Here is a 72089-nt window from a genome sequence, read left to right on the forward strand (position 1 = left end):
TGAGGAGCTGAGGGGTCCCCCTCCTTTGGTGGTGATGTATTGGGGTGTACCCCGGTATGAGGAGCTGAGGGGTCCCCCCTCCCTTGGTGGTGAAGTATTGGGGTGTACCCCGGTATGAGGAGCTGAGGGGTCCCCCCTCCCCCGGTGGTGATGTATTGGGGTGTACCCCAGTATGAGGAGCTGAGCGGTCCCCCCTCCCCCGGTGGTGATGTATTGGGGTGTACCCCGGTATGAGGAGCTGAGGGGCCCCCCTCCCCCGGTGGGAATGTATTGGGGTGTACCCCAGTATGAGGAGCTGAGCGGTCCCCCTCCCCCGGTGGTGATGTATTGGGGTGTACCCCGGTATGAGGAGCTGAGCGGTCCCCCCTCCCCCGGTGGTGAAGTATTGGGGTGTACCCCAGTATGAGGAGCTGAGCGGCCCCCCCTTCCCCGGTGGTGAAGTATTGGGGTGTACCCCGGTATGAGGAGCTGAGGGGTCCCCCCCTCCCCCGGTGGTGATGTATTGGGGTGTACCCCGGTATGAGGAGCTGAGCGGTCCCCCCTCCCCGTTGGTGAAGTATTGGGGTGTACTCCGGTATGAGAAGCTGAGGGGTCCCCTCCCCCGGTGGTGAAGTATTGGGGTGTACCCCGGTATGAGGAGCTGAGGGGTCCCCCTCCCCGGTGGTGAAGTATTGGGGTGTACCCCGGTATGAGGAGCTGAGCTGTCCCCTCCCCCGGTGGTGATATATTGGGGTGTACCCCGATATGAGGGGTTGAGCGGTCCCCCCTCCCCCGGTGGTGAAGTATTGGGGTGTACCCCGGTATGAGGAGCTGAGCGGTCCCCCCTCCCCCGGTGGTGATGTATTGGGGTGTACCCCGGTATGAGGAGCTGAGCGGTCCCCCCTCCCCCGGTGGTGATGTATTGGGGTATACCCCGGTATGAGGATCTGAGCGGTCCCCCCTCCCCCGGTGGTGAAGTATTGGGGTGTACCCCTTTATGAGGAGCTTAGGGGTCCCCCTCCCCCAGTGGTGATGTATTGGGGTGTACCCCGGTATGAGGAGCTGAGCGGTCCCCCTCCCCCGGTGGTGATGTATTGGGGTGTACCCCGGTATGAGGAGCTGAGGGGTCCCCCTCCCCTGGTGGGGATGTATTGGGGTGTACCCCAGTATGAGGAGCTGAGCGGTCCCCCCTCCCCCGGTGGTGATATATTGGGGTGTACCCCGGTATGAGGAGCTGAGCGGTCCCCCTCCCCTGGTGGGGATGTATTGGGGTGTACCCCAGTATGAGGAGCTGAGCGGTCCCCCTCCCCCGGTGGTGATGTATTGGGGTGTACCCCAGTATGAGGAGCTGAGGGGTCCCCCTCCCCTGGTGGGGATGTATTGGGGTGTACCCCAGTATGAGGAGCTGAGCGGTCCCCCTCCCCCGGTGGTGATGTATTGGGGTGTACCCCGGTATGAGGAGCTGAGCGGTCCCCCTCCCCCGGTGGTGATGTATTGGGGTGTACCCCGGTATGAGGAGCTGAGCAGTCCCCCTCCCCCGGTGGTGATGTATTGGGGTGTACCCCGGTATGAGGAGCTGAGGGGTCCCCCTCCCCCGGTGGTGATGTATTGGGGTGTACCCCGGTATGAGGGGCTGAGCGGTCCCCCCTCCCACGGTGGTGATGTATTGGGGTGTACCCCGGTATGAGGAGCTGAGCGGTCCCCCTCCCCGGTGGTGATGTATTGGGGTGTACCCCGGTATGAGGAGCTGAGGGGTCCCCCTCCCCCGTGGTGATGTATTGGGGTGTACCCCGGTATGAGGGGCTGAGCGGTCCCCCCTCCCCCGGTGGTGAAGTATTGGGGTGTACCCCGGTATGAGGAGCTGAGCGGTCCCCCTCCCCCGGTGGTGATGTATTGGGGTGTACCCCGGTATGAGGAGCTGAGCGGTCCCCCTCCCCCGGTGGTGATGTATTGGGGTGTACCCCGGTATGAGGAGCTGAGCGGTCCCCCTCCCCGGTGGTGAAGTATTGGGGTGTACTCCGGTATGAGAAGCTGAGGGGTCCCCTCCCCCGGTGGTGAAGTATTGGGGTGTACCCCGGTATGAGGAGCAGAGGGGTCCCCCTCCCCGGTGGTGAAGTATTGGGGTGTACCCCGGTATGAGGAGCTGAGCTGTCCCCTCCCCCGGTGGTGATATATTGGGGTGTACCCCGATATGAGGGGTTGAGCGGTCCCCCCTCCCCCGGTGGTGAAGTATTGGGGTGTACCCCGGTATGAGGAGCTGAGCGGTCCCCCCTCCCCCGGTGGTGATGTATTGGGGTGTACCCCGGTATGAGGAGCTGAGCGGTCCCCCCTCCCCCGGTGGTGATGTATTGGGGTGTACCCCGGTATGAGGAGCTGAGCGGTCCCCCCTCCCCCGGTGGTGAAGTATTGGGGTGTACCCCTGTATGAGGAGCTGAGGGGTCCCCCTCCCCCAGTGGTGATGTATTGGGGTGTACCCCGGTATGAAGGGAGCGAGGGTTGAGCGGTCCCCCCTCCCCCGGTGGTGATGTATTGGGGTGTACCCCAGTATGAGGAGCTGAGCGGTCCCCCCTCCCCCGGTGGTGAAGTATTGGGGTGTACCCCGGTATGAGGAGCTGAGCGGTCCCCCTCCCCCGGTGGTGATGTATTGGGGTGTACCCCAGTATGAGGAGCTAAGGGGTCCCCCTCCCCCGGTGGTGATGTATTGGGGTGTACCCCGGTATGAGGAGCTGAGCGGTCCCCCCTCCCCCGGTGGTGATGTATTGGGGTGTACCCCGGTATGAGGAGCTGAGCGGTCCCCCTCCCCGGTGGTGATGTATTGGGGTGTACCCCGGTATGAGGAGCTGAGCGGTCCCCCTCCCCCGGTGGTGATGTATTGGGGTGTACCCCGGTATGAGGAGCTAAGGGGTCCCCCTCCCCCGGTGGTGATGTATTGGGGTGTACCCCGGTATGAGGAGCTGAGCGGTCCCCCCTCCCCCGGTGGTGATGTATTGGGGTGTACCCCGGTATGAGGAGCTGAGCGGTCCCCCTCCCCGGTGGTGATGTATTGGGGTGTACCCCGGTATGAGGAGCTGAGCGGTCCCCCTCCCCCGGTGGTGATGTATTGGGGTGTACCCCGGTATGAGGAGCTGAGGGGTCCCCCTCCCCTGGTGGGGATGTATTGTGGTGTACCCCAGTATGAGGAGCTGAGCGGTCCCCCTCCCCTGGTGGTGATGTATTGGGGTGTACCCCGGTATGAGGAGCTGAGCGGTCCCCCCTCCCCCGGTGGTGATATATTGGGGTGTACCCCGGTATGAGGAGCTGAGCGGTCCCCCTCCCCCGGTGGTGATGTATTGGGGTGTACCCCGGTATGAGGAGCTGAGCGGTCCCCCTCCCCCGGTGGTGATGTATTGGGGTGTACCCCAGTATGAGGAGCTGAGGGGTCCCCCTCCCCCGGTGGTGATGTATTGGGGTGTACCCCGGTATGAGGGGCTGAGCGGTCCCCCCTCCCACGGTGGTGATGTATTGGGGTGTACCCCGGTATGAGGAGCTGAGCGGTCCCCCTCCCCGGTGGTGATGTATTGGGGTGTACCCCGGTATGAGGAGCTGAGGGGTCCCCCTCCCCCGTGGTGATGTATTGGGGTGTACCCCGGTATGAGGGGCTGAGCGGTCCCCCCTCCCCCGGTGGTGAAGTATTGGGGTGTACCCCGGTATGAGGAGCTGAGGGGTCCCCCTCCCCCGTGGTGATATATTGGAGTGTACCCCGGTATGAGGAGCTGAGCGGTCCCCCTCCCCGGTGGTGAAGTATTGGGGTGTACTCCGGTATGAGAAGCTGAGGGGTCCCCTCCCCCGGTGGTGAAGTATTGGGGTGTACCCCGGTATGAGGAGCTGAGGGGTCCCCCTCCCCGGTGGTGAAGTATTGGGGTGTACCCCGGTATGAGGAGCTGAGCTGTCCCCTCCCCCGGTGGTGATATATTGCGGTGTACCCCGATATGAGGGGTTGAGCGGTCCCCGCTCCCCCGGTGGTGAAGTATTGGGGTGTACCCCGGTATGAGGAGCTGAGCGGTTCCCCCTCCCCCGGTGGTGATGTATTGGGGTGTACCCCGGTATGAGGAGCTGAGGGGTCCCCTCCCCTGGTGGTGATGTATTGGGGTGTACCCCGGTATGAGGAGCTGAGGGGTCCCCTCCTCTGGTGGTGAAATATTGGAGTGTACCCCGGTATGAGGAGCTGAGCGGTCCCCCTCCCCCGGTGGTGATGTATTGGGGTGTACCTCGGTATGAGGGGCCGAGCGGTCCCCCCTCCCCCGGTGGTGATGTATTGGGGTGTACCCCGGTATGAGGAGCTGAGCGGTCCCACTCCCCGGTGGTGATGTATTGGGGTGTACCCCGGTATGAGGAGCTGAGCGGTCCCCCTCCCCCGGTGGTGATGTATTGGGGTGTACCCCGGTATGAGGAGCTGAGGGGTCCCCCTCCCCCGGTGGTGATGCATTGGGGTGTACCCCGGTATGAGGAGCTGAGCGGTCCCCCTCCCCGGTGGTGAAGTATTGGGGTGTACTCCGGTATGAGGAGCTGAGGGGTCCCCTCCCCCGGTGGTGATGTATTGGGGTGTACCCCGGTATGAGGAGCTGAGCGGTCCCCCTCCCCTGGTGGTGATGTATTGGGGTGTACCCCGGTATGAGGAGCTGAGCGGTCCCCCTCCCTCGGTGGTGATGTATTGGGGTGTACCCCGGTATGAGGAGCTGAGCGGTCCCCCTCCCCGGTGGTGAAGTATAGGGGTGTACTCCGGTATGAGGAGCTGAGGGGTCCCCTCCCCCGGTGGTGAAGTATTGGGGTGTACCCCGGTATGAGGAGCTGAGGGGTCCCCCTCCCCGGTGGTGATGTATTGGGGTGTACCCCGGTATGAGGAGCTGAGCGGTCCCCCTCCCCGGTGGTGAAGTATTGAGGTGTACCCCGGTATGAGGAGCTGAGCTGTCCCCTCCCCCGGTGGTGATATATTGGGGTGTACCCCGGTATGAGGGGTTGAGCGGTCCCCCCTCCCCCGGTGGTGATGTATTGGGGTGTACCCCGGTATGAGGAGCTGAGCGGTCCCCCCTCCCCCGGTGGTGATGTATTGGGGTGTACCCCGGTATGAGGAGCTGAGGGGTCCCCTCCCCTGGTGGTGATGTATTGGGGTGTACCCCGGTATGAGGAGCTGAGCGGTCCCCCTCCCCCGGTGGTGATGTATTGGGGTGTACCCCGGTATGAGGAGCTGAGCGGTCCCCCTCCCCGGTGGTGAAGTATTGGGGTGTACCCCGGTATGAGGAGCTGAGCGGTCCCCCTCCCCGGTGGTGATGTATTGGGGTGTACCCCGGTATGAGGAGCTGAGGGGTCCCCCTCCCAGGTGGTGAAGTATTGGGGTGTACCCCGGTATGAGGAGCTGAGCGGTCCCCCTCCCCGGTGGTGATGTATTGGGGTGTACCCCGGTATGAGGAGCTGAGGGGTCCCCCTCCCAGGTGGTGAAGTATTGGGGTGTACCCCGGTATGAGGAGCTGAGCGGTCCCCCCTCCCCCGGTGGTGATGTATTGGGGTGTACCCCGGTATGAGGAGCTGAGCGGTCCCCCCTCCCCCGGTGGTGAAGTATTGGGGTGTACCCCGGTATGAGGAGCTGAGGGGTCCCCCTCCCCCGGTGGTGAAGTATTGGGGTGTACCCCGGTATGAGGAGCTGAGCTGTCCCCTCCCCCGGTGGTGATATATTGGGGTGTACCCCGGTATGAGGGGTTGAGCGGTCCCCCCTCCCCCGGTGGTGATGTATTGGGGTGTACCCCGGTATGAGGAGCTGAGGGGTCCCCCCTCCCCCGGTGGTGAAGTATTGGGGTGTACCCCAGTATGAGGAGCTGAGCGGTCCCCCCTCCCCCGGTGGTTAAGTACTGGGGTGTACCCCGGTATGAGGGGAGTGAGGGGTCCCCTCCCCGGTGGTGAAGTATTGGGGTGTACCCCAGTATGAGGAGCTGAGGGGTCCCCTCCCCGGTGGTGAAGTATTGGGGTGTACCCCAGTATGAGGAGCTGAGGGGTCCCCTCCCCCGGTGGTGAAGTATTGGGGTGTACCCCGGTATGAGGAGCTGAGGGGTCCCCCCTCCCCCGGTGGTGATGTATTGGGGTGTACCCCGGTATGAGGAGCTGAGCGGTCCCCTTCCCCGGTGGTGAAGTATTGGGGTGTACCCCGGTATGAGGAGCTGAGGGGTCCCCCCTCCCTTGGTGGTGAAGTATTGGGGTGTACCCCGGTATGAGGAGCTGAGGGGTCCCCCCTCCCCCGGTGGTGATGTATTGGGGTGTACCCCGGTATGAGGAGCTGAGCGGTCCCCCCTCCCCCGGTGGTTAAGTATTGGGGTGTACCCCGGTATGAGGGGAGTGAGGGGTCCCCTCCCCGGTGGTGAAGTATTGGGGTGTACCCCGGTATGAGGAGCTGAGCGGTCCCCCTCCCCGGTGGTGATGTATTGGGGTGTACCCCGGTATGAGGAGCTGAGCGGTCCCCCTCCCCGGTGGTGATGTATTGGGGTGTACCCCGGTATGAGGAGCTGAGCGGTCCCCCTCCCCGGTGGTGATGTATTGGGGTGTACCCCGGTATGAGGAGCTGAGCGGTCCCCCTCCCCCGGTGGTGAAGTATTGGGGTGTACCCCGGTATGAGGAGCTGAGCGGTCCCCCTCCCCGGTGGTGATGTATTGGGGTGTACCCCGGTATGAGGAGCTGAGCGGTCCCCCTCCCCGGTGGTGATGTATTGGGGTGTACCCCGGTATGAGGAGCTGAGCGGTCCCCCTCCCCCGGTGGTGAAGTATTGGGGTGTACCCCGGTATGAGGAGCTGAGCGGTCCCCCTCCCCCGGTGGTGAAGTATTGGGGTGTACCCCGGTATGAGGAGCTGAGCGGTCCCCCTCCCCGGTGGTGATGTATTGGGGTGTACCCCGGTATGAGGAGCTGAGCGGTCCCCCTCCCCGGTGGTGATGTATTGGGGTGTACCCCGGTATGAGGAGCTGAGGGGTCCCCCCTCCCCCGGTGGTGATATATTGGGGTGTACCCCGGTATGAGGAGCTGAGCGGTTCCCCCTCCCCCGGTGGTGATGTATTGGGGTGTACCCCGGTATGAGGAGCTGAGCGGTCCCCCCTCCCCCGGTGGTGAAGTATTGGGGTGTACCCCGGTATGAGGAGCTGAGGGGTCCCCCTCCCCCGGTGGTGAAGTATTGGGGTGTACCCCGGTATGAGGAGCTGAGCTGTCCCCTCCCCCGGTGGTGATATATTGGGGTGTACCCCGGTATGAGGGGTTGAGCGGTCCCCCCTCCCCCGGTGGTGATGTATTGGGGTGTACCCCAGTATGAGGAGCTGAGCGGTCCCCCCTCCCCCGGTGGTTAAGTATTGGGGTGTACCCCGGTATGAGGGGAGTGAGGGGTCCCCTCCCCGGTGGTGAAGTATTGGGGTGTACCCCAGTATGAGGAGCTGAGGGGTCCCCTCCCCCGGTGGTGAAGTATTGGGGTGTACCCCGGTATGAGGAGCTGAGGGGTCCCCTCCCCCGGTGGTGAAGTATTGGGGTGTACCCCGGTATGAGGAGCTGAGCGGTCCCCTCTCCCGGTGGTGAAGTATTGGGGTGTACCCCAGTATGAGGAGCTGAGGGGTCCCCTCCCCGGTGGTGAAGTATTGGGGTGTACCCCAGTATGAGGAGCTGAGGGGTCCCCTCCCCCGGTGGTGAAGTATTGGGGTGTACCCCGGTATGAGGAGCTGAGCGGTCCCCTCCCCCGGTGGTGAAGTATTGGGGTGTACCCCGGTATGAGGAGCTGAGGGGTCCCCCCTCCCTTGGTGGTGAAGTATTGGGGTGTACCCCGGTATGAGGAGCTGAGGGGTCCCCCCTCCCCCGGTGGTGATGTATTGGGGTGTACCCCAGTATGAGGAGCTGAGCGGTCCCCCCTCCCCCGGTGGTGATGTATTGGGGTGTACCCCGGTATGAGGAGCTGAGGGGTCCCCCTCCTTTGGTGGTGATGTATTGGGGTGTACCCCGGTATGAGGAGCTGAGGGGTCCCCCCTCCCTTGGTGGTGAAGTATTGGGGTGTACCCCGGTATGAGGAGCTGAGGGGTCCCCCCTCCCCCGGTGGTGATGTATTGGGGTGTACCCCAGTATGAGGAGCTGAGCGGTCCCCCCTCCCCCGGTGGTGATGTATTGGGGTGTACCCCGGTATGGGGAGCTGAGCGGTCCCCCCTCCCCCGGTGGTGATGTATTGGGGTGTACCCCGGTATGGGGAGCTGAGCGGTCCCCCCTCCCCCGGTGGTGATGTATTGGGGTGTACCCCAGTATGAGGGGAGTGAGGGTTGAGTGGTCCCCCCTCCCCCGGTGTCCTCCCCCTCCAGCAGGGATTGGGTTAAGTGAAGAATGTTGGCGGAGGGCGGAGGAGGGGAAGACTCTTCACTCCCTCCCAGAACTCCACCATGAAGGTCCCCATCGTCCTGCTGCTCCTCTACCTCACCTCCGTCACCCCCGCCAGGCAAGAGCTTCAAGGTAAGTGCCCCGGGGGGGGGGGGGAGGGGTCCTTGTGGGAGGGAGAGGGGTCCGGGGTCCTGGGGTGTAGGGGGGTACAGGGTCTTGGGGTGGAAAGGGGTCTGAGGTCCAGGGACTCAGAGGATGAGGGGTTTGGGGTCCTGGGAGGGACAGGTATCCAGGGTCCTGGAGAGGGGTCCAGGGCGGGGGGGGGGGGGCTGAGGGGTCCAGGGCAGTGAGGGGAGAGGGGACCGGGGTCCTGGAGGGGAGGAGAGGAGTCCAGGGATCTTGGGGGGGAAAGAGGGCCAGGGTCCTGGAGGTGTTGAGAGCAGTACTGGAAGAGGGGAGAGGGGTCTGAGGCAGTGGGGGGAGAGGGGATGGGGTCCTGGAGGGGGGATAGGGGTTCAGGGCAGAGGGGGGAAGAGGAGTTCAGGGAAAAGGGGTCTAGGGTGGTGGGGGTGGGGGGTCCTGGAGGGGGGGGGGTGGTCCTTAAGAGGGAAGAGGGGTCCGGGGCAATGGGGGGGGAGAGGGGTCTTGGAGGAAGGTGAGAGGGGTCCAGAGCAGTGGGGGGAGAGGGATCCAGGGCGGTTGGGGGGGAGAGGGGTCCTGTAGGAGGAGGAGAGGGGTCCAGGCAGTGGGGGGGGGGGGGGGAGAGGGGTCCAGGGCAGTGGGGGGGGGGGTCCAGGAGGGGGGTAGAGGGTTCCTGGAGTAGGGGGAGAGGGGTCCAGGCAGTGGGGGGGGGGGCAGAGGGGTCCAGGGCAGTGGGAGGGGAAGAAGGGTCCAGAGCGGTTGGGGGGAGAGGGGTCCAGGCCAGTGGGGGGGGGGGAGAGGGGTCCAGGAGGGGGGTAGAGGGTTCCTGGAGTAGGGGAGAGGGGTCCAGGCAGTGGGAGGGGAAGAAGGGTCCAGAGCGGTTGGGGGGAGAGGGGTCCAGGGCATAGGGGGGTCCTGGAGAGGGGTCCGGGGTCCTTTGGGAGAGGGGTCCGGGGTCCTGGAGAGGGGTCCGTGTGGAGAGAAGTTCCTGCAGACCAGTGAGGGGCTGTAGACATTGGGGACCCTTCTTGGGGGGTTATCTTAGCGGGAAGCCAATAGGGGGACAGCCAGGCAGTGAGTATCTTCAGGAGGAGGGGTGAGACTTCCTCCTGTATGATGGAAGTGGGCGGTGCGCAGGGAAATGCGGTCCCCTCATTATCTGATAATAGATTACCATAGAGGGGTATATAGATAGGTGATTGCCCCCTCTACTGCCCCGGTGACATCAGAGGGGACCCCTAGTAAAGCCCCCACTCTCCCATTGTAACATGATTGTTTCCATACACAGCAGGTGGAAGGAGTTGCTGGGACTTGTAGTGCTCCCCCTGTATAGATTATGGGGCTCAGGGCTCCCTCTGCTGGAGGACCCGGCACACAGCACTCTGTAGAAGAACCTCCGACCCCCAATTACCCCGAATCCCTAAACTCCTACATATAAATATTTATATCTGTGCCGACCAATCAGGAAGCTGTGCACACCCCTGAAATAATTCCCCATATAAACGAAGCCACGTGTGATCATTTCCCCATATAAACAAAGCCATGTGTGACCATTTCCCCATATAAACGAAGCCATGTGTGACCATTTCCCATATAAACGAAGCCATGTGTGACCATTTCCCATATAAACGAAGCCATGTGTGACCATTTCCCCATATAAACGAAGCCATGTGTGACCATTTCCCCATATAAACGAAGCCACGTGTGACCATTTCCCCTATAAACGAAGCCATGTGTGACCATTTCCCATATAAACGAAGCCATGCGTGACCATTTCCCATATAAACGAAGCCACGTGTGACCATTTCCCATATAAACGAAGCCACGTGTGACCATTTCCTATATAAACGAAGCCATGTGTGACCATTTCCCATATAAACGAAGCCATGTGTGACCATTTCCCATATAAACGAAGCCACGTGTGACCATTTCCCATATAAACGAAGCCACGTGTGACCATTTCCTATATAAACGAAGCCATGTGTGACCATTTCCCATATAAACGAAGCCACGTGTGACCATTTCCCATATAAACGAAGCCACGTGTGACCATTTCCTATATAAACGAAGCCACGTGTGACCATTTCCTATATAAACGAAGCCACGTGTGACCATTTCCCATATAAACGAAGCCACGTGTGACCATTTCCCATATAAACGAAGCCACGTGTGACCATTTCCCATATAAACGAAGCCACGTGTGACCATTTCCTATATAAACGAAGCCATGTGTGACCATTTCCCATATAAATGAAGCCACGTGTGACCATTTCCCATATAAACGAAGCCACGTGTGACCATTTCCTATATAAACGAAGCCATGTGTGACCATTTCCCATATAAACGAAGCCATGTGTGACCATTTCCTATATAAACGAAGCCATGTGTGACCATTTCCCATATAAACGAAGCCATGTGTGACCATTTCCCATATAAACGAAGCCACGTGTGACCATTTCCCATATAAACGAAGCCACGTGTGACCATTTCCTATATAAACGAAGCCATGTGTGACCATTTCCCATATAAACGAAGCCATGTGTGATCATTCCCCATATAAACGAAGCCATGTGTGACCATTTCCTATATAAACGAAGCCATGTGTGACCATTTCCCATATAAACGAAGCCATGTGTGATCATTCCCCATATAAACGAAGCCATGTGTGACCATTTCCTATATAAACGAAGCCATGTGTGATCATTCCCCATATAAACGAAGCCACGTGTGACCATTTCCTATATAAACGAAGCCATGTGTGACCATTTCCCATATAAACGAAGCCATGTGTGATCATTCCCCATATAAACGAAGCCACGTGTGACCATTTCCTATATAAACGAAGCCATGTGTGATCATTTCCCATATAAACGAAGCCATGTGTGATCATTCCCCATATAAACGAAGCCACGTGTGACCATTTCCTATATAAACGAAGCCATGTGTGATCATTTCCCATATAAACGAAGCCACGTGTGACCATTTCCTATATAAACGAAGCCATGTGTGACCATTTCCCATATAAACGAAGCCATGTGTGATCATTCCCCATATAAACGAAGCCACGTGTGACCATTTCCCATATAAACGAAGCCATGTGTGACCATTTCCCATATAAACGAAGCCATGTGTGATCATTCCCCATATAAACGAAGCCACGTGTGACCATTTCCTATATAAACGAAGCCATGTGTGATCATTCCCCATATAAACGAAGCCATGTGTGACCATTTCCCATATAAACGAAGCCACGTGTGACCATTTCCTATATAAACGAAGCCATGTGTGACCATTTCCCATATAAACGAAGCCATGTGTGATCATTCCCCATATAAACGAAGCCATGTGTGACCATTTCCTATATAAACGAAGCCATGTGTGACCATTTCCCATATAAACGAAGCCATGTGTGACCATTTCCCATATAAACGAAGCCACGTGTGACCATTTCCCATATAAACGAAGCCACGTGTGACCATTTCCTATATAAACGAAGCCATGTGTGACCATTTCCCATATAAACGAAGCCATGTGTGATCATTCCCCATATAAACGAAGCCATGTGTGACCATTTCCTATATAAACGAAGCCATGTGTGACCATTTCCCATATAAACGAAGCCATGTGTGACCATTCCCCATATAAACGAAGCCACGTGTGACCATTTCCTATATAAACGAAGCCATGTGTGACCATTTCCCATATAAACGAAGCCATGTGTGATCATTCCCCATATAAACGAAGCCACGTGTGACCATTTCCTATATAAACGAAGCCACGTGTGATCATTCCCCATATAAACGAAGCCATGTGTGACCATTTCCCATATAAACGAAGCCATGTGTGACCATTTCCCCATATAAACGAAGCCACGTGTGACCATTTCCCATATAAACGAAGCCATGTGTGACTGATGCTCCTCCCCCTGCAGTGATTGACCTGCTGACGGTCAGCGAATCGCGTCACATGGTCGGTGCGGTGGAGAAGATTCGCTCGGAGATGCTGATGGTCAATGAGATTTATTTCCTCTCCACGTTTCGGCTCCCCCCGAAGGCCGGAGGAATTCTCTTCGGATTTTATTCCAAGAAAGACAACACTAAGTGGCTGGAGGCCTCCATCGTAGGCAAAGTCAACAAAGGTGAGCCCAGGAGCTAGCAATCTAATGGGGGAGGTGTGGTCTGAGGAGCTAGCAATCTAATGCAGGACTGGTCTGAGGAGCTAGCAATCTAATGGGGGAGGTGTGGTCTGAGGAGCTAGCAATCTAATGGTGGGGGAGGTCTGGTCCAAGGAGCTAGCAATCTAATGGTGGGGGAGGTCTGGTCTGAGGAGCTAGCAATCTAATGCAGGATAGGGGAGGTCTGGTCTGAGGAGCTAGCAATCTAATGGTGGGGGAGGTTTGGTCTGAGGAGCTAGCAATCTAATGCAGGATAGGGGAGGTCTGGTCTGAGGAGCTAGCAATCTAATGGTGGGGGAGGTCTGGTCTGAGGAGCTAGCAATCTAATGGTGGGGGAGGTCTGGTCTGAGGAGCTAGCAATCTAATGGTCATAGCAGGGTGGGGGAGGTCTGGTCTGAGGAGCTAGCAATCTAATGCAGGATGGGGGAGGTCTGGTCTGAGGAGCTAGCAATCTAATACAGGATGGGGGAGGTCTGGTCTGAGGAGCTAGCAATCTAATGCAGGATGTGGGAGGTCTGGTCTGAAGAGCTAGCAATCTAATGCAGGATGGGGGAGGTGTGGTCTGAGGAGCTAGCAATCTAATGGTCATAGCAGGGTGGGGGAGGTCTGGTCTGAGGAGCTAGCAATCTAATGGTCATAGCAGGATAGGGGAGGTCTGGTCTGAGGAGCTAGCAATCTAATGGTGGGGGAGGTCTGGTCTGAGGAGCTAGCAATCTAATGCAGGATGGGGGAGGTGTGGTCTGAGGAGCTAGCAATCTAATGGTCATAGCAGGGTGGGGGAGGTCTGGTCTGAGGAGCTAGCAATCTAATGCAGGATGGGGGAGGTCTAGTCTGAGGTGCTAGCAATCTAATGGTCATAGCAAGGTGGGGGAGGTCTGGTCTGAGGAGCTAGCAATCTAATGGTCATAGCAGGGTGGGGGAGGTCTGGTCTGAGGAGCTAGCAATCTAATGGTCATAGCAGGGTGGGGGAGGTCTGGTCTGAGGAGCTAGCAATCTAATGGCCGTAGTAAGACTAGGAGGATCTAGCCGGAAGAGCTAGCAATCAAATGTTTCTAGCACAACAAGGGGGGTCTGGCTTGAGGAGCTAGCAATCTAATGGTCATAGAAAGACAAGGGGGTATGGATTAGTTCCTCGGGGGGGGAGGTAATCTGAAGAGCTGGCACTTTATTTTCCCCCATCAGGGGGCGTTGTTGATACAATAACCACTCCCATATCTTCCAGTCCTGGTCCGGTACATGCGGGAAGACTCCAAGGTTCACTCGGTCAGCCTCCAGAACGCCAACCTATCAGACGGCAGCGCACACACGGTGATCCTGCGGATGGCCGGCCTCCGCGGGGACACCCTGTCCCTGGAGCTCTATGTGGACTGTAAGCAGGTGGACAGCAGCCTCGGCCTCCCGGAGTTGATGGTGATCCCACAATTTGAGGTGGAGTCTGGGGAGATCCGCTCAGGACACAAAGCCTATCAGAGGCTGCAGGTACGGGATCAGTGGGAGGAGCGCTGTGTCTGTGCCCGCCCCCATGGCCTGAGGTCCAGCCCACGAGGAGCCCATGGAAGGATGATTTGGTTCTTCTCTCTGTTTATTAGGGGTCTATGGAGTCGATGAAGATGGTTCTCGGGGGGTCGATGAGCAGAGTGGGGGCTCTGAGTGAATGCCCCTTCCAGGATGACGAGTCCATCCACAACACAGGTAGGGACACAGAGAGGGGGGGGGAGGGGGATCCTTGGTATGTTATTATGTTTTCTCTCCTGAAGATGGGGGTCCCTCCTCCAGGGCTATAGATGGGGGGGGGGGGGTGACATTAAAACTGTTTGGCCCCAGGGGCCCCTGGCTGAGTGATGGGGACACAACCTTTCATCCATCTGACATCTTTGTTTTCTCTCCCTGACAGTGAATGGAGTCGTCAATTCAATCCTCGGTAAGTCTTTTCTTTTATATATCTCATATACTAGGAGCCAGGTGTATGGGGGAGGTGTGTCCAGTAGGGGGCAGACACAGCCAGGTGTATGTGGTGGGAGTGTCCAGTAGGGGGCAGACACAGCCAGGTGTATGTGGTGGGAGTGTCCAGCAGGGGGCAGACACAGCCAGGTGTATGTGGTGGGAGTGTCCAGTAGGGGGCAGACACAGCCAGGTGTATGTGGTGGGAGTGTCCAGTAGGGGGCAGACACAGCCAGGTGTATGTGGTGGGAGTGTCCAGTAGGGGGCAGACACAGCCAGGTGTATGAGGTGGGAGTGTCCAGTAGGGGGCAGACACAGCCAGGTGTATGGGGGAGGAGTGTCCAGTAGGGGGCAGACACAGCCAGGTGTATGTGGTGGGAGTGTCCAGTAGGGGGCAGACACAGTCAGGTGTATGGGGGAGGAGTGTCCAGTAGGGGGCAGACACAGCCAGGTGTGTGTGGTCGGAGTGTCCAGCAGGGGGCAGACACAGCCAGGTGTATGTGGTGGGAGTGTCCAGTAGGGGGCAGACACAGCCAGGTGTATGTGGTGGGAGTGTCCAGCAGGGGGCAGACACAGCCAGGTGTATGTGGTCGGAGTGTCCAGCAGGGGGCAGACACAGCCAGGTGTATGTGGTGGGAGTGTCCAGTAGGGGGCAGACACAGCCAGGTGTATGTGGTGGGAGTGTCCAGTAGGGGGCAGACACAGCCAGGTGTATGTGGTGGGAGTGTCCAGTAGGGGGCAGACACAGCCAGGTGTGTGTGGTCGGAGTGTCCAGCAGGGGGCAGACACAGCCAGGTGTATGTGGTGGGAGTGTCCAGTAGGGGGCAGACACAGTCAGGTGTATGTGGTGGGAGTGTCCAGTAGGGGGCAGACACAGCCAGGTGTATGTGGTGGGAGTGTCCAGTAGGGGGCAGACACAGTCAGGTGTATGTGGTGGGAGTGTCCAGTAGGGGGCAGACACAGCCAGGTGTATGTGGTGGGAGTGTCCAGTAGGGGGCAGACACAGCCAGGTGTATGTGGTGGGAGTGTCCAGCAGGGGGCAGACACAGCCAGGTGTATGTGGTGGGAGTGTCCAGTAGGGGGCAGACACAGCCAGGTGTATGTGGTGGGAGTGTCCAGTAGGGGGCAGACACAGCCAGGTGTATGGGGGAGGAGTGTCCAGTAGGGGGCAGACACAGTCAGGTGTATGGGGGAGGAGTGTCCAGTAGGGGGCAGACACAGCCAGGTGTATGAGGTGGGAGTGTCCAGTAGGGGGCAGACACAGTCAGGTGTATGTGGTGGGAGTGTCCAGTAGGGGGCAGACACAGCCAGGTGTATGTGGTGGGAGTGTCCAGTAGGGGGCAGACACAGCCAGGTGTATGTGGTGGGAGTGTCCAGTAGGGGGCAGACAGGAGATGGATATCATGTGACTTCACGCTCTGTACAATCCTCTAGGTGAGGCGGTTGGTTGGTCAGGTGGGGGGCGGAGTCTGAATTCTCTTGCTGTATTTTCCTGCCATCGGATTGGCTGACTCTCTTCCTGTCTCTCAGGGGAACACACCAAGGCTCTGATCACTCAGATGACTCTGTTCAATAAAGTGCTGGCCGAGCTCCGGGAGGACATCCGAGACCAGGTAAGAGGGCACCTTGCCTGGGTACCAATGGGGGTGCCGTGTCTGGGGACCAACGGGGGTGCACCGTACCAAGGGGAACAACGGGGGGACATGTATGGGGGCCAATGGGTGCACTGTGCCTGGGGAACAACGGGGGTGCTGTACCTAGGGCCCAGCGGGGATGCACTGTGCCTGGGGATCAACAGGGGTGCCCTGTGTGGAGGCCAATGGGCGTACTGTGCCTGGGGACCAGTGGGGGGTGCACCATGTTTGGGGACCAACGGGACTGCTGTGCCTTGGGACCAATGGGGGCGCTGTGTCTGGGGACCAATGGGGGTGCGCCGTGTCTGGGGACCAATGGGGTGCTCTGTGCCTGGGGACCAACAGGGGTGCCCTGTCTGGAGGCCAAGTGCCTGGGGATCAGTAGAGGTGCACCATGTTTGGGGATCAACGGATGTGCACCATGCCTGAGGACCAATGGGGTGGCGTGTCTGGAGACCAAGAGGGGTGGCGTGCCTGGGGAACAACGTGGGGGGCTGTGCCTAGGGACCAGTGGGGGTGCACCATGTCTGGGGACCAACAGAATTGTCGTGTCTGGGGATCAATAGGTGGTGCCGTGTCTGGGGACCAGTGAGGGTGCACCATATTTGGGGACCAATGGGGGTTCTGTGTCTGGGGACCAATGGGGGTTCTGTGTCTGGGGACCAATGGGGGTTCTGTGTCTGGGGACCAATGGGGGTGCGCCGTGTCTGGGGACCAATGTAGGTGCACCATGCCTGGGGAAAAATGGGGGTGCTATGTCTGGGGATCAATGGGTGCACCATGCCTGGGGAACAATGGGGATACTGTGCCTGGGGAACAACAGGGGGCTGTGCCTGGGGACCAATGGGGGTGCCATGTCTGGGGACCAATGGGGGTGCCATGTCTGGGTAGCAATGGGGGTGCCTGGTTTGGGGATCAATGGGTGCACCTTGCCTGCGGAACAACAGAGGTCTCGTGTCTGAAAACCAATGGTGGTGCGCCATGTCTGGGGATCAATGGGTGCACCATGTCACCATATAAGAATGGGAGTGCCACACCTGGGGACCAACGGGGGTGCTGTGTCTAGGGACCAGTGGGGGTGTGCCCTCCATCTAGAAGCAGATTGGTGGTAATAGAGGATGAGACCTTCTATAGAGACTCCTCGTTCCTCCACCATAACGTCGCTCTTCTCTCTCTGGACAGGTGAAGGAGATGTCTCTGATCCGGAACACCATCATGGAGTGCCAAGTGTGCGGTAAGTACCGCCCCCACAGGGTGGCAGCCTGATTTCCCTCACCTCACCCCAATACAAGCCGTGTCACTGGATCCACACTTCCCTCCACTGGTCCCTCTCCGGGGATTGTCTAGATCCGGGGTCTCAAACTGGTGGCCCTCCGGCTGTTGCAGAACTACAATTCCCATGAGGCATTGCAAGGCTGACAGTTACAAGCATGATTCCCAGAGGCATGATGGGACTTGTAGTTCCGCTACAGCTGGAGGGCCCTCAGTTTGAGACCCCTGGTGTAGATCTTCTCCTCCCGTTACACGTATTACTCAGGACATAAAGAGAGATCCATAGCACAATATTGCTGAAGCCACCCACATTTATTTGTAGGTCAAAAATATCCGCTCACAAAATGAACATCGCATGACAGAATCAGACTCGATACGTCACCTCCTCACCGCACTTCTGAGGAATGACGTCACTGGCTCCATCCGACGCGTTGCGTCACTGGTCACATGACTTCTTCCAGGGATAAGAGCCCAGTGATGAGCGTTGGGCTTTTAAACTGCCTCTGGGTGGGGGTTTGCAGTTAACGCTCTCCTAAAGACTGGTATGGCACTCGATCTCCCATGAGCCAATGATCCACTAGTCACCTTGGCACCCCATAAACATGTATAGGCTTAGAAAGCCCCGAGGCTCGTCACTAGGCTCCTATCCCTTGAAGAAGTCACCTCCTCATCTCACTTCTGAGTAAGGGAGTCACCAGAAATGATGTCACTGTCCCCACCCGACACGTTGCGTCACTGGTCACATGACTTCTTCAAGGGATAAGAGCCCAGTAATGAGCGTCAGGCTTTTAAACTGCCTGGGGGGGGGGGGGGGTTTGCAGTTAACGCTCTCCTAAAGACTGGTATGGCACTGGAGTGCCCATGAACCAATGATCCACTAGTCACCTTGGCAACCCATAAACATGTATAGGCTTAGAAAGCTTGAGGCTCATCACTAGGCTCCTATCCCTTGAAGAAGTCACCTCCTCATCTCACTTCTGAGTAAGGGAGTCACCAGAAATGATGTCACTGTCCCCACCCGACACGTTGCGTCACTGGTCACATGACTTCTTCAAGGGATAAGAGCCCAGTAATGAGCGTCAGGCTTTTAAACTGCCTCTGTGGGGGGGGGGGGGGGCTTTGCAGTTAACGCTCTCCTAAGGACTGGTCCACTAGTCACCTTGGCAACCCATAAACATGTATAGGCTTAAATAGCCTGACGCTCGTCACTAGGCTCCTATCCTAATATGATTCTATTTTTTTTCATGTTTTCTTGTGCATTATGATGTAATGGGATCATTGGACCATTTATACATCTTTTATTACCTTATGCTGCTTATTATATAATAGGCCCCGAGGTGTCCTCCTTATAACTGGCTCACATAGGAAGGACGGGGGATGGGCTGTATTCTGTACAGGTGTAAGGTGAGCCTGCAGCTGGGGAGAAAGAGGAAGCACAATCATATCTGGGAGAAAAGGGGAGGAGCAATCATACCAGGGCCCTCAGGGGTGGGACATCTGCAGTAGCCAGTCCCTATGCAGGGGAGGAGCACAGGTAATATCAGTGATGTTTCTGTATCACACGCAGGCTTCCATGAACATCGGTCTCGCTGCAAACCCAATCCATGTTTCCAGGGTGTGGACTGTATGGAGATCTATGAGTACCCCGGGTACCGCTGTGGGCCGTGCCCGCCAGGATCACAAGGCAATGGGACCCACTGTGCCGATATAGATGAGGTAACCAAACCTAGATTATTGTGGGATCTCTGAGACTCCCTGTGACACTATTCCCCCCATGGGACATAGACCTCCCCCGTGGCACCATAAACCCATGTGACGTAGACCTCCCTATGTGACACCATCACCCAATGTGACACAGATCTCCCCATGTCACATAGACCTCACCATGTGACGTAGACCTCCCTGTGTGTTGTAGACCCACCCATGTGACATAGACCCCCCCCCCATGTGACACCATCATCCAATGTGACGTAGATCTCCCCATGTGATGCCATCGCCCCGTGTGACCTAGACCTCCCCATATGAGGTAGCCCTCTTGGTGTTTTAGACCCACCCATGTGACGTAAACCTCCTCATGTGACACCATCACCAAATGTGACGTAGATTTCCCCATTTGACGTAGATCTCCCCATGTGACGTAGACCTCCCCGTGTGTTGTAGACCCACCCGTGTGAGGTAGACCTCCCCATGTGACACCATCACCCAATGTGATGTAGACCTTCCCATGTGACGTAGACCTCCCCATGTGACACCATCACCCCATGTGACGTAGACCTCCCCATGTGACACAGACCTCCCCATGTGACACAGACCTCCCCATGTGACGTAGACCTCCCCATGTGACGTAGACTTCCCCATGTGACACCATCACCCAATGTGACATAGACCTCCCCATGTGACACCATCACCCAATGTGACATAGACCTCCCCATGTGACACCATCACCCAATGTGATGTAGACCTCCCCATGTGACACCATCACCTCATGAGACACAGACCTACTCATGTGACGTAGACCTCCCCATGTGACATCATCACCTAATGTGACATAGACCTCCCCATGTGACACCATCACCCCATGAGACACAGACCTACTCATGTGACATAGATCTCTGCATGTGACGTAGACTTGCCCATGTTGTAGACCCACCCATGTTATGTAGACCTCCCCATGTGACACCTTCACCCAATGTGACGCCATCACCCCATGTGACACAGACCCCCCCATGTGACATAGACCTCCCTGTGTTATAGACCTCCCCATATGGTGTAGACCTCCCTGTGTGTTGTAGAACCACCCGTGTTACGTAGACCTTCCCACCTTCCCATGTGACACCATCACCCCATGTGACGTAGACTTCCCAATGTGACGCCATCACCCAATGTGACCTAGACTTCCCAATGTGACGCCATCACCCCATGTGACGTAAACCTCCCCATGTGACGTAGACCTCCCCATGTGACGTAGACCTCCCCATGTGACGTAGACTTCCCCCATGTGACACCTTGTGTTCCCTCTGCAGTGCGCTCACGCCAATCCTTGTTTTTCGGGTTCTAAATGCATCAACACGTCCCCCGGATTCCGCTGTGAGGCCTGTCCGCGGGGTTACAAGGGGAACTCGGTGTCAGGGGTGGGTATCGACTACGCCAAGGCCAGCAAGCAGGTAAGAACTGGGAAAAGGGAGGGGGCTGGGATGTCGTTTGTCAATAGCCAGACCTGAGGAAGATGGCTGTGCAGGAGGCGTGGCTTCAGATGTGTCACCGCCCTTCTTTCTCTTCTCCAGGTGTGCACTGACATTGATGAATGTAATGATGGGAACAATGGAGGATGTGCCGCCAACTCCCTCTGCACCAACTCTGTGGTGAGTACCTACCCTACCACCCTGTTATACCCTCTTCACCTCTCCACACCACTAACCTCCGCCCCTCTCCTCTCCCTTTAGGGCTCCTACAAATGTGGCCCCTGTAAGCCGGGCTTTGTTGGGAACCAATCTCTAGGATGTGTGCCCAAAAAGTCCTGCATCAGCCCCGCATTCAACCCCTGCCACGTGAACGCGCACTGCGTGTTTGAGAGGAATGGTGACGTCACCTGTGCGGTAAGTCCCCGCCTTCTTCTCTATTCCCACCACTGATGGACATCTGGAAAGTTCTGATTTGGCAGGTCTGGTCCTCATCCATGTCACTAATATTATCCTTCCCTCCTCACAGTGCAACGTTGGCTGGGCCGGCAACGGGTACACATGTGGCCGAGACACCGACATAGACGGTTACCCGGACGAGCCGATGCCGTGTATAGACAACAACAAACACTGCAAACAGGTGAGATGGGTGACTCTTCCCCAACCGGGAACTGAACTTCTACTTCTAATGGATCAGCTTCTCTATTGTGTGTGCCACATGACCCTGGATAACGCCCCCATGGGGTGAAGGGGCGTAGAGGACACAGCAAGGAATATCATGTCATAAGATGCTGGATATCGCCCCCATGGGGTGAAGGGACATAGAGGACACAGCAAGGAATATCATGTAATAGGATGCTGGATATCGCCCCCATGGGGTGAAGGGACGTAGAGGACACAGCAAGGAATATCATGTCATAAGATGCTGGATATCGCCCCCCTGGGGTGAAGGAGTGTAGAGGACACAGCAAGGAATATCATGTCATAAGATGCTGGATATCGCCCCCCTGGGGTGAAGGAGTGTAGAGGACACAGCAAGGAATATCATGTCTTAAGATGCTGGATATCGCCCCCCTGGGGTGAAGGAGTGTAGAGGACACAGCAAGGAATATCATGTCATAAGATGCTGGATATCACCCCCATGGGGTTAAGAGAGTTAAAGGACACAGCAAGGAATATTATGTCATATGATGCTGAATATCACCCCCGTGTGGTGAAGGGACATAGAGGACACAGCAAGGAATATCATGTAATAGGATGCTGGATATCGCCCCCATGGGGTGAAGGGGCGTAGAGGACACAGCAAGGAATATCATGTAATAGGATGCTGGATATCGCCCCCATGGGGGGAAGGGGCGTAGAGGGAACAACAAGGAATATCATGTAATAGGATGCTGGATATCGCCCCCCTGGGGTGAAGGGGCGTACAGGGAACAGCAAGGAATATCATGTCATAAGATGCTGGATATCACCCCCATGGGGTTAAGAGAGTTAAAGGACACGGCAAGGAATATTATGTCATATGATGCTGAATATCACCCCCGTGTGGTGAAGGGACATACAGGACACAGCAAGGAATATCATGTTATATGACTCTGGAAAGCGCCCCCCTGGGGTGAAGGAGTGTAGAGGACACAGCAAGGAATATCATGTAATAAGATGCTGGATATCGCCCCCATGGGGTGAAGGGGTGTAGAGGGAACAGCAAGGAATATCATGTCATAAGATGCTGGATATCGCCCCCGTGGGGTGAAGAAGTGTAGAGGACACAGCAAGGAATATCATGTTATATGACTCTGGATATCGCCCCATGAGGTAATATATGGCCCCCCCCCCGAGGTGAAGCGATGTAGAGGACACAGCAAGCAATATCATGTAATAGGATGCTGGATATCGCCCCCGTGTGGTGAAGGGACATAGAGGACACAGCAAGGAATATCATGTCATATGGCATTAGATATCGCCCCTGTGTGGTGAAGGGATGTAGAGGACACAGCATAGGATATCATGTAATAAGACGCTGGATATCGCCCCCATGAGGTGAAGGGACGTAGAGGACACAGCAAGGAATATCATGTTACAATACGCTGGTTATCACCCTATGTGGTGAAGGGACGTAGAGAACACGTCAAGGGACATTTCACATGGTGCTGGATATCACTCCCATGGGGTGAAGATACGTAGAGGACACAACAAGTAATATCATGTCATATGGCATTAGATATCGACCTCATAAGGTGAAGGGGTGAAGAGTACATGGCAAGAAATATTATGTCACATAACGATGGATATCGCCCCCATGAGGTGAAGGGGTGTAGAAGATGCGGAATATCATGTCATAAGATGCTGGATATCACCCCCATGAGGTGAAGGGGTGTAGAGGACATGGCAAGGAACCACTAGAAGTCTAGTTGTAGGTCTCAGCCCATTCCTGTAGCCGCGGAGAGGTCACAATGCTGCAATCCACCAGTCACATTGATAAGAAAGGTGACAACTCATGGTGAAAAGTTTATTTAGAAAAGTTACAAAGTAAAAGTAAAGATTAGAAAGTGGAGAAATGAACGCACGCGGAGATCCTCAGCAATATGGATTGAGGTCTGCTGACCAAAATGGGGGCCCTTTAATCTCCAATCCTGGACAGTCGCCATGTAGGACCTCCTGAACCTTTCACATATGAACATTCACTTCAGAATCTGCAGCAGCAACACAAAATTAGTGACAAGAGACATTAATTTCTGTTATTGTGGAATGTCTTCTCAGTTTGACCCGGACTCTGGTCGTAGGACATGGCGAACGTCTCTCTCTGCGTTGCTGAACAAAACTTTCCAAGGAGAAGATCTTCGATCCGTTCTAAGAACATCTTCCTGCAAAGTCATTCTAACAAAGAGAACCTGTTCCTATATAAAGAAACCTAACATTAGCATATAAGCACCGAACGTTCTCATTAGTCCTTAGTAGAACACGTCATAATGATTGTTCTTTCCCCTAATAATTGTCTGTATCTTCTCATGTTATGCAGGATAACTGCAGACTGACCCCCAACTCCGGGCAGGAGGATGCGGATAACGATGGGATCGGCGATCAGTGCGATGAGGACGCAGACGGAGATGGAATTAAGAATGTGGAGGTCATTCAGATTCGTATTGTTGTAGTGGGACAGAAAATGGACACATCAACCAAACAGGAGCAGTCTTCCTCTCCTGACTCTCGTATATTAGAGGGGTGTTCTAGGAGAGCTGAGATAACCTTTTTGCAACCCACATGGTAAAGAATATCTGGGAATGGAAGGGTGCAGTTCAGTACACCTGGGGGGTGTAGGGGCGGAGTTTAGAACACTGGGGGTGGTGCGGAGGAGCTCAGTACACCTCAAGGTGTAGAGGAGGAGCTCAGGACACCTGGGGGTTAAGAGGTGGAGCTCAGAACACCTGGGGATGGAGGGGTGGATCTCAGAACATCAGGTGGTGGTGAGGTGGAGCTCAGCACACCTGGGGATGGAAAGGCAGAGCTCAGAACACCTGGGGATGGAAAGGCAGAGCTCAGCACACCTGGGGATGGAGGTGCAGAGCTCAGCACACCTGGGGATGGAGGTGCAGAGCTCAGCACACCTGGGGATGGAAGGGCAGAGCTCAGCACACCTGGGGATGGAAGGGCAGAGCTCAGCACTCCTGGGGATGGAAAGGCAGAGCTCAGCACACCTGGGGATGGAGCGCAGCACTTAGCACACCTGGGGATGGAGCGCAGCACTTAGCACACCTGGGGATGGAAGAGCAGAGCTCAGCACACCTGGGGATGGAGGTGCAGAGCTCAGCACACCTGGGGATGGAGGTGCAGAGCTCAGCACACCTGGGGATGGAGGTGCAGAGCTCAGCACACCTGGGGATGGAGGCGGAGAGCTCAGCACACCTGGGGATGGAAGAGCAGAGCTCAGCACACCTAGGGATGGAGGCGGAGAGCTCAGCACACCTGGGGATGGAGGTGCAGAGCTCAGCACACCTGGGGATGGAGGCGGAGAGCTCAGCACACCTGGGGATGGAAGAGCAGAGCTCAGCACACCTAGGGATGGAAGAGCAGAGCTCAGTACACCTGGGGATGGAGGCGCAGAGCTCAGCACACCTGGGGGTGGAAGAGCAGAGCTCAGCACACCTAGGGATGGAGGCGCAGAGCTCAGCACACCTAGGGATGGAGGCGCAGAGCTCAGCACACCTGGGGATGGAGGCGCAGAGCTCAGCACACCTGGGGGTGGAAGGGCAGAGCTCAGCACACCTGGACATGCAAGGGCAGAGCTCAGCACACCTGGACATGCAAGGGCAGAGCTCAGCACACCTGGGGATGGAGGCGCAGAGCTCAGCACACCTGGGGGTGGAAGGGCAGAGCTCAGCACACCTGGACATGGAAGGGCAGAGCTCAGCACACCTGGGGGTGGAAGGGCAGAGCTCAGCACACCTGGGGGTGGAAGGGCAGAGCTCAGCACACCTGGACATGGAAGGGCAAAGCTCAGCACACCTGGGGATGGAGGCGCAGAGCTCAGCACACCTGGGGGTGGAAGGGCAGAGCTCAGCACACCTGGGGGTGGAAGGGCAGAGCTCAGCACACCTGGACATGGAAGGGCAGAGCTCAGCACACCTGGACATGGAAGGGCAGAGCTCAGCACACGTGGGGGTGGAAGAGCAGAGCTCAGCACACCTGGGGGTGGAAGGGCAGAGCTCAGAACACCTGGGGATGGAAGGGCAGAGGTCAGCACACCTGGGCATGGAAGGGCAGAGGTCAGCACACCTGGGGGTGGAAGGGCAGAGCTCAGCACACTTGGGGGTGGAAGGTTGAAGCTCAGCACACCTGGGGATGAAAGGTTGAAGCTCAGCACACATGAGGATGAAATGGTGGGGCTTAGCACACCTGGGGCTTGAGAGGCGGAGCTCAGACCAGGTGGTGGTGGGCAGAGCCAGAGCTCAACACACCTGGGGATGGAAGGGCAGAGCTCAGCCCACCTAAGGATGGAAGGGTGGAGTTTAGAACACCTGGGGGTGGAGAGGAAGAGCTCAGAACACCAGGAGGTGGTGGAATAGAACTCAGCACACCTGGGCATGGAAGGGCAGAGCTCAGCACACCTGGGGGTGGAGAGGCGGAGCTCAGAACCCTGAGGAGGCGGAACCATGTATCCACTGCCAGCAGTGTTCTGACGTACCGTCTCCTCACACAGGATAACTGCAGACTCGTCCCCAATAAGGACCAACAAAATTCGGACACGGACTCTAACGGTGACGCCTGTGACAATTGTCCCAACGTCCCCAACAACGACCAGAAGGACACAGACGCCAACGGTGAAGGAGATGCCTGTGACAATGACATCGATGGTGACGGTGAGTCCCAACCCAATCTACATGTTATATTCTGGGGGGAGGTAACGGCTGGTGGGGTATCCGGGTAAATACCCCTCTGTGTATCTGCAGGGATCCCCAATATGCTGGATAATTGCCCCAAAGTGCCGAATCCCCTCCAGACGGACAGGGACATGGACGGGGTGGGGGACGCCTGTGACAGCTGTCCGGAGACCAGCAACCCCACACAGGTAAGAAAGGCGTGGTCATGTGACACCTGGTGCTCCAGGTGAGACTATTGGCTGCTGCAGAACGATATGCTCCTCCCCCGCAGTCCCTGCCCTTCCTTTACACCTCCTGTCCTTCCTCCAGACAGATGCCGACAGCGACCTGGTGGGCGACATGTGTGACACCAACCAGGACAAGTAAGACCCTTCTCTCATTGGCTGATAATGTTCTCTTCTGTGATTGGCTAATAATGTTCTTCTCTCCTGTGATTGGCTAATAATGTTCTTCTCTCCTGTGATTGGGTAATAGTGTTCTTCTCTCCTTTCATTGGGTAATAATGAGAGTGGGGATCTGACAGGTCTGTTTCTGCAAAGTAAGCGGAGACGGACCTATCATCCACCTGCTCAGCGGGGATCGATCCGCCGATCCCCGCTGAGCAAAACTGAGTCCGCCGGGCAGAAAGCCCATGTGAAAGGACCTTAAGGAGCGCAGTAAAGAGATCTTAGCTTAAAAATGCCACCCTGAGCTCCAGTCAGTGACTGTGCCTAGGCTGAGATGATGTCATCAGTCTGCTGCAGGCAGGAGGAGGAATTTCCTCAGTCTCCCCTCCCCCAGTGACTGTGCCTAGGCTGAGATGATGTCATCAGTCTGCTGCAGGCCGGAGGAGGAATTTCCTCAGTCTCCCCTCCCCCAGTGACTGTGCCTAGGCTGAGATGATGTCATCAGTCTGCTGCAGGCAGGAGGAGGCATTTCCTTAGTCTCCCCTCCCACAGTGATCAGACTGTACATTGTAACTTAATAGGCAGTAACAAGGTGGGACTGATGACAGGACAACTTTGATGTATAGCCATTATTGGTGATGAAGTGGGGGGATGGGGTGCAGAGCAGATAGGTGGTTGGCTGGCTGTGCCATGATTGGGGACACCAGAGTCCAATCAGAAGGCAAGCATTGTGGACACCCTTAATCTGACAATTGTAATTCCACAGGGACGGGGACGGTCACCAAGACACCAAGGACAACTGTCCAGAGATCCCCAACAGCTCCCAGCTGGACTCGGACAATGACGGTGTGGGCGATGAGTGTGACCAGGACGATGACAACGATGGCATCCCTGACTACATCCCACCCGGACCGGACAACTGCCGCCTGATCCACAACCCCAACCAGAAGGACACCGACGGTATGGAGGAGAACCTGTCCATGGGGGTAGGGTGATGATGAATGGGGATGGGGGTCACTATGGGAAGGATGGGGGTCACTATGGGATGGATGTAGATTGGGGTCACTATAAGAAGGATGGGGATTGGGGTCACTATGGGAATGATGGGGATGGGGGTCACTATAAGGATGGGGATGGGGGTCACTATAAGAAGGATGGGGATGGGGGTCATTATGGGAATAATGGGGGTCACTATGGGAAGGATGGAGATGGGGGTCACTATAAGAAGGATGGAGATGGGGTCACTATGGGAAGGATGGGGATGGGGGTTATTATGGGAAGGATGGGGATGGGGGTCATTATGGGAATAATGGGGGTCATTATGGGAAGGATGGGTATGGGGGTCATTATGGGAAGGATGGGGATGGGGGTCACTATGGGAATAATGGGGGTCATTATGGGAAGGATGGAGATGGGGGTCACTATAAGAAGGATGGAGATGGGGTCACTATGGGAATAATGGGGGTCATTATGGGAAGGATGGAGATTGGGGTCACTATAAGAAGGATGGAGATGGGGGTCACTATGGGAAGGATGGAGATGGGGGTCACTATGGGAAGGATGGAGATGGGGGTCACTATGGGAATAATGGGGGTCACTATGTGAAGGATGGAGATGGGGGTCACTATAAGAAGGATGGGGGTCATTATGGGAAGGATGGAAATGGGGGTCACTATGAGTAGGATGGAGATGGGGGTCACTATGGGAAGGATGTAGATTGGGGTCACTATAAGAAGGATGGGGATGGGGGTCATTATGGGAAGGATGGGGATGGGGGTCACTATAAGAAGGATGGAGATGGGGTCACTATGGGAATAATGGGGGTCATTATGGACTGTCCTTATGTGTGATCCATCAGAGACGTTTTCCCATCATCTCTTCTACATTGTGGGGTGTATGGGGGTGTATGGGGGTTTATGGGGTGTATGGGGTGTATGGGGTGTTTTCTCCCCATGTCAGTGATTTTCTCACCAGCAATGTGATCTCTAAAACCAATTCTAAAACCGTGCCATGAGAGCCAGGCTTCCCCAGAACCGTGCTATGAGATCCAGGCTTCCCCAGAACCATGCTATGAGAGCCAGGCTTCTCCAGAACCGTGCCATGAGAGCCAGGCTTCCCCAGAACCGTGCTATGAGATCCAGGCTTCCCCAGAACCATGCTATGAGAGCCAGGCTTCTCCAGAACCGTGCCATGAGAGCCAGGCTTCCCCAGAACCGTGCTATGAGAGCCAGGCTTCCCCAGAACTGTGCAATGAGAGCCAGGCTTCCCCAGAACCGTGCTATGAGAGCCAGGCTTCCCCAGAACCGTGCTATGAGAGCCAGGCTTCCCTAGAACCGTGCCATGAGAGCCAGGCTTCCCCAGAACCGTGCCATGAGAGCCAGGCTTCCCCAGAACCGTGCCATGAGAGCCAGGCTTCCCCAGAACCGTGCTATGAGAGCCAGGCTTCTCCAGAACCGTGCCATGAGAGCCAGGCTTCCCCAGAACCGTGCTATGAGAGCCAGGCTTCCCCAGAACCGTGCTATGAGATCCAGGCTTCCCCAGAACCGTGCTATGAGATCCAGGCTTCCCCAGAACCATGCTATGAGAGCCAGGCTTCTCCAGAACCGTGCCATGAGAGCCAGGCTTCCCCAGAACCGTGCTATGAGAGCCAGGCTTCCCCAGAACCGTGCAATGAGAGCCAGGCTTCCCCAGAACCGTGCTATGAGAGCCAGGCTTCCCCAGAACCGTGCTATGAGAGCCAGGCTTCCCTAGAACCGTGCCATGAGAGCCAGGCTTCCCCAGAACCGTGCCATGAGAGCCAGGCTTCCCCAGAACCATGCCATGAGAGCCAGGCTTCCCCAGAACCGTGCCATGAGAGCCAGGCTTCCCCAGAACCGTGCAATGAGAGCCAGGCTTCCCTAGAACCGTGCCATGAGAGCCAGGCTTCCCCAGAACCGTGCCATGAGAGCCAGGCTTCCCCAGAACCGTGCAATGAGAGCCAGGCTTCCCTAGAACCGTGCTATGAGAGCCAGGCTTCCCCAGAACCGTGCCATGAGAGCCAGGCCTCCCCAGAACCGTGCTATGAGAGCCAGGCTTCCCCAGAACCATGCCATGAGATTCAGGCTTCCCCAGAACCGTGCCATGAGAGCCAGGCTTCCCCAGAACTGTGCCATGAGAGCCAGGCTTCCCCAGAACCATGCCATGAGAGCCAGGCTTCCCCAGAACCGTGCCATGAGAGCCAGGCTTCCCCAGAACTGTGCCATGAGAGCCAGGCTTCCCCAGAACCATGCCATGAGAGCCAGGCTTCCCCAGAACCGTGCCATGAGAGCCAGGCTTCCCCAGAACCGTGCCATGAGAGCCAGGCTTCCCCAGAACCGTGCCATGAGAGCCAGGCTTCCCCAGAACCGTGCCATGAGAGCCAGGCTTCCCCAGAACCGTGCCATGAGAGCCAGGCTTCCCCAGAACCATGCCATGAGAGCCAGGCTTCCCCAGAACCGTGCCATGAGAGCCAGGCTTCCCCAGAACCGTGCCATGAGAGCCAGGCTTCCCCAGAACCGTGCCATGAGAGCCAGGCTTCCCCAGAACCGTGCCATGAGAGCCAGGCTTCCCCAGAACCGTGCCATGAGAGCCAGGCTTCCCCAGAACCATGCCATGAGAGCCAGGCTTCCCCAGAACCGTGCCATGAGAGCCAGGCTTCCCCAGAACCATGCCATGAGAGCCAGGCTTCCCCAGAACCATGCCATGAGAGCCAGGCTTCCCCAGAACCGTGCCATGAGAGCCAGGCTTCCCCAGAACCGTGCCATGAGAGCCAGGCTTCCCCAGAACCGTGCCATGAGATTCAGGCTTCCCCAGAACCGTGCCATGAGAGCCAGGCTTCCCCAGAATGGTACCTTTTAAACAGGGACATTCCCAGAATGGCATCATTTTCCCCGGGTGTTCCTTGCGTTGGCCCCGTGGTGACACTCAGTGACATGATATATTCTTTTCACAGGTGATGGCATCGGTGACGTGTGCGAAATTGATTTCGATAATGACTCCGTAGCCGACAACTATGACGTCTGTCCTGAGAGCGCAGAGGTGACGCTCACAGACTTTAGAGCGTACCAGACGGTCATCCTGGATCCAGAGGGTGACGCGCAAATAGACCCCAACTGGGTGGTGCTGAACCAGGTGACGTGGGGTGTCGGGGTGTTCATTGTCACCTCGGTTATAGGGTGGCTTTAGTAGGAACTGATCCGTGCTCCTCCACACCCACCAATCAGATCAGGTCTTTTATTCTCCATCCACCATGATGCAATGCATGCTGAAATCTGATTGGTGGGTGGGAGATTGCACAGTTTCTGCTGAAGACAATTCCTAAATCGGATTGCTTGTTAAATACTGCTATATGTTGTTGGCAGAGGGCCCCCCCTATATCCAAGTGTGTGCAGAGGGCCCCCCCTATATCTGAGTGTGTGCAGAGGGCCCCCCCCCTATATCTGAGTATGTGCAGAGGGGCCCCCTATACCTGAGTGTGTGCAGAGGGCCCCCCTATATCTGAGTGTGTGCAGAGGACTCCCCTATACCTGAGTGTGTGCAGAGGGGCCCCCCTATACCTGAGTGTGTGCAGAGGGCCCCCCTATATCTGAGTGTGTGCAGAGGACTCCCTATATCTGAGTGTGTGCAGAGGACTCCCCTATACCTGAGTGTGTGCAGAGGACTCCCCTATACCTGAGTGTGTGCAGAGGGGCCCCCCTATACCTGAGTGTGTGCAGAGGGCCCCCCTATACCTGAGTGTGTGCGGAGGGCCCCCCTATACCTGAGTGTGTGCAGAGGGCCCCCCCCCTATATCTGAGTATGTGCAGAGGGGCCCCCTATACCTGAGTGTGTGCAGAGGGCCCCCCTATATCTGAGTGTGTGCAGAGGACTCCCCTATACCTGAGTGTGTGCAGAGGGGCCCCCCTATACCTGAGTGTGTGCAGAGGGCCCCCCTATATCTGAGTGTGTGCAGAGGACTCCCCTATACCTGAGTGTGTGCAGAGGGGCCCCCCTATACCTGAGTGTGTGCAGAGGGCCCCCCTATACCTGAGTGTGTGCGGAGGGCCCCCCTATACCTGAGTGTGTGCAGAGGGCCCCCCTATACCTGAGTGTGTGCAGAGGGCCCCCCTATACCTGAGTGTGTGCAGAGGGCCCCCCTATACCTGAGTGTGTGCAGAGGACTCCCCTATACCTGAGTGTGTGCAGAGGACTCCCCTATACCTGAGTGTGTGCAGAGGGGCCCCCCTATACCTGAGTGTGTGCAGAGGGGCCCCCCTATACCTGAGTGTGTGCAGAGGGCCCCCCTATACCTGAGTGTGTGCAGAGGACTCCCCTATACCTGAGTGTGTGCAGAGGGCCCCCCTATACCTGAGTGTGTGCAGAGGGGCCCCCCTATACCTGAGTGTGTGCAGAGGGCCCCCCTATATCTGAGTGTGTGCAGAGGGCCCCCCTATATCTGAGTGTGTGCAGAGGGCCCCCCTATACCTGAGTGTGTGCAGAGGGGCCCCCCTATACCTGAGTGTGTGCAGAGGGCCCCCCTATATCTGAGTGTGTGCAGAGGGCCCCCCTATATCTGAGTGTGTGCAGAGGGCCCCCCTATACCTGAGTGTGTGCAGAGGACTCCCCTATACCTGAGTGTGTGCAGAGGGGCCCCCCTATACCTGAGTGTGTGCAGAGGACTCCCCTATACCTGAGTGTGTGCAGAGGGGCCCCCCTATACCTGAGTGTGTGCGGAGGGCCCCCCCTTTATCTGAGTGTGTGCAGAGGGCCCCCCCCTTTATCTGAGTGTGTGCAGAGGGCCCCCCTATATCTGAGTGTGTGCAGAGGGCCCCCTATATCTGAGTGTGTGCGGAGGGCCCCCCCTTTATCTGAGTGTGTGCAGAGGGCCCCCCCCTTTATCTGAGTGTGTGCAGAGGGCCCCCTATATCTGAGTGTGTGCGGAGGGCCCCCCCTTTATCTGAGTGTGTGCGGAGGGCCCCCCCTTTATCTGAGTGTGTGCGGAGAGCCCCTTGTTGGTGTGTCACGTCATGTGACCAGTGAGGTCGGTACTCGGTAATGACGGTGATTCTCTCCCGGCAGGGGATGGAGATCGTCCAGACAATGAACAGTGACCCCGGACTGGCGGTTGGTGCGTATCGTCTTCCCGGATCTGTGTGGGATAATTGTATGGGAACCTCACATCTCATCCACACTTGGTGTTCCCTATAGCCATGGCAATAGTATATGTCAGATAGTAGAGTCTGCACCCTGCTGAACGACTGCTGAGATCAGCTATGGGAGGAATTGTATAGACAGAGAGGAACGTGCGATCACTGCGCAGATCCTGACTGCAGATTTCCCCCACTTCACCTACCAACAGGGACCCCGACCCTGAACCTAACCCCAACCCCACCCCTGACCCTAACCCCAACCTCACCCCTGACCCCAACCTCGACCCTAACCCCAACCCTGACCCCACCCCCTGACCCCAACCCCACCCCTGACCCTAACCCCAACCTCACCCCTGACCCCAACCTCGACCCTAACCCCAATCTCACCCCTGACCCCAACCTCGACCATAACCCCAATCTCACCCCTGACCTCAACCCTGACCCCCACCCCCTGACCCTCACGCCTGACCCCAACCCCGACCCTAACCCCATCCCCTGACCCTAACCCAAGCATCACCCCTGACCCCGACCCTAACCCCAACCCTGACCCTAACCCCAACAGCACCCCTGACCCCAACCCCTGACCCCGCTCCATCCACAATCAAGGTTTAATTTAGGAATTATTATGGGATGGAATACACCCTCTTCTAACAAAGTGCCTGGCTGTCATCCCCATCATTGAGTGTCTATGAGGCGGGGGCGGTGCTCTATGGCGGGGGTGTCCGGTCCTTCTCATTGGTTGATAACGGCTCTGCTCTCTGTCCAGGGTACACGGCCTTTAATGGCGTGGACTTCGAGGGGACCTTCCATGTCAACACCGTCACCGATGACGACTACGCCGGCTTCATTTTCAGCTACCAGGACAGCGCCAGCTTCTACGTGGTGATGTGGAAGCAAACCGAGCAAACCTACTGGCAGGCCACGCCCTTCCGTGCCGTGGCAGAGCCGGGTCTGCAGCTGAAGGTCAGCAAAGCCAGCGGTGTGCCGAGGATTGCCGGAGGGGCTGGTGGCTGCATTTGTGGCCTCACCCAATAATCCCCCCCAAAAAATCCTCCCATACCCAGCAATCTCCCCCAACATAACACCCCTCACCCAATAATCCCCCCCCCAAAATCCTCCCATACCCAGCAATCTCCCCCAACATAACACCCCTCACCCAATAATCCCCCCCAATAATCCTCCCCCCCCAATAATCCTCCCATACCCAGAAATCTCCCCCAACATAACACCCCTCACCCAATAATCCCCCCAATAATCCTCCCATACCCAGCAATCTCCCCCAACATTATACCCCTCTCCCAATAATCCCCCCAATAATCCTCCCAATCTCCCCCAACATAACACCCCTCACCCAATAATCCCCCCAATAATCCTCCCATACCCAGCACTCTCCCCCAACATTATACCCCTCTCCCAATAATCCCCCCAATAATCCTCCCAATCTCCCCCAACATAACACCCCTCACCCAATAATCCCCCCCAAAAAATCCTCCCATACCCAGCAATCTCCCCCAACATAACACCCCTCACCCAATAATCCCCCCCAAAAATCCTCCCATAACCAGAAATCTCCCCCAAAATAACACCCCTCACCCAATAATCCCCCCAATAATCCTCCCCCCCAATAATCCTCCCATACCCAGCAATCTCCCCCAACATAACACCCCTCACCCAATAATCCCCCCAATAATCCTCCCATACCCAGCACTCTCCCCCAACATTATACCCCTCTCCCAATAATCCCCCCAATAATCCTCCCAATCTCCCCCAACATAACACCCCTCACCCAATAACCCCCCCAATAATCCTCCCATACCCAGCAATCTCCCCCAACATAACACCCCTCACCCAATAATCCCCCCCAAAAATCCTCCCATAACCAGAAATCTCCCCCAAAATAACACCCCTCACCCAATAATCCCCCCAATAATCCTCCCCCCCAATAATCCTCCCATACCCAGCAATCTCCCCCAACATAACACCCCTCACCCAATAATCCCCCCAATAATCCTCCCATACCCAGCACTCTCCCCCAACATTATACCCCTCTCCCAATAATCCCCCCAATAATCCTCCCAATCTCCCCCAACATAACACCCCTCACCCAATAATCCCCCCAATAATTCTCCCATACCCAGCAATCTCCCCCAACATTATACCCCTCACCCAATAATCCCCCCTCCCCAAAAATCCTCCCATACCCAGCACTCTCCCCCAACATTATACCCCTCTCCCAATAATCCCCCCAATAATCCTCCCAATCTCCCCCAACATAACACCCCTCACCCAATAACCCCCCCAATAATCCTCCCATACCCAGCAATCTCCCCCAACATAACACCCCTCACCCAATAATCCCCCAATAATCCTCCCATACCCAGCAATCTCCCCCAACATTATACCCCTCACCCAATAATCCCCCCTCCCCAAAAATCCTCCCATACCCAGCACTCTCCCCCAACATTATACCCCTCTCCCAATAATCCCCCCAATAATCCTCCCAATCTCCCCCAACATAACACCCCTCACCCAATAACCCCCCCAATAATCCTCCCATACCCAGCAATCTCCCCCAACATAACACCCCTCACCCAATAATCCCCCAATAATCCTCCCATACCCAGCACTCTCCCCCAACATAACACCCCTCACCCAATAATCCCCCCAATAATCCTCCCAATCTCCCCCAACATAACACCCCTCACCCAATAATCCCCCCAATAATCCTCCCATACCCAGAAATCTCCAACATAACACCCCTCACCCAATAATCCCCCAATAATCCTCCCATACCCAGCACTCTCCCCCAACATAACACCCCTCACCCAATAATCCCCCAATAATCCTCCCATACCCAGCACTCTCCCCCAACATAACACCCCTCACCCAATAATCCCCCCAATAATCCTCCCATACCCAGCAATCTCCCCCAACATAACACCCCTCACCCAATAATCCCCCCAATAATCCTCCCATACCCAGAAATCTCCAACATAACACCCCTCACCCAATAATCCCCCAATAATCCTCCCATACCCAGCACTCTCCCCCAACATAACACCCCTCACCCAATAATCCCCCCAATAATCCTCCCATACCCAGCAATCTCCCCCAACATAACACCCCCTCACCCAATAATCCTCCCATACCCATCAATCTCCCCCAACATAACACCCCTCACCCAATAATCCCCCCTCATCCATTACTCCCACCCCAATAACCCCCCTTCTCCGTCTCCTCTGCAGGCGGTGAAGTCGAAGACGGGTCCCGGTGAGCAGCTGCGGAACGCCTTGTGGAACACGGGTCACACAGCTGACCAGGTGCGCCTCCTGTGGAAGGATCCGCGGAACGTGGGCTGGAAGGACAAGACGTCATACCGCTGGCAGCTCTCACATCGCCCCCAGGTGGGCTATATCAGGTCAGCATGGGAAAGGGGCGTCATCAGAACGCAGGACAGCCAACGCACCCACCACACGTCTCACACTCCCATTGTACAATTTACTTTATCACCAACTATAGTATGGACCAAAAACTGGATTGTACAATCAGATTGTAGCCTGTGTACTGAGCTGACGGGAAGGTGGGGGGTCCTACCATGGATGACACATCGGCAGCACTCTGCCCTCCAGCCTGGGGGTGTCTGGATTGGGATACAAAGTCATTACATTGTATTATATTATACATTATAGAAGGTGCTGTGGTGTTCTGTGTGGGTGGTTTGTTACTCTACAGCGCCCCCACCCTGGTCCTGGCAGTGCCGGGTTTTACACTGTGACCGACAGCTTGGAATGGTTTGGTCCATTTGATAGTAAGGTTAGAAAAGGGTAAAAGGGCCCATCCCCCAATCTATTCTGGACTGATCAGTATATGGATCTTCATCACCTGTCACTGTGACCTGGACTTCACCTTCCCTCCACAATACAGAAAACATAGATGACTGGAAGACCGGGGACCATATCCAGGGAGAGAGAAACTACAGGAGATAGAGGGCGTGCCTGAGGCTGGGGTCACAGGATGATACAGGGTGCTCTGGGTTCACTGGAAGTATAGGAGCAGTGGGGTCACTGGAGGCACAGGAGCACTGGGGTCACTGGAGGCACAGGAGCACTGGGGTCACTGGAGGCACAGGAGCAGTGGGGTCACTGGAGGCACAGGAGCACTGGGGTCACTGGAGGCACAGGAGCAGTGGGGTCACTGGAGGCACAGGAGCACTGGGGTCACTGGAAGTATAGGAGCAGTGGGGTCACTGGAGGCACAGAAGCACTGGGGTCACTGGAGGCACAGGAGCACTGGGGTCACTGGAGGCACAGGAGCACTGGGGTCACTGGAGGCACAGGAGCACTGGGGTCACTGGAGGCACAGAAGCACTAGGGTCACTGGAGAAACAGGAGCACTGGGGTCACTGGAGAAACAGGAGCACTGGGGTCACTGGAGACACAGAAGCACTGGGGTCACTGGAGAAACAGGAGCACTGGGGTCACTGGAGGCACAGAAGCACTGGGGTCACTGGAGACACAGGAGCACTGGGGTCACTGGAGACACAGAAGCACTGGGGTCACTGGAGAAACAGGAGCACTGGGGTCACTGGAGAAACAGGAGCACTGGGGTCACTGGAGGCACAAGAGCACTGGGGTCACTGGAGGCACAGGAGCACTGGGGTCACTGGAGGCACAGGAGCACTGGGGTCACTGGAGGCACAGGAGCAGTGGGGTCACTGGAGACACAGGAGCAGTAGAGTTACTGGAGGCACAGGAGCACTGGGGTCACTGGAGGCACAGGAGCACTGGGCTCATTAGAGTACCAGGAACACTGGGGTTGCTGGAAGTACTGGGGTCGCTGAAAGCACTGGGGTCACTGAAGGCACTGGGATCACTGGGGACACAGGAGCACTGATGTCATTGGAGGCATTGGGGTTACTGGAGGCACAGGAGCACTGGGGTTACCGAAGGCACTTGGGTCACTGAAGGCACTGGGGACACAGGAGCACTGAGGTCAATTGAGGCACGGGAGCACTGGGTTCACTAAAGGCACTGGGGACACTGGAGGCACTAGGGTCACTGGAGACACTGGAAGCAATAGGGTCACTTGGGTCACTGAAGGCACTGGGGTCACTGGAGGCACAGGAGCACTGGAGGCACTGGGGTCACTGGAGGCACTGGGGTCACTGAAGGCACTGGGGTCACTGGAGGCACTGGGGTCACTGGAGGCACAGGAGCACTGGGGTCACTGGAGGCACAGGAGCACTGGGGTCACAGGAACACTGGGGTCACTGGGGACACAGGAGCACTGAGCTCAATTGAGGCACTGGGGGTCGCTGGAGGCCCAGGAGCACTGGGGTCACTGGAGGCACAGGAGCACTGAAGGCACTGTGGTCACTGGAGGCACAGGAGCACTGGGGTCACTGGAGGCACAGGAGCACTGGGGTCACAGGAACACTGGGGTCACTGGGGACACAGGAGCACTGAGCTCAATTGAGGCACTGGGGTCGCTGGAGGCACAGGAGCACTGGGGTCACAGGAACACTGGGGTCACTGGGGACACAGGAGCACTGAGCTCAATTGAGGCACTGGGGTCACTGGAGGCACAGGAGCACTGGGGTCACTAAAGGCACTGGGGCCACTGGAGGTCCAGGAGCACTGGAGGCACTGGGGTCACTGGACGCACTGGGGTCGCTGGATGCAAAGGAGCACTGGGATCACTGGAGGCACAGGAGCACTGGGATCACTGGAGGCACAGGGGCACTGGGGTTTCTGGAGGCACAGGAGCACTGGGGTCATTGGAGTCACTAGAGGCATTGGGGTCATTGGTGGCACTGGGGACACTGGAGGCACTAGGGTCACTGGAGGCAATAGGGTCACTGGAGGCACTGGGGTCACTGGAGGCACAGGAGTCACTGGAGGCACAGGAGCACTGGAGGCATTGGAGGCACAGGAGCACTGGGGTCACTGGGGAAACAGGAGCACTGAGGTCAATGGAGGCACAGGAGCACTGGGGTCACTGGGGAAACAGGAGCACTGAGGTCAATGGAGGCACAGGAGCACTGGGGTCACTGGGGAAACAGGAGCACCGAGGTCAATGGAGGCACAGGAGCACAGGGGTCACTGAAGGCATTGAGGTCATTGGAGGCACTGGGGACACTGGAGGCACAGGACCACTGGGGTCTCTGAAGGCACAGGAGCCCTGAGGTTGCTGAAGGCACTGGGTTTGCTGGAGGCACAGGAGCACTGGGGTCACTGGAGGCACTGGGGGTCACTGAGTACACTAGAGGTCACTAAAATCACTGGAGGCACTCGGGTCACTGGAGGCACTCGGGTCATTGAAGGCACTGGGGTCGCCGGAGGCACAGGAGCAGTGGAGGCACTGGGGTTGCTGAATGCACTGGGTTCGCTGGAGGTACTAAGGTCACTGAGTGCACTGGGGTCACTGGAAGCAATGGTATCCCTGGAGGCACTGGGGTCGCCGGAGGCACAGGAGCACTGGGTTCACTGGAGGCACTGGGGTCATTGAAGGCACTGGGGTCGCCGGAGGTACAGGAGCACTGGGTTCAGTGGAGGCATTGGGGTCACTGGAGGCCCTGGGGTCACTGGAAGCACTGGGTTCACTGGAGGCATTGGGGTCACTGGAGTCACTGGAGGACTGAGTTTACTGGATACACTGGGGGTCACTGAGCGCAGATATCGGTGCCGTGTAATAGATACTCTGGGGGGATCTGTGTGTCACCCCCACTATTTTATCATAGAGTGTTGGGGGGTCTTAGTGGAGGTTTTGGGTTTTTCTGATGAATCAGGGAACTGCCTCTGACATATAGCGCCCCTATATGGAGAGTTAGGGGGGTCACATCACATCTGCCTGGGCTTTGCAGTGGTGGGATGGGATCAGATCATCCAGTGAGACTCCTGGGCTGCAGAGCTGACTCTCTAGTCAGATGAAGTTTGGATTAGTTAGAATTAGGATAGTGAGGAGTTAATGCCCCCACAGAGGGGGAGGGGAGGGGCAGATCAGAAAATCCCCCGTTCTTTTCTTGTTTAGTGAAGCGATGATATCAGCGGGAAGCTGAACCCGGCCAGTCCTTGTCGCCGTCACCCCGGCAACGCAATGGCGGTCAGGAATGCCGGGCCGGGAGCCAGAGGGATCGCCTCTTTCATATGGAAAAGGGGAGAACAATGGCCGGCCTCTGGGAACCGGACCGCGCTCTGTTCCTGGAGGTGACCCCGTGCTGGGCCGCCAACTTAATACCCATCACCCGTCCTACAAGGGATGAGCTCATACCATGGCCCCTGACAAAGAGCGGGAAGGAGGGAGGGAGAGATGGATGCATGGAAGGATGGAGTGAGGGAAGAATGGATGGATGGAGGAAGGGATTGGGGGTGATGGAGGGAGGGAGGATGGAGGGATGGAGGGAAGAATGGAAGGAAGGATGGATGGGAGGATAAATGGATGGGTGATTGGAGGGATGGATGGATGGATGGAGGGAGGGATGGAAGGAAGGATGGGTGGATGGATGGATGGATGGTTGGGTGGATAAATTAATGGGTGATTTGTAGGGATGGAGGAAGGGTGGAGAGATGGATGGAAGGAAGGATAAGGGATGAATGGGGAGATGGATGGAGGGATGGAGGAATGAATGGGTGGATGGAGGAAGGGATGGAGGGATGAATGGAGGGAGTAATTGATGGATGGAAGGAGGGATGGGTGGAGGGATGAATAGATGGAAGGATGGATGGAGGGATGGATAGAAGGAAGGAGGGAGGGATGGGTGGCAGGAAGGATGGAAGGGTGGATGGATAGAAGGGATGAATTGAGAGATGGATGGATGGATAGAGGGATGGATGTCGAGATGGATGGGGGGGGGGGTGGATGGAGGGATGAATGGAAGGAAGAGTGGAGAGATGGATGGAAGGAAGGGATGGAGGGATGGAAGGGGGGATGGATGGAGGGATAAATGGAGGGGGGATAGTGAGACTGATGGATGGGGGGATGGATGGAAGATTGAGGGATGGATGAATAGATGGATGGAGGGTTAGAGGGATGGATGTAGATATGGATGGAGGAATGAATGGAAGGAAGAGTGGAGAGATGGAAGGAAGGAAGGAAGGAAGGAAGGAAGGAAGGAAGGAAGGAAGGGATAGAGGGATGGATGTAGGGATGAATTGAGAGATAGATGGATGCAGTGATGGATGAATAGATGGATAAATAGGGGGATGGATAGAAGGAAGGGTGGAGGGATGGATGGATGGATGAAGGTTGGAGGGATAGATGTATAGATGGATGGATGGGGGGTGGATGGAGGGATGAATGGAAGGAAAGGATGGAGGGATAGGGGGATGCATGGATAGGTGGGTGGATGGATGGAAGGAAGGGTGGAGGGATGGATGGGAGGTAGGTATGAATAGATGGAGAGAGGGATGGAGGGAGGGAGGGAGGGAAGGAGGGATGGATGGAGAGATAAAGGGAGGGATGGATGGATGGGGGGATGGATGGAAGGAAGGAAGGGTGGAGGGATGGATGGATGGGAGGTAGGTATGGATAGATGGAGAGAGGGATGGAGGGAGGGAGGGATGGATGGAGAGATAAAGGGAGGGATGGGTGGAGAGATAAAGGGAGGGATGGATGGAGAGATAAAGGGAGGGAGGGATGGATGGAGAGATAAAGGGAGGGAGGGATGGATGGAGAGATAAAGGGAGGGATGGATGGAGAGATGGAGGGAGGGATGGATGGAGAGATAAAGGGAGGGAGGGATGGATGGAGAGATAAAGGGAGGGAGGGATGGATGGAGAGATAAAGGGAGGGAGGGATGGATGGAAGGTAGGTATGGATAGATGGAGAGAGGGAGGGATGGAGGGAGGGAGGGATGGATGGAGAGATAAAGGGAGGGATGAGTGGGAGATGGATAGTATATATAGTAGTGGATTGAAGTGTCATACATTATATATCCCACGCTCTCCATCTTGTCCTCTTTCAGTGAATCTGTTCTTCTCCTGCAGAGTGAAGCTGTATGAAGGAGTAGATTTGGTGGCGGATTCCGGAGTCGTTCTAGACACCACCATGCGAGGAGGACGGCTCGGAGTCTTTTGCTTCTCCCAAGAGAACATTATCTGGTCCAACCTACAGTACAGGTGTAATGGTGAGTGGGACAGGTGTACATCAGGTGTAATGGTGAGAGGGACAGGTGTACATCAGGTGTAATGATGAGGACAGGTGTATATCAGGTGTAATGATGAGAAGGACAGGTGTACATCAGGTGTAATGAGAGGGACAGGTGTACATCAGGTGTAATGGTGAGAGGGACAGGTGTACATCAGGTGTAATGATGAGGACAGGTGTATATCAGGTGTAATGGTGAGAGGGACAGGTGTACATCAGGTGTAATGGTGAGAAGGACAGGTGTACATCAGGTGTAATGGTGAGAAGGACAGGTGTACATCAGGTGTAATGGTGAGAAGGACAGGTGTACATCAGGTGTAATGATGAGAAGGACAGGTGTACATCAGGTGTAATGATGAGAAGGACAGGTGTACATCAGGTGTAATGATGAGAAGGACAGGTGTACATCAGGTGTAATGATGAGGACAGGTGTATATCAGGTGTAATGGTGAGTAGGACAGGTGTATATCAGGTGTAATGGTGAGAAGGACAGGTGTACATCAGGTGTAATGATAAGTAGGACAGGTGTACATCAGGTGTAATTTTGAGGACAGGCGTACATCAGGTGTAATGGTGAGTAGGACAGGTGTATATCAGGTGTAATGGTGAGTAGGACAGGTGTACATCAGGTGTAATGGTGAGAAGGACAGGCGTACATCAGGTGTAATGGTGAGTAGGACAGGTGTACACAAGGTGTAATTTTGAGAAGGACAGGTGTATATCAGGTGTAATGGTGAGTAGGACAGGTGTACATCAGGTGTAATGGTGAGAAGGACAGGTGTACATCAGGTGTAATGGTGAGTGGGACAGGTGTACATCAGGTGTAATGGTGAGGACAGGTGTACATCAGGTGTAATGGTGAGGACAGGTGTACATCAGGTGTAATGGTGAGGACAGGTGTACATCAGGTGTAATGGTGAGAAGGACAGGTGTACATCAGGTGTAATGGTGAGTAGGACAGGTGTACATCAGGTGTAATGGTGAGTAGGACAGGTGTACACAAGGTGTAATTTTGAGAAGGACAGGTGTACATCAGGTGTAATGGTGAGAGGGACAGGTGTACATCAGGTGTAATGGTGAGTGGGACAGGTGTACATCAGGGGTAATGATGAGAGGGACAGGTGTACATCAGGGGTAATGATGAGAGGGACAGGTGTACATCAGGTGTAATGATGAGAAGGACAGGTGTACATCAGGTGTAATGGTGAGTAGGACAGGTGTACATCAGGTGTAATGGTGAGTGAGATAGGTGTACATCCAGTATAAGGGTAAGTGTGCACAGTGTATGTCAGGTGTACCAGCCAGAGTGTATATTGGGTATACAGATGAATGTGTACAGTGTATGTCAGGTGTACTGGTAAGTGTGCATATCAGGTATACAGGTAAGTGTGTAGAGTGTATTTCACAGGTGTATCAGGTATATAGATGAGTATGCACTGTGTATATCAGGTGAGTGTGAACGGTGTATATCAGGTATATAGGTGAGTGTGCACAGTGTATATCAGGTATACAGGTGAGTGTGCAGAGTGCATATCAGGTATACGGGGGAGTGTGCACAGTGTGCAGAGTGTATATTAGGTATACAGGTGAGTGTGCAGAGTGTATATCAGGTATACAGGTGAGTGTATATCAGGTATACAGGTGAGTGTGCAGAGTGTATATCAGGTATACGGGGGAGTGTGCACAGTGTATATCAGGTATACAGGTGAGTGTGCAGAGTGTATATCAGGTATACAGGTGAGTGTGCAGAGTGTATATCAGGTATACAGGTGAGTGTACATCACAGGTGTTCTAGGTGTACTCTTTCAGTGGTTCTCATGCACTGACCTCTCTTCTCTCCCCACAGATACGATTCCAGAGGATTTTGAACCATACAGGAAGATGCTGTTGGAGAGTCGGGAGTAAGTGTAGCGCCCCCATCTGACAGAGTTTCTCACTTCGGCACACCAGCGTCTGTCCACAGAGCGATCCGATTCCATGTTTTGAGAGAAGAGGCCGGACCCCACACTGGGCAGAGGGCCCATCGTAGCTCTGTGTGACCGGGGACCACTCATTGTTGGTGGGGACCTTGTGACCTCCCATGGTCCCTCTCTGGTAGGACATTCTAAGGAAGTGACTTTGGGACAATCATCTACCTATGGCTGCCGGGGCCTGCAGGTTATATCATAAAATCTGGAATATTCCATCACATCTCATAAAGTTCAGGAGGTTTTTATAGCGGGTGTCGTGTCCTCTGTGTCCTCTGTGTGTTGTGTCCTCTGTGTGTCGCGTCCTCTGTGTGTCGCATCCTCTGTGTGTCGCGTCCTCTGTGTGTTGTGTCCTCTGTGTGTTGTGTCCTCTGTGTGTCGCGTCCTCTGTGTGTCGCGTCCTCTGTGTGTCGTGTCCTCTGTGTGTCGCGTCCTCTTTGTGTCGCGTCCTCTTTGTGTCGCGTCCTCTTTGTGTTGTGTCCTCTGTGTGTCGCGTCCTCTGTGTCCTCTGTGTGTCGCGTCCTCTGTGTGTCGCGTCCTCTTTGTGTCGTGTCCTCTGTGTGTCGCGTCCTCTGTGTGTCGCGTCCTCTGTGTGTCGCGTCCTCTGTGTGTCGCATCCTCTGTGTGTCGCGTCCTCTGTGTGTTGCGTCTTGAGCTTCTTAGGATTTGCCCAATGGTGGTCTTTGATGTGGCAGAAATATTACCCATAATCCCCAGCTGATGGGTAGGTTCAGGTTTTTATATGCTGCTCTCTCATTCATCTCAAGTCCTATCTGAGAAACACTGATGGTCTTTTCTTTATTAAGGCAGGAACAGTCTGTGACACGCCAACCATATCCGGTACTGGCCACATGGAGGTCTTCCCACATTTCCTCCACAGAAAAAATACCATTTGCAAAAATGTCTAAAATGATCCAACAGCCAATCAGCTGAGCTTTATGCGGTCCATCTAAAGGGTCCTCCATACCTCACATACAGATTGGCAATGGCGGTGCTCCAAACACCTCTGTAGTTCAATGGACACCTGGACACCGCGCTCACCGATTATCTGCCGTGTGAAGTCATGGTAGACCTCCCTGGTAGATAATCTGCCATCAACTTTCAAGCCAAGTGATTTCTATTGGTGTCCCAGCCCAAGCACTTGCCAGTGGGACAGGTGTATGTCAGGTGTAACAGTGTGGGGGACAGGTGTATGTCAGGTGTAACAGTGTGGGGGACAGGTGTATGTCAGGTGTAACAGTGTGGGGGACAGGTGTATGTCAGGTGTAATGGTGAGAGGGACAGGTGTATGTCAGGTGTAACCGTGAAGGGGACAGGTGTATGTCAGGTGTAACCGTGAAGGGGACAGGTGTATGTCAGGTGTAGCAGTGAAGGGGACAGGTGTATGTCAGGTGTAGCAGTGAAGGGGACAGGTGTATGTCAGGTGTAATGGTGAGAGGGACAGGTGTATGTTAGGTGTAACCATGAAGGGGACAGGGGTCAGTCAGGTGTAACCGTGAAGGGGACAGGTGTATGTCAGGTGTAGCAGTGAAGGGGACAGGTGTATCTCACAAGTGACAGATGTATGTCAATTGTAATGGTGAGTGGGACGAGTGTACATCAGGGGGAAAGGTATACATTAGGTCAGGTGTAACGGTGAGGGGGACAGGTGTATGTCGGGTCTAATGGTGAGTTGGACAGGGGTATATCACGTATGATGGGAGTGTGACAGGTATATGTCAGGTGTATATGGTGAGTTGGACAGGGGTATATCACGTATGATGGGAGTGTGACAGGTATATGTCAGGTGTATATGGTTTGTAATAGCGGAGAACGGATCTATATAAGGTATAGGTTGTAGGACAGGTGTATATAATGTATAGTGGGGAGGACAGGTGCATATCAGGTATAAGGGTAGTACAGGTGTATATATTGTATAGTGCGGAGGACAGGTGTATATCAGGTATAGGGGTAGTACAGGTGTATATCAGGTATAATGGGGGAGGACAGGTGTATATCAGGTATAGGGGTAGTACAGGTGTATATCAGGTATAATGGGGGAGGACAGGTGTATATCAGGTATAGGGGTAGTACAGGTGTATATCAGGTATAATGGGGGAGGACAGGTGTATATCAGATATAATGAGGGTGGCCAGTGAATATCAGGTATAGTGGTAGTACAAGTGTATATCAGGTATAGGGGTAGTACAGGTGTATATCAGGTATAATGGGGGTGGACAGGTGTATATCAGGTATAGGGGTAGTACAAGTGTATATCAGGTTTAGGGGTAGTACAGGTGTATATCGGGTATAATGGGGGAGGACAGGTGTTTATCAGGTATAGGGGGGAGTAGTACAGGTGTACATCAGGCATAGGGGGTAGTACAGGAGTACATCAGGCATAGGGGGTAGTACAGGTGTATATCGGGTATTATGGGGGAGGACAGGTGTATATCAGGTATAAGTGGGGAGTAGTACAGGTGTACATCAGGCATAGGAGGTAGTACAGGAGTACATCAGGCATAGGGGGTAGTACAGGTGTATATCGGGTATTATGGGGGAGGACAGGTGTATATCAGGTATAAGGGGGGAGTACAGGTGTATATCTCAGGTATAAGGTAGCATGGGGGGGTAGTTCAGGTGTATAAGCAAGTATGGGGTGTAGTACAGGGGAATATCAGGTATAGGTGGGGGGGAAGGACAGGTGTATATCAAGTATGGGGGTAGTACAGGTGTATATCTCAGGTATAAGGGGGGGGGGGTAGTACAGGTGAATATCCGGTATATGGGTAGTACAGGTGAATATCAGGTATGGGGGGGGGAGGAAAGGTGTATATCAGGTATGGGGGGGGGGGAGGACATGTGTATATCAGGTATAGGGATAGTACAGGTGTATATCTGAGGTATAGGGGGGTAGTACAGGTGTATAGCAGGTATAAGGGGGTAGTACAGGTGTATATCTCAGGTATGGGGGGTAGTACAGGTGAATATCAGGTAAAGGGATAGTACAGGTGTATATCTCAGGTATAAGGGGGGGGGGTAGTACAGGTGTATATCTCAGGTAAAGGGGGGTAGTACAGGTGAATATCAGGTATAGGGGGGACAGGTGTACAGTATATCAGGTATAGGGGTGTAGTACAGGTGTATATCTCAGGTATAAGGGGGGTGGTAGTACAGGCGAATATCAGGTATAGGGGGATAGTAAAGGTGTATATCTCAGATATAGGGGGGTGGTAGTACAGGTGTATATCAGGTATAGGGGGGACAGGTGAATATCAGGTACGGGGGTAGTACAGGTGTATATCTCAGGTATGGGGGGGGGTGGTAGTACAGGTGAATATAAGGTATGGGGGGTAGTACAGGTGTATATCTCATGTATAAGGGGGGGTGGTAGTACAGGTGTATATCAGGTATAGGGGGGGAGGGCAGATGAATATCAGGTATAGGGGGAGGACAGGTGAATATCAGGTATAAGGGGAGGGGACAGGTGAATATCAGGTACGGGGGGCGTACAGGTGTATATCTCAGGTATAAGTGGGGGTAGTACAGGTGTATATCAGGTATAGGGGGGAGGACAGGTGAATATCAGGTATAGGGGGTAGTACAGGTGTATATCTCAGGTATAAGTGGGGGTAGTACAGGTGAATATTAGGTATAGGGGGGTGGTAGTACAGGTGTATATCAGGTACGGGGGGTAGTACAGGTGTATATCTCAGGTATAAGGGGGGTAGTACAGGTGAATATCAGGTATAGGGGGGTAGTACAGGTGAATATCAGGTATGGGGGGTAGTACAGGTGTATATCTCATGTATAAGGGGGGGTGGGAGTACAGGTGTATATCTCAGGTATGGGGGGTGGTAGTACAGGTGTGTATCAGGTATAGGGGGGGTATTACAGGTGTATATCAGGTACGGGGGGTAGTACAGGTGTATATCAGGTATAGGTGTGGGGTGGTAGTACAGGTGTATATCAGGTATGGGGGGGTGGTAGTACAGGTGTATATCAGGTACGGGGGGTTGTACAGGTGTATATCTCATGTATAGGGGGGGGTGGTAGTACAGGTGTATATCTCAGATATGGTGGGGGGGTGGTAGTACAGGTGTATATCTCAGGTATAGGGGGGTGGTAGTACAGGTGTATATCAGGTATAGGGGGTGGTAGTACAGGTGTATATCAGGTACGGGGGGTTGTACAGGTGAATATCTCATGTATAGGGGGGGGGGGTGGTAGTACAGGTGTATATATCAGGTATGGGGGGGTGGTAGTACAGGTGTATATATCAGGTATAGGGGGTGGTAGTACAGGTGTATATCAGGTACGGGGGGTTGTACAGGTGTATATCTCATGTATGGGGGGGTGGTAGTACAGGTGTATATCAGGTACAGGGAGTAGTGCAGGTGTATATCTCAGGTATAGGGGGGTGGTAGTACAGGTGTATATCAGGTACGGGGGGTTGTACAGGTGTATATCTCATGTATAGGGGGGGGTGGTAGTACAGGTGTATATCAGGTATAAGGGGGGGTGGTAGTACAGGTGTATATCAGGTATAAGGGGGGTGGTAGTACAGGTGTATATCAGGTATAAGGGGGGGTGGTAGTACAGGTGTATATCAGGTACGGGGGGTAGTACAGGTGTATATCAGGTACGGGGGGTTGTACAGGTGTATATCTCATGTATAGGGGGGTGGTAGTACAGGTGTATATCAGGTATAAGGGGGGGTGGTAGTACAGGTGTATATCAGGTATAAGGGGGGTGGTAGTACAGGTGTATATCAGGTATAAGGGGGGGTGGTAGTACAGGTGTATATCAGGTACGGGGGGTAGTACAGGTGTATATCAGGTATAAGGGGGGGTGGTAGTACAGGTGTATATCTCAGGTATAAGGGGGGGGGTCGGTAGTACAGGTGTATATCTCAGCTATAAGGGGGGGGGGTCGGTAGTACAGGTGTATATCTCAGGTATAGGGGGGGTGGTAGTACAGGTGTATATCAGGTACGGGGGGTAGTACAGGTGTATATCAGGTATAAGGGGGGTGGTAGTACAGGTGTATATCAGGTATAAGGGGGGGTGGTAGTACAGGTGTATATCAGGTATAAGGGGGGGTGGTAGTACAGGTGTATATCTCAGGTATAAGGGGGGGGTGGTAGTACAGGTGTATATCTCAGGTATAAGGGGGGGGGTGGTAGTACAGGTGTATATCTCAGGTATAAGGGGGGGGGGTCGGTAGTACAGGTGTATATCTCAGGTATAAGGGGGGGGGGTGGTAGTACAGGTGTATATCTCAGGTATAAGGGGGGGGTGGTAGTACAGGTGTATATCAGGTACGGGGGGGTAGTACAGGTGTATATCTCAGCTATAAGGGGGGGGGTCGGTAGTACAGGTGTATATCTCAGGTATAAGGGGGGGTGGTAGTACAGGTGTATATCTCATGTATAGGGGGGTGGTATTACAGGTGTATATCAGGTATAAGGGGGGGTGGTAGTACAGGTGTATATCTCAGGTATAGGGGGGGTGGTAGTACAGGTGTATATCAGGTACGGGGGGTAGTACAGGTGTATATCAGGTATAAGGGGGGTGGTAGTACAGGTGTATATCAGGTATAAGGGGGGGTGGTAGTACAGGTGTATATCAGGTATAAGGGGGGGTGGTAGTACAGGTGTATATCTCAGGTATAAGGGGGGGGGGTCGGTAGTACAGGTGTATATCTCAGGTATAAGGGGGGGGGGGGTGGTAGTACAGGTGTATATCTCAGGTATAAGGGGGGGGTGGTAGTACAGGTGTATATCAGGTACGGGGGGGTAGTACAGGTGTATATCTCAGCTATAAGGGGGGGGGTCGGTAGTACAGGTGTATATCTCAGGTATAAGGGGGGGTGGTAGTACAGGTGTATATCTCATGTATAGGGGGGTGGTATTACAGGTGTATATCAGGTATAAGGGGGGGTGGTAGTACAGGTGTATATCAGGTACGGGGGGTAGTACAGGTGTATATCTCAGCTATAAGGGGGGTCGGTAGTACAGGTGTATATCTCAGGTATAAGGGGGGGGGGGTGGTAGTACAGGTGTATATCTCAGGTATAAGGGGGGGGTGGTAGTACAGGTGTATATCAGGTACGGGGGGGTAGTACAGGTGTATATCTCAGCTATAAGGGGGGGGTCGGTAGTACAGGTGTATATCTCATGTATAGGGGGGTGGTATTACAGGTGTATATCAGGTATAAAGGGGGGGGTGGTAGTACAGGTGTATATCAGGTACGGGTGTTAGTACAGGTGTATATCTCAGCTATAAGGGGGGGTGGTAGTACAGGTGTATATCTCATGTACAGGGGGGTGGTATTACAGGTGTATATCAGGTATAAGGGGGGGGTGGTAGTACAGGTGTATATCTCATGTATAGGGGGGTGGTATTACAGGTGTATATCTCAGGTATAAGGGGGGGTGGTAGTACAGGTGTATATCAGGTACGGGGGGTAGTACAGGTGTATATCTCAGCTATAAGGGGGGGTGGTAGTACAGGTGTATATCTCATGTATAGGGGGGTGGTATTACAGGTGTATATCTCAGGTATAAGGGGGGGTGGTAGTACAGGTGTATATCAGGTACGGGGGGTAGTACAGGTGTATATCTCAGCTATAAGGGGGGGTGGTAGTACAGGTGTATATCTCAGCTATAAGGGGGGGGGGGTGTTAGTACAGGTGTATATCTCATGTATAGGGGGGTGGTATTACAGGTGTATATCTCAGGTATAAGGGGGGGTGGTAGTACAGGTGTATATCTCAGCTATAAGGGGGGGGGGTGTTAGTACAGGTGTATGGAGCTGCCTGCAGAGAAGGAGATAAAGATCGGAGTGACACCCCATAGTAATACAATTAATCCAAAGTCTTTATTCCAATAACAAGGAAGGACACACCGACACGTTTCAGAGCCACGCCCCCTTTTATTGGGGCTGAAATGAATATAAATATATAGAGAGGTATATAAAACAATACATTGGGATTGGGATAAGGTCCAGGTATGTATTTTAGGTTGGTGGGGGGTCTCCGGTGACCAATCACCACCAGCCATACAATCATTACGTAAAATCCAGGCATTAAACCATCCAATCAGAATTGGCCGGATCCATCCTTTGCTGTTTCGGGGTGATGGATGGATGGAGGTCGGGTGATCAGGTGACCCTCCCATGTCAGGTATTGAGGGATCATTGGTAGAGGTAGAAGAGATATAAAGTTCTCATCCTGGGGGGAGGGATTTCCTGGCACACAGCTACTTCCTGTCCGGCCCCTGCAGAGCGATGGGAAGGAGATTTCCTGCAGAGTTTTCCTGTTCCGGATCCGGGGGGGAGGGGGGTCACGTATTTTTCGGGGGTTGGGGAGTCCAGAAGTGGCGTCTGAGAAAGTCCAGTGACGCAGGAGGCCGGGACGAGTGCAATATTGGAAGGAGATGGCACAACAGTGCACACTGTCCCGATCCTTCCGCGTCCCTAGAAACGCCGGCCGGTGCCCAGCCAGGGAAGGGTTCAATTCTGACATCGCTCTTGGAGGTCGAAGGGTTAAAGTGTCATCATCCATGGCCGAGTCTGATGAGGGATCAATCTCTATGCAACCAGCTGTGGTTTCCATGGGTTACAGAGGCATAGCCATGGATCACTCGTCAGTCTGGTTGCTATGGGTTACAGAGGTATGGATCACTCATCAATCTGGTTGCTATGGGTTACAGAGACATGGATCACGCATCAGTCTGGTTGCTATGGGTTACAGAGGCATTCATCTCTCATCAGTCTGGTTGCTATGGGTTACAGAGGCATGGATCACTATGGGTTACCGAGGTATAGACATGAATCTCCCATCATTCTGGTTGCTATGGGTTACAGAGGTATAGCCATGAATCTTTCATCCCTCTGGTTGCTATGGGTTACAGAGATATAGGTATGGATCTCTCATCAGTCTGGTTGCTATGGGTTACCGAGGTATAGACATGGATCACTCATCAGTCTGGTTGCTATGGGTTACAGAGACATGGATCACGCATCAGTCTGGTTGCTATGGGTTACCGAGGTATAGACATGGATCTCTCATCAGTCTGGTTGCTATGGGTTACCGAGGTATAGGCATGGATTACTCATCCGTATTGTTGCTATGGGTTACCGAGGTATAGACATGGCTCACTCATCAGTCTGGTTGCTATGGGTTACAGAGGTATGGATCTCTCATCAGTCTGGTTGCTATGGGTTACAGAGACATGGATCACTCATCAGTCTGGTTGCTATGGGTTACAGAGGTATGGATCACTCATCAGTTTGGTTGCTATGGGTTACAGAGGTATGGATCACTCATCAGTTTGGTTGCTATGGGTTACAAAGGTATAGACATGGATCACTCATCAGTCTGGTTGCTATGGGTTACAGAGGCATGGATCACTCATCAGTCTGGTTGCTATGGGTTACAAGGGTATAGACATGGATCACTCATCAGTCTGGTTGCTATGGGTTACAAGGGTATAGACATGGATCACTCATCAGTCTGGTTGCTATGGGATACAGAGACACGGATCACTCATCAGTCTGGTTGCTATGGGTTACAGAGGCATGGATCACTCAACAGTCTGGTTGCTATGGGTTACAAGGGTATAGACATGGATCACTCATCAGTCTGATTGCTATGGGATACAGAGACACGGATCACTCATCAGTCTGGTTGCTATGGGTTACAGGGATATAGACATGGATCACTCATCAGTCTGGTTGCTATGGGTTACAGAGGCATGGATCACTCAACAGTCTGGTTGCTATGGGTTACAGAGGTATAGACATGGATCACTCATCTGGTTGCTATGGGTTACAGAGGTATAGACATGGATCACTCATCTGGTTGCTATGGGTTACAGAGGTATAGACATGGATCACTCATCTGGTTGCTATGGGTTACAGAGGTATAGACATGGATCACTCATCTGGTTGCTATGGGTTACAGAGGTATAGACATGGATCACTCATCTGGTTGCTATGAGTTACGGAATTCACACAGAATAAATCCCCTTCTGTCCCCCTCGGGGGGTTCAGTTGACGGGGTGACGTAGGGGGTCCTGATCTCTGACCCCTGACCCCCATCCCTGATAATGGAGATTACACACACATGGCGTCCCCCTTTCTAGGACTGGCAGATGTAAACCGTACGGCAGCTGCACAGCGGCCCCCGAGGGCCCCCCCGGACTGACAGATGTTGCTGACGCCATTGTCACGCCATTGACACGGAAAAGGCGGCGTTCTGGAAAAGTCACAGGAGGACTTTCTGTGCGTTTCCACCGCGGCGTGAGATCTCCTCCTGGGGGGGGGGGGGGGGGGGGGGCGCCATTCATCCAGCATGGCAGAACGCCGCATTTCTGACCGATTATGGGAAGGGACACGCCCACATTCTCACAATGGGAACAGATTGTACAATATGGCGGCTGAACGCGACTTTTATGGTATAATCACATCAAATAACCCCCCCCCCGGCGTATAACGTGGGGGAGGGGGCCGCAAACTGAACGCTGTGATGTCATACAATTTATAAACCGATCGACCTTCTAAATGACCCCTTCAGAGGATTGGTTACATTTCTAACATTTCCGCCATTTGCGTTCCCCAATGGAGTCGCATTCCCCATTGGCCGCCATTGGCCCGGGTTCAGGATGTGTTCATTAGAGGGAGATCCGGGGCTCAGAAACGTTTGCCGCGTACGCCGCAATTTCATTCGCCGCCAACAATCACCTTTCACCATTCGCAGCTTTCCGGCGACGCTGGTGAATGCCAGACAGATCTTTATCAATACGCCGCTGGTCATTGTAAGCTCTCTTGTGATTGGTTGTAGGGAGATTTCCCAGCGTGCTGAAAATGATTTATTATTTGATTGAACCGATCCGGAAAGGAAAGGACGCGCGTCTGCCGCAGGGTCAGGAAAATTGGCGCAGGCGTAGAATGGGGCGAAGCCACCATGTGTGGTAACCCATAGCAACCGACCCACCCTCACCACATTCTGATCAGGGACAGATTAATGCCTATTGGTTTGTATTAGTGACAGATCAATGCTGACTGGTTGCTATGGGTGACAGATCAATGCTGATTGGTTGCCATTAGTGACAGATCAATGCTGATTAGTTGCTATGGGTGACAGATCAATGCTGATTGGTTACTATGGGTGACAGATCAATGCTGATTAGTTGCTATGGGTGACAGATCAATGCTGATTGGTTACTATGGGTGACAGATCAATGCTGATTAGTTGCTATGGGTGACAGATCAATGCTGATTGGTTGCTATGGGTGACAGATCAATGCTGATTGGTTGCTATGGGTGACAGATCAATGCTGATTGGTTGCTATGGGTGACAGATCAATGCCGATTGGTTGCTATTAGTGACAGATCAATCCTGATTGGTTGCTATGAGTGACAGATCAATGCTGATTAGTTGCTATGAGTGACAGATCAATGCCGATTGGTTGCTATGGGTGACAGATCAATGCTGATTGGTTGCCATTAGTGACATATCAATGCTGCTCAGTTGCTATGGGTGACAGATCAATGCTGATTGGTTGCTATGGGTGACAGATCAATGCTGATTAGTTGCTATGGGTTACAGCAGTAAAAGGTTATTTCCCCCCACACAGGCATTGTATAAATATATTGATTATAGAACCTACAGGCAGTGTAGTTATTGATTATAGATCACAGAACCTGCATACATTGTATATATTGATTATAGAAAATAGTAGATATTGTAGGATATTGATTATAGAACCTAAAGACGTATATATTGGTTATAGATGATAGATTGCAGAACCCACAGACCTATATATTGATTATATAACTTAGATATTGTAGATAATGATTATAGATCACAGAACCGACAGGCATTGTAGATATTAATTATAGAACCCATAGACTTTGTATTTATTGATTATAGATCACAGAACCTACAAGACATTTTAGATATTGATTATAGAAAATTGTAGATGTTGTAGTATATTGATTAGAGAAACCTAAAGACATTTTACATATTGGTTATAGATTACAGAACCTACAGACCTATATATTGATTATAGAACCTACAGCCATTGTAGATATTGATTATAGATCACAGAAACTACAGACATTGTATACATTAATTATAGCACCTATAGACGTTGTATTTATTGATTATAGATCACAGAACCTACATTGTATATATTGATTAAAGAAAATTATAGATGTTGTAGGATATTGATTAGAGAAACCTAAAGACATATATATTGGTTATAGATGATAGATTACAGAACCTACAGACCTATATATTGATTATAGAACCTACAGACCTTTATATTGATTATAGAACCTACAGACCTATATATTGATTATAGAACCTACAGACCTATATATTAATTATAGAACCTATAGACATTGTATTTACTGATTAACGCATGGACAGGATTCCTCCCAGGACAGACCACATAGACTTCATAGCAGAAATGTTTCCAACTACAACCAATACCCCATGTTCTAATATTAGGCGCTGTAACCCATAGCAACCAATCAGGGCCCCACTTTTCTGTAATCAGATTGCTGAATGAGCTTTCTGATTGGTTGCTCTGGGTGCTGTTTGCTCCTCCCATTGGGAAACATATATTGATGCAATTATGTATTATGTTCTCTTTGAATTTTTTTTGTGCAAATACGTTATTGTTCCTCCTTGCAATGGTTTTTGCCACCAAATCGACCGTTGAAGTTTTGCGTGAAGGCGTGGCTACAAAGCGCCTGCGCTCTTTACTTTACCGCAACAGATGGAATTCAGTGGCAGAACTTCCCCGTGATATGGAATGCTCATTACACACGCAGATCTCTTTATTGGAATTGCGGATAATTTATTCCACAAATTGCCCCGAAATTATTTATAGAGCGCTAATAAAAGTAAGGGCAGAAATAACGGCAGACTAAGATTTATAACCGATTCAATGTAACCGGCTCCTTTCCTGCATCTGAGGATACATTGTTACATTGTCACTCCACTTCATCCAGTTCAACCAATGGGAATATGAGGCTGGAATAAACCGACCAATCTAAATGTAGACGATCCAAACCTCAACGTGGGATGGGATCATTCAATGTGATTGACTCCCGAAGATTCTCCACGCCCCCGATTTCCGGAACTCCTGATCAATATAGACTAAAAAACGATTGGAATATTGCCGATCTCTTCAGATCGAGTGAACAAAGATGTATCATGTGGTCAACTGATAGGAATTCAGATCGAATTATTGATAACTGATAGATCACATATTCGATCAATATTTAGAACAATACATGTGCGATCACTTAAATCGATCAGAAATCGCTACGTGTGTGTGGCCACCTTTTAGAATACGCAACAGGAAATAAAAAATCCTTCCTCACCCCCCAGACGATCGGATCTCCCATCAACGATTAATAAAGTTATGAGACTGCATTACAGCCTAGGTGGGCGATGGTCAGCACATGTCCGGATATCGCACCTCCTTTAAGGCTCCTTCGCAGTAACGATCACTGTGATCGATTGTTTAATTATTTTTTATAATCATCCATCGCAATAACAATTGCTGATCGATCGTTTTTTTAATTTTAGTTGAACCCCATTTTAGGGAGAAAATCCCACTAACTGACCTACAGTTTTCATCGTTCTGGTAAATAAAACTTTCCTCCCCTCCCCCCACTCCCCCATGAAGACAGAACACACCATCACGAACGACACAGAAAGTTTTACCCGGGTGGACGGTGGCGGCCTGGCGTCCTCCTCCTGGTTCTCACACTGTAACCCGGCCAGCGCAGAGTTTTACAGCCCCGGGGGAGGGGGGCGGAGTTCTCCCCTTTAGGATGAGGGGCCCCAGAAGTTTGCATTGTGGATCCCCTTTGAATATTGAGTCGGTAAGAGGCTCCAGCTGGCTGCCATGGCGACCAGCGCCGGGCAACCAGCTCTGAATGTGGCTGAACAATGGCGCGCTAAGCTGACTGTCACCCTATGGGCGGCTGTGCCAGGGTGCCGCGGCCGGGCCGGAGGGGTGAGGAATGAGCTGGGGGGGTTCATGTGAGAAGTTTCAGATACTAGAAGATGATTTATAGGGGCCAACACCGCCCCCCAGCGCCCTACAACACATACACCAGGTGGGGTACACCGCCACAGACCTGGGGGGCACAACATTTATTTGGGGGATTGGGGGGTTCAAGTGACAAATTCCAGATACCCTAAGATGATTTATAGGGGCCAACACCGGCCCCTGTGCCCTCAAAGGTATACGCCAGGTGGGGTACACTGCCACAGGCCTGGGGGGCACAACATATATGAGGGTTATGGGGGAGGGGGGTTCATGTAACAGGTACCCTAAGATGATATATAGGGGCCAATACCGGCCCCTGAGCCCTACAACACATACACCAGGTGGGGTACACTGCCACAGGCCTGGGGGGCACAACATATATGAGGGTTATGGGGGAGGGGGGTTCATGTAACAGATACCCTAAGATGATTTATAGGGGCCAACACCGGCCCCTGTGCCCTCAAAGGTATACGCCAGGTGGGGTACACTGCCACAGGCCTGGGGGGCACAACATATATGAGGGGTATGGGGGAGGGGGGTTCATGTGACAGATAACCTAAGATGATATATAGGGGCCAACACTGGCCCCTGAGCCCTCCAAGGTATACGCCAGGTGGAGTACACCATGACAGGCCTGTGCCCAGGGCAACTGTGAACTGTGGGCACAACATATATGTGGGGGGGGGGTTCATGTGATGAGTTCCAGATACCCTAAGATGATTTATAGGGGCCAAAATTGGCCCCCAGCACCCTACAATGCATACGCCAGATGGGGTACACTGCCACAGGCCTGGGGGGGGGGAGCCACAACATGTATGTGGGGGATTGGGGGAGGGGGTGTTCATGCGATAATTTCCAGATACCATAAAGGCCAACACCGGCCTCTATGGCCTCCAAGGTATACGCCAGGTGGGGTACACCATGACAGGCCTGTGCCTAGGGCAGCAAAAATTTGGGGGGGGGGGCTCAATTTATATGAGAGAGATTGATAAACTCCAGATACCATAAAGGCCTCCACCTATATGGGCAGGGAACACTGGGGGAGGGAGGGGGGGCACATTGTATATGAAGGAGATGGGGGGGGGGGGTTTCATGTGATAAATTACAGATACCAAAAGATGATTTATAGGGGCCAACGCCGGCCCCTGCATTGTATACTCCAGGTGGGGTACACCATGACAGGCCTGCACCTAGGACAGTGAACAGTGGGGTGGGGGGGCACATTATATATGAAAAGATATCAGGGGGTGCAATGTATATGAAGGAGATTTGGGGAGGGGGGAGGGGGTTAGTGTGAGAAGCTCCAGATAAGGTGGTCTGAAGGGGCAACACCGGCCCCTGTGCCCTGCAACCCATACACCAGGCAGGGTACACCACAACAGGTCTGTGCCTAGGGAAGACAACATTGGGGGGGAGGGGGGCTCAACATATATGAAGGAGATTGAGGGGGGGTTCAAGTAATAAATTCCAGATACCATAGGATGATTTATAGGAGCCAACACCGGCCCCTGTGCCCTCCAACCCATATGCCAAGCGGGGTACACCACACCAGGCCTGTGCCTGGGGCAACTGTGGACAGGGGGCTCATTGTATATAAATGAGATAGGGGGCACAATGTATATGAAGGGGATGGGGGGGGTCATGTGATCAAGCTCTTACCTGACCTTTTGTGGTATATATTCTGTGCGTTTATAATAAAATGTGTTCCAGTTTGCACCTAAGCTGGTGTCATCTAGATCTTGGGTGCAATGCTCAGCTATAATACCCGGTTCCTGGGTCCAGAGTGGAGGAAGCTGTATACTGATGGAGGTCGGGTGGGATTTGGTGGCAGCAGTGAGATTCGCTTCCTTCCTATGGTCAGTACAAACCACCAACAGGATCCAGTGTGGGTGGTATCAAAGAAGTGTTTCAGGAGACAGTCACCATGGAAGGGCAGATGGCTCATCTCCCCAGCAGTAGTTAAAGGACCAGGGAGGAGAGGAAAACATCTTCACTCCCCAGCAGCAGATCCACAGTCCAGGAGCCGAGGAAGTCTTCCTCCTTCCCCAGCAAGGATCCGTGCACCTGGAAGACAGTACCAGAGAAATGTCTTCCCAGCAGCTGGATGACAGTACAGGAGATGGAGCAGCCGGCTCATGTCCCCAGCGGTAGTTCAAGGACCAGGGAGGAGAGGAAAACGTTCTCACTCTCCAGCAGCAGATCCACAGTCCAGGAGCTGAGGAAGTCTTCCTCCTTCCCCAGCAAGGATCTGTGCACCTGGAAGACAGTACCAGAGAAATGTCTTCCCAGCAGAGGGATGACAGTACAGGAGATGGAGCAGCCGGCTCATGTCCCCAGCGGTAGTTAAAGGACCAGGGAGGAGAGGAAAACATCTTCACTCCCCAGCAGCAGATCCACAGTCCAGGAGCTGAGGATGCCTTCCTCCTTCCCCAGCAAAGATCTGTGCACCTGGAAGACAGTACCAGAGAAATGTCTTCCCAGCAGCTGGATGACAGTACAGGAGATGGAGCAGCCGGCTCATGTCCCCAGCGGTAGTTCAAGGACCAGGGAGGAGAGGAAAACATCTTCACTCCCCAGCAGCAGATCCACAGTCCAGGAGCTGAGGAAGCCTTCCTCCTTCCCCAGCAAGGATCCGTGCACCTGGAAGACAGCACCAGAGAAATGTCTTCCCAGCAGCTGGATGACAGTACAGGAGATGGAGCAGCCGGCTCATCTCCCCAGCGGTAGTTCAAGGACCAGGGAGGAGAGGAAAACGTTCTCACTCTCCAGCAGCAAATCCACAGGCTGGGAGTGGAGGAAGCTGGCCTTCCTCCCCAGTAGTTAGCCGAATGAGATGTGGGGTCCCCAGCAGAAGCGCTGGCTTCAAGGCAGAGTGCTATCTACCTCTGCCCAACACTGGCAACCACTTCAGGATTCCAGGGAGCCGAGACAGGTGGCCCCTCCCCCCAGTGACAAGCCAACGTCATGAATCTTCTACTCCCAGCTGAATCGCTGGAAACAGGGCAGAGCACCGCTGGCCTCTGCCTAGCACCTACAGTGTCTCCACAGCTTCAGGTAGCCGGGGCAGTCAGTCCCTCTCCCCAGCAGCAGACCGAGTCCTGGAACGGTAAAGACCACCCAGCCGAAGCGCTGGCAGCAGGGCACAGATTCCACGACCTCTGCCCCTCACCTACTGATGACAACTCTTCCCTGCTGCCCAGAATGAAGAGCGTGTGGACCGACTATGTGGGTTCACTCTGCCCGACTCTGCATGTCCAGAAAAGGTGGAGGTCTAGGACCTGGTCAGTCTACTTTGAAGGGGGGGAAATGTGACAGACCCAACCAGGACAGGGACTTTTGGAAGGGACTGCAGGGTGGCATTTTGCCTACTGACTATGGGCCCTGGCTTTTGAGGGGACTCTATTCTTGGGGGGGTGCCTGGGGGACCTTTGGAGTGGTTTTGTTTTGGATTTGGGTCCATATATCCCCGTAACACACATTGGAACCTAGGACCTGGATACAGATTTGGGGCCTCTATGTCCAAATCAGCAATGACTCCTCCCCCCCCCCACCACCTAGACTATGCGACTCAGAGCGATGTGTCTGTCCCATTGTGGGCCTCCTAGGTGTGTATTCCCATTAAGTGGAGTCACCTATTATTTCTCCTGGAGATGTGATTACTATTGTTTATGCCAATTAGATTACTGTTTATATTGGCTGATTATTAGATGTACTGTTATTACTGTTTACAATTTGCTTTGTTTAGGATAATGTGATCCAGTTCCTATCTGATTCTGTGTGAGTTTACAAGCTGGGGTCACCTAGTCCTTGGGTGCTCAGCTATAATACCAGCTTCCCGATTCCAGAGTGGAGGAAGCTGTATCTTGGCGGAGGCACCTAAGCGGGGTGACAAGTGGACCATCACAATTCACATTGTGGGAGGGGCAGAAACACAAACTACTGCAGGAAATCTCACCATTGTGGGAGGGGCAGAAACACAAACTACTGCCGGAAGTCTCTCCATTGTGGGAGGGGCAAAAACACAAACTACTGCAGGAAATCTCTCCATTGTGGGAGGGGCAGAGACACAAACTACTGCAGGAAATCTCCCCCTTGTGGGAGGGGCAGAGACACAAACTACTGCCAGAGATCTCATTGTGGGAGGGGCTGGGACACAAACTGCGGCAGGAAATCTCCTCATTGTGGGAGGGGCTGGGACACAAACTACTGCAGGAAATCTCCCTTTTGTGGGAGGGGCAGAGACACAAACTACTGCAGGAAATCTCCCTATTATGGAAGGGGCAGAGACACAAACTACTGCAGAAAATCTCTCTATTGTGGGAGGGGCAGAGACACAAACTACTGCAGGAAATCTCCCTATTATGGAAGGGGCAGAGACACAAACTACTGCAGGGAAATCTCCCCATTGTGGGAGGGGCAGAGACACAAACTACTGCAGGAAATCTCCCCATTGTGGGAGGGGCAGAGACACAAACTACTGCAGGAAATCTCATTGTGGGAGGGGCAGAGACACAAACTACTGTAGGGAAATCTCCCCATTGTGGGAGGGGCAGAGACAAACTACTGCAGGAAATCAGCCCATTGTGGGAGGGGCAGAGACACAAACTACTGCAGGGAAATCTCCCCATTGTAGGTGGGGGTGGTGGGGGGGGGCAGAGACACAAACTACTGCAGGAAATCTCCCTTTTGTGGGAGGGGCAAGGACACAAACTACTGCAGGAAAATCTCCCCAATGTGGGAGGGGCAGAGACACAAACTACTGCAGGAAATCTCACCATTGTGGGAGGGGCAGAGACACAAACTACTGCAGGAAATCTCCCCATTGTGGGAGGGGCAGACACAAACTACTGCAGGAAATCTACCCATTGTGGGAGGGGCAGACACAAACTACTGCAGGAAAATCTCCCCAATGTGGGAGGGGCAGAGACACAAACTACTGCAGGAAATGTCCCCATTGTGGGAGGGGCAGACACAAACTACTGCAGGAAATCTACCCATTGTGGGAGGGGTAGACACAAACTACTGCAGGAAAATCTCCCCAATGTGGGAGGGGCAGAGACACAAACTACTGCAGGAAATGTCCCCATTGTGGGAGGGGCAGAGACACAAACTACTGCAGGAAATCTCCCCATTGTGGGAGGGGCAGACACAAACTACTGCTGGAAAATCTCCCTATTGTGGGAGGGGCAGAGACACAAACTACTGCAGGAAAATCTCCCCAATGGGGGAGGGGCAGAGACACAAACCACTGCAGGAAAATCTCCCCATTGTGGGAGGGGCAGAGACACAAACTACTGCAGGAAAATCTCCCCAATGTGGGAGGGGCAGAGACACAAACTACTGCAGGAAAATCTCCCCATTGTGGGAGGGGCAGAGACACAAACTACTGCAGGAAAATCTCCCCAATGTGGGAGGGGCAGAGACACAAACCACTGTAGGGAAATCTCCCCATTGTGGGAGGGGCAGAGACACAAACTACTGTAGGGAAATCTCCCCATTGTGGGAGGGGCAGAGACACAAACTACTGCAGGAAAATCTCCCCAATGTGGGAGGGGCAGAGACACAAACTACTGTAAGGAAATCTCCCCATTGTGGGAGGGGCAGAGACACAAACTACTGCAGGAAATCTCCCCATTGTGGGAGGGGCAGAGACACAAACTACTGCAGGAAATCTCCCCATTGTGGGAGGGGCAGAGACACAAACTACTAAAGGAAATCAGCCCATTGTGGGAGGGGAAGAGACACAAACTACTGTAGGGAAATCTCCCCATTGTGGGAGGGGCAGAGACACAAACTACTGCAGGAAATCTCACCATTGTGGGAGGGGCAGAAACACAAACTACTGCAGGAAATCTCCCCATTGTGGGAGGGGCAGAGACACAAACTACTAAAGGAAATCTCCCCATTGTGGGAGGGGCAGACACAAACTACTGCAGGAAATCTCCCCATTGTGGGAGGGGCAGACACAAACTACTGCAGGAAAATCTCCCCAATGTGGGAGGGACAGAGACACAAACTACTGCAGGAAATCTCCCCATTGTGGGAGGGGCAGAGACACAAACTACTGCAGGAAATCTCCCCATTGTGGGAGGGGCAGACACAAACTACTGCTGGAAAATCTCCCTATTGTGGGAGGGGCAGAGACACAAACTACTGCAGGAAAATCTCCCCAATGTGGGAGGGGCAGAGACACAAACCACTGCAGGAAAATCTCCCCATTGTGGGAGGGGCAGAGACACAAACTACTGCAGGAAAATCTCCCCAATGTGGGAGGGGCAGAGACACAAACTACTGCAGGAAAATCTCCCCAATGTGGGAGGGGCAGAGACACAAACTGCTGCAGGAGATTTCCCCGTTGTGGGAGGGGCAGAGACACAAACTACTGCAGGAAAATCTCCCCATTGTGGGAGGGGCAGAGACAAAAACTACTGCAGGAAAATCTCCCCAATGTGGGAGGGGCAGAGACACAAACTACTGTAGGGAAATCTCCCCATTGTGGGAGGGGCAGAGACACAAACTACTGTAGGGAAATCTCCCCATTGTGGGAGGGGCAGAGACACAAACTACTGCAGGAAAATCTCCCCAATGTGGGAGGGGCAGAGACACAAACTACTGTAGGGAAATCTCCCCATTGTGGGAGGGGCAGAGACACAAACTACTAAAGGAAATCAGCCCATTGTGGGTGGGGCAGAGACACAAACTACTGTAGGGAAATCTCCCCATTGTGGGAGGGGCAGAGACACAAACTACTGCAGGAAATCTCCCCACTGTGGGAGGGGCAGAGACACAAACTACTGCAGGGAAATCTCCCCATTGTGGGAGGGGCAGAGACACAAACTACTGCAGGAAATCTCCCCACTGTGGGAGGGGCAGAGACACAAACTACTGCAGGGGAATCTCCCCATTGTGGGAGGGGCAGAGACACAAACTACTGCAGGAATTCTCCCCACTGTGGGAGGGGCAGAGACACAAGTTGATTAGGACTTTGTAGGATTCGGGGTTGTGGAGGTGAAAGGTCGCTGGGAGGTTATGTTAGTTTTTATTGTATTTGATTCCAAAACAAAGTGAGGAATTGACATAGAAAACATTTTGTTCGGAGGAGTGGAGATTATGGCAGGCAGTTGAGTGTTGGCAGTTGCGCTCAGTGTGTACATGGGGAGTGGTAATTGTCTGAGTCACCTTCAGTGTTTGTACAAAACAAAGTTTTATTTAGTGCGAAGTGAGGAAATGTTCCTTAAAGTGCCCCCCCTCCCCCCTGTCAGAAATCTGATGGTTGTATTGTCTGTAGTGCGGAGGGGGGGGGGGGGGGGTTGAACCCTCCTCTGCCGCTCGTCTCTATATGGAGTCATGGAGGACGATGGTGGAAATCATTATTATAAGTGAGATTTGATTTATCCGAAGACTGATTGGGCGTTCCATGAATGTGTGCAAAAGTGCGTTCACAGAACACGCATAAAACACGCCATGATCGCGGTGTCATTCACCCCAAACGCGGCATGCAGACGAGCGTTTAATCGCACGACCCTGGTACCATCCACGGCTAAAAAATGCGCAATGCTCAACGCCAGTAAAGTCCTTGAGCTTCTTTGGCACGCGTTTGCCGTGCGTAGGACCGCCCATTGCATGTAGCACAAAAAAAAAAAACGCTCTAAAAAACGCACGTTCGGGACGCTAAATCTAAACCCAGAATGGAAGAAGAAACCAATCTGCCGGTCCGGGGTCTGAGCTGCCGGGGAAAATGTAGCCAATGTGTCCCCTGATCCCAGTCCCCACCCACACCCTGGAGCATGAGAGGGAGGTTGCACAAAAAAGAACCATGGGAGTAAAGCCTCTGGGATTAGATTACTGATCCTGGATTTGTTGAATGGTAAACGGTTGGGACTTCCTGACTTTGGGGTTCCCCGGACTGTGTCACCCGTATCGACTTTGCCCGCATCGCAACAAAAATATCCAGAAAAACGCATTTCAAAAAAGTTATCAATTGATTTGCATTTTAATGATTGAAATAAGTATTTGACCCCTTCACAAAACATGACTTAGTAGTTGGTGGAGAAACCCTTGTTGGAAGCACAGAGGTCAGAGGTCACAGAGGTCAGACGTTTCTTGTAGTTGGAAGCACAGAGGTCAGAGGTCACAGAGGTCAGACGTTTCTTGTAGTTGGAAGCACAGAGGTCACAGAGGTCAGACGTTTCTTGTAGTTGGCCTCCAGGTTTGCACACATCTCAGGAGGGATTTTCTCCCACTCCTCTCTGCAGATCCTCTCCAAGTCATTAAGGTTTCCAGGCTGATGTTTGGGAACTCCGAACCTTCAGCTCCCTCCACATATTTTCTATGGGATTAAGGTCTGGAGACTGGCTAGGCCACTCCAGGACCTTAATGTGCTTCTTCTGGAGCCACTCCTTTGTTGCCTTGGTCGTGTGTTATGGGTCATTGTCATGCTGGAAGACCCATCCATGACCCATTTTCATTGCCCCGGCTGAGGGAAGGAGGTTCTCACCCAAGATTTGATGGTACATGGCCCTGTCCATCGCCCCTTTGATGCGGTGAAGTTGTCCCCTTAGCAGAAAAACACCCCCAAAGCATAATATTTCCACCTCCATGTGTGACGGTGGGGGATGGGGTTCTTGGGGTCATAGGCAGCATTCCTCCTCCTCCTCCAAACATGGTGAGTTGAATTGATGCCTAAGAGCAGGGCCGCTGATAGGGGGGGACCACCAGCCCACTTGTAGGGGGCCCGAGCACACAGAGAAGGAGATGTCTTCTATACAGGTAACAAGCTGAGATTAGGAGCACTCCCTATAAGAGAATCCTCCTAATCTCAGCTCATTACCTGTATAGAAGACACCTGGGAGCCAGAATAATCGCATCAACTGTTGTCACCTCTCACCAAGCCAGTGTTAATTTTGGCAGCAAATTTCAATTTAGTTTTAGTTTTAGTCTTAGGACTAAAATGGCATTTTAGTTTTAGTCCTATTTTAGTCTTCTGCAAGTGTTTTAGTTTTAGTCGTATTTAGTCGACTAAAACTCCTGTATATTTTAGTCGACTAAAACGCCCTACATTTTAGTCGACTAAAACTCATTTTAGTCATCTATAATGGAATGGGTGTAGTTCAATTGTAATTTGTAATGCATTATTTAAGCATTTCTCTACAATTTCCAAACTCATTATATACTGCTGGTCCTGGAGTGAAAAATCTAATATGTTATTATTTATGGTTTGAGCATGCACCAGTGTTAATTTTTGGCAGCAAATTTCGATTTAGTTTTAGTTATAGTCTTTTGACTAAAATGCCATTTTAGTTTTAGTCGTATTTTAGTCATCTGAATTGTGTTAGTCGACGAAAACGTTTTAGTCGGTTTTAGTCGACGAAATTAACACTGCACCAAGCTGCTTGGCGATGGTCTTGTAGCCATTCCAGCCTTGTGTAGGTCTCCAATCTTCTCCCTGACATCCTTGGACAGCTCTTTGGTCTTGGCCATGGTGGAGAGATTGCTTCTCGGCCTTTTGGCTAAGATTGAGTGTAGTATCTGTTCTTATCATTGGGTATGGACCTTGATGGTTAGTATTGGCAAGGGAAAGTAATGAACCAGGGCTCCCAGGAGAATCTGGGGGACTGTCAGAGAAAGCCGGATGGGTCCATTGCCTTCTGATTTGAATGGGATTCACCCCGATCAGTTTGAAGGGAGCGAGAAAGCCGGTTTGGGAGAGGCCGGTTAGTACTGCTCCTGGATGTAATTGGTATGGAATGGCGATGGCGATGGAAGGGCCTCCCTCCTGGGTCGAGTCGCTCCCCAGCGAGGGTTGGTTCTCCCTAAGCTGTCTAAATTCCAATACCTCCTGGTAGGTAAGGGCTACACCGGGTCCGGCCAGAGGTCGAGACCAAAAAAAGCCCGTGGTGTAAAGTGAAAGTCTTGGGAGGGGGTGGATATGGCCTTCTGGCTTAGTTCGCCCTCTCTCATGGGGTCTCCCTTCGAGGGAGCCCCACCTAGTACTTGGAGAGGGCTGTTTCGGCAGTCCCCCTGGAGAACGGGGTTTGCCTGGTTTCGGCCAGGCAGACCATTGGAAGTACCTCAGTCCCTGTCAGGAGTCTAGCGCCCCGGGGATCAAAGTCAGGGTCCATCCTCTTCGGAAGTAGGACCATTTTGCACACCCTGTGCACTTTTTTATGCACCGGGTGATAGTCTTGAGTGTATTCACACACCACGGGCTTTAAAAAAAAAAAAAATGGTGGAGAGATTGGAATCTGATTGGTTGATTCTGTGGAGAGGTGTCTTCTATACAGGTAACAAGCTGAGATTAGGAGCACTCCCTATAAGAGAATCCTCCTAATCTCAGCTTGTCACCTGTATAGAAGACACCTGGGAGACAGAAATCTGCTGATTGATCGGGGATCAAATATTTATTTCCCTCCCCGTATCTCTGTCTGTAGGGCGGTGGTGAGTCGCTTCGCTCAGCATTAGGGTGCATTTTCCCATTTCATACACCAGGTGGCAGAAGAGTTCAGATTATGGAGGAGTCATCAGGAATAGTCATTAGGTGGGTGAAGGGTGACCACAGCTCCCAGCAAAGTTCTCCCCCACTGTGGGGTCACCCTTCATATTCTGCAGATGATCGTTATACCTCTGATTCCTGCAACTCATCCATTCACCTGTATAGAGAGAAATCCATATAATCCCGGTGACACCGGCGGTGACACCTTCAATGGAATCAATACTGAGGGGGGGCAGAAAGTAGAGGCTATGTAGGGTGCAGGAAGCGATCTAAGGCTCCGCCCCCATTGGATACATTGTATCCTACCAGTCCTGGTGACTGCGTTCCTTTTATTTCCTCTTTATTTTCTATTGGTGATCCTGCCAGGAAACCACTTCCTGTCCGAGGGTGACAACGCTCACTTCCTGCACTGTATCTGTGGAGGGAGCTAAGATTGTTATTCCCCCCCCATCTCCATACCAAGGAGGTGTTCTGTAGTCCCAATCTCCTGAATCCCCTCCCCCCCTGACCCATGGGCCCTGTAGCAGTTACTCACATAGCCACCTCCTTTACCATGACACCACCTGGTATGGTGTCACCTCATCCTCGTGCTGCCAGGGATGGATGAGTGTGGAGATTTCCAGCAGATAATCGGTCAGGGGTCAGGATATTGCCCAACGCAGGGCGGGGGAGGGGTCTGAGCGTTGGTCACAGAGAAATTCTCATTGTCACCCGCATTATTCTCCCCCGCCCGGAATTTATTGGCGGTATTGATCATCGGTTAATCATTTCCCTTTATGAGCAGAAAAAATCTCTCATCCTGGAAGAACAAAGTGAGGATGAATAGTGCCCCATCATTGGTGTCAGTGGGAGGAATAGTGCACCATCATTGGTGTCAGTGGGAGGAATAGTGCCTCATCATTGGTGTCAGTGGGAGGAATAGTGCCCCATCGTTGGTGTCAGTGGGAGGAATAGTGCCTCATCATTGGTGTCAGTGGGAGGAATAGTGCCCCATCATTGGTGTCAGTGGGAGGACTAGTGTCCCATCATTGGTGTCATTGGGGGGAATAGTGCCCCATCATTGGTGTCAGTGGGAGGAATAGTACCCCATCATTGGTGTCAGTGGGAGGAATAGTGCCTCATCATTGGTGTCAGTGGGAGGAATAGTGCCTCATCATTGGTGTCAGTGGGAGGAATAGTGTCCCATCATTGGTGTCAGTGGGAGGAATAGTGTCCCATCATTGGTGTAAGTGGAGGAATAGTGTCCCCATCATTGGTGTCAGTTGGAGGAATAGTGTCCCATCATTGGTGTCAGTGGAGGAATAGTGCCCCATCATTGGTGTCAGTGGGAGGAATAGTGTCCCATCATTGGTGTCAGTAGGAGGAATAGTGTCCCATCATTGGTGTCAGTGGAGGAATAGTGTCCCATCATTGGTGTCAGTGGGAGGAATAGTGCCCCATCATTGGTGTCAGTGGAGGAATAGTGTCCCATCATTGGTATCAGTGGGAGGAATAATGCCCCATCATTGGTTTCAGTGGGAGGAATAGTGCCCCATCATTGGTGTCAGTGGGAGGAATAGTGTCCCATCATTGGTATCAGTGGGAGGAATAGTGTCCCATCATTGGTGTCAGTGGGAGGAATAGTGCCCCATCATTGGTGTCAGTGGGAGGAATAATGCCCCATCATAGGTATCAGTGGGAGGAATAGTGTCGCATCATTGGTGTCAGTGGGAGGAATAGTACCCCATCATAGGTATCAGTGGGGGGAATAATGCCCCATCATTGGTGTCAGTGGAAGGAATAGTACCCCATCATTGGTGTCAGTAGGAGGAATAGTGCCCCATCATTGGTATCAGTGGGGGGAATAGTGCCTCATCATAGGTATCAGTGGTGGGGGGAATAGTGTCCCATCATCGATGGGACTTATGGCGGATGCAGCAAGTGATGACTGTTTCTGCACAGGACGAAGGAATGCCTCTGTCCAGCAGCTGGATAAAGATACGGGAGATGGAGCAGCCGGCTCATCTTCCCAGCTGCAGTTTAAGGGCTCAGGAGAAGAGGAAGCCGTCCCCCACTCCCCAGCCACAGATCACAGATTTAATTGACTTTCCATCGGATGATATGGATGATAAATCACCCGCCAAAGTGTTGGCACTGGGCCCAAGTGCCACCAGCCCATGCCCTGGACTTTCAGCAATTCCAGAGACTGGGGATTTAGTAGACTTTTCTGCTGGGGGGGGGGACATCCCAGTGAGCCTCCAGCAGAAGAGCGGCATCCAGGCCTAGCGCTGCTGACCTCTGCCTGCAACAATTGGTGACCCAGGAAGATGTGTGCAAGGCCACTGACTTTACTTCCCTGCAGAACAGCTGGCATCAGGGCCTAACATCACTGAGCTCTGCCCAACACCAACAGCAGCTTCAGCATCCCTGAGAGAAGAGGCAGCCGGCCTTTCTCCTACACCACTGACAGGGACATGGAATTTCCTGCCAGCACCATCTGTGGGGTTACAAGAAACTTTTACAGCTGAAACACTGACAACTGGACAGAGGGTCCAAGACCTCTGCCCCACACCTGTGGCAGATCCAGAGGCCCAGGGTGAGAAGGTGGATGTCACTCCCCAGCAGCAGACCCAAATCCAGGGGGAGAAGAGAGAGGAGGTTGTCGTCCTCCCTCCCCAACAGTCAGTCAGAGAAGATGAAATGGTCTTTCCCCAATGGAAGCTGCAGAGTTCGGAGAAGGTGGTGGTCGTCCTTCCTCCCCAGCGAGAGATCCAGAGTCTGGGAGCGGAGGAAGCCGGTCTCCCTCCCCAACAGTTAACCGGACCGGATTATGTGGAGTCCCCAGCAGAAGTGCTGGCAACAGGGCGGAGTGCTACCAGCCTCTGCCCAGCACCCACAACAGCTACAAAAGGTCCAGGAAGCTGGGGAAATTGGCCCCTCGCCCCAGCGACGGAAGTGAAGCTTCTACACCCAGCAGAAGCGCTGGCAGCCGGACAGAGACAACGACCTCTGCCCCACACCTAGTGATAAGAACCCTTTCCTGCGGCCAAGAATGGAAATCAGGTTGGCTTCCTATGTGAGTTCATTCTGCCCTCAATGTACAAACGATGGAGTTCCTGTGGTAGCGGATGGGACTGCGGTCTTCACCTCTATATCCCAGGGATGTTGGGCAGTCGGCCCGGGTCCCCAACAGCATGAGGGAGTGACCCCAGCCACCCTGTCTTCTATCCAGCGGCTGAAAGGACTCCAGGGAGAAGGGACAGCCCACACTTCTCCCCAGCGGCGGGTATGTTCTACGAGAGAGGCAGAGGTTGGCTGGTTGAGTAACGCTGTGTTCCGGGCAATTTGTTTGGGGTACAGACATTGGGGGACGGGAATTATCAAAAATAATCAAAGTTAACCCGTTTGGGGTCCCCTCCTCTGTTAGTCTCCTTCCGAAAGGGGGAGTCACTTTGTTTGGGGGGGTCTGTGGAACCCAGCTTACCTTAGAGAGGTTGGGAAATACCTCTCTCCGCCCCCTAGGCCCTACTTATGTGTAAGTCACTGTTAGAAACCGCTAATTGGCTAACGCGCATGCGCGAATTAGCCAGTGCGCACGTCATGCGTTCTCACGTTTGCACGCACTGACCCATACGTTTTGGCGCCAAAGAAGGCCTATTTAAAGGCAGCTGATGCACTGGCACTTTGCTGTCTTGTCTTCAGCTCTTGCCGTTGTTCCTGAACCTGTGACCTTTTTCCTGCTGATCTCCTGTTGACCTTGTGGCTTGTTCCTGACTCCGCTCGTCTTCTGCCTGTCCTGACCCCGGCTTGTTTGACCATTCTCTCAGATCTCCCTTGTCTGTTTACCTGCCTTCGGGACCTTGACCGGTTCTCCTTTGGTGGGGCGACCCTGAGGACCACGACCTGGTATCCACACGCAGCGAAGTCCATCCTCACCAACAGAGGCTCTGGCGAAAACCGGTGGATACTTAGATTCCGCACCTCAGGCTAGCCTGTGTCATTTACCTTGGGGGTCCCCGTCCAAGCTCCGCCCTCTAGCGAACATCGGGGCCTATCTCTGCCGTCAGGTTACCACCAGCACCCTAACAGTCACCCTGTGTCTATTAGGGGTACAGGGTGACCAAGGAAATGATGGACTTCAGGGACACTGAGAATATGGTTTGGATTACTCAAATGGGAGAGTAATATTTATCAACCATATACCTGGAGAGGTATATGAAGATTTAATCGCACTTTACACTGCGGGACCTATGGCTTCCTGTGGACCGTTGCCATGAAGTCTGTGGCTCCTAAGTGGTCAGGGCATTGTTTAGCTGTGGATTCCATGTAGTCCACCTAGGCTGGTTAATAGGCTGGTTAATGGTTCTGAGTTAATTAGCATGTTAATGATAACCTCTTCTAGATGGGATTAGCCATGAGTCAGCTGTACCTCGTTATCTAACCATTGTGTGATGTTTTAGGTAAATATTCGGCTCATTCCTCATGTAGTTACTGACATACTTCTCAAGTGTATAAAAAGTCTGTTTCTTCTTCAATAAATCAGTTTCACAGTTTGCAGCTAAAACGAGTGCGGTCTGGTTATTGGTTGCAATAGGCGGCTAGAATATCTGATATCTATTCTTCAAGACTGGAGGAAGCACACAAACACAGTGTGGGTCACAGTTCCGTTACATGCCCCATCATTGGTATCAGTGGGAGGAATAGTGCCCCATCATTGGTGTCAGTGGGAGGAATAGTGCCCCATCATTGGTGTCAGTGGGAGGAATAGTGTCCCATCATTGGTGTCAGTGGGAGGAATAGTGTCCCATCATTGGTGTCAGTGGTAGGAATAGTGCCCCATCATTGGTGTCAGTGGGAGGAA

General features: G+C 53.4%; 1 protein-coding gene across 1 annotated transcript; it reads left to right on the forward strand.

The window, feature by feature from the left end:
- Positions 1–8383: 8383 nt before the first annotated feature.
- THBS3 (thrombospondin 3) lies at positions 8384–43866 on the forward strand. Its single transcript, XM_082275399.1, has 23 exons — positions 8384–8470; positions 12411–12617; positions 13876–14132; positions 14243–14345; positions 14548–14574; positions 16125–16207; positions 17411–17462; positions 19068–19216; positions 20524–20664; positions 20785–20862; positions 20944–21096; positions 21209–21319; positions 23699–23806; positions 25877–26036; positions 26127–26245; positions 26367–26419; positions 27210–27403; positions 30414–30592; positions 32519–32567; positions 33356–33552; positions 35835–36007; positions 41574–41713; positions 43580–43866. The coding sequence occupies exons 1-23, from the start codon at positions 8401–8403 to the stop codon at positions 43636–43638; spliced, it is 2862 nt and encodes a 953-aa protein (XP_082131525.1). The 5' UTR covers positions 8384–8400; the 3' UTR covers positions 43639–43866.
- Positions 43867–72089: the final 28223 nt, after the last annotated feature.

Source organism: Pelophylax lessonae (assembly GCF_965119305.1).
Source record: "Pelophylax lessonae genome assembly, chromosome: 13".
NCBI classification, from domain to species: Eukaryota; Metazoa; Chordata; class Amphibia; order Anura; family Ranidae; genus Pelophylax; species Pelophylax lessonae.

Coding starts and splice junctions, on each gene's coding strand:
- THBS3 (XM_082275399.1), top strand. CDS start 8,401: ATGAAGGTCCCCATCGTCCTGCTGCTCCTCTACCTCACCTCCGTCACC. Junction 12,618..13,875: donor CGTAGGCAAAGTCAACAAAG/GTGAGCCCAGGA, acceptor CATATCTTCCAG/TCCTGGTCCGGTACATGCGG. Junction 36,008..41,573: donor CCCCAGGTGGGCTATATCAG/GTCAGCATGGGA, acceptor CTTCTCCTGCAG/AGTGAAGCTGTATGAAGGAG.